Source organism: Prosopis cineraria, unplaced genomic scaffold, assembly GCF_029017545.1.
Source record: "Prosopis cineraria cultivar Desert tree isolate PC_DT_omini unplaced genomic scaffold, ASM2901754v1 PC6, whole genome shotgun sequence".
NCBI classification, from domain to species: Eukaryota; Viridiplantae; Streptophyta; class Magnoliopsida; order Fabales; family Fabaceae; genus Prosopis; species Prosopis cineraria.
The window spans coordinates 2,341,328-2,391,859 of NW_026555337.1; the positions used below are offsets into that span (position 1 = coordinate 2,341,328).

Sequence of the window (50,532 nt, forward strand, 5' to 3'; positions counted from 1 at the left end):
TATAAAAAGTGAGAACTCATCATATAAGAATATAGGTGAAAATAGACCAGGTCGAGCCAGACTTTGATCAAATAGGATTGAGCCTAACCTAAAACTTGTATAAAGTTTTTTTAACACTTGAAGCTTGAAAGCCTATTTAAAAGTCTACTTAAGAGTAAACACTTTAAATAGGCTTGCGTTTTAGTTTTAAATGTTTCTAATGTACTTTAAGACTATTATAATACATAATATGTAGCTTAATTTATCAATTGTAATATATAATAATTAAAAGGATTGACCAATTACAATACAATATAACAATAAAGAAATAACATTAAAATTAATAGGGTTAAGGGTCATTTTTGTTCCTAAACTATACGTGAAAGTTTACAAATATTCCTAAACTCAGCTATGAGTCATTTATATCCCCGAACCTCAAATATCTTTTTTTCATATCTATACTATTTTTCTCATCCATTTTTTTCATTAGTGGGGCTTATTTTTGAATTTTTTAAAATTTTTTATTATAAAATATTACTTGTAGGGCCTATATTACTTTTTTTATATTTTTTCATCCCCTCTCATCCTCTCCTTTCCCCTCTCTCTCCTCTCTTTCTTAGATCTGCAACTCAATTCTCACAGTCTCACACTCTTTGTCTCTCCCCCTTTTACCCTACTATCTCCCTTACCTCCTCTACCATCATATCCGCCTTCCTGAACCTTGTAACATCTAGGGAAATAAGACCTTAGTAAAATCTAAGAACTCATGAGTTAGAGGTTTGATTGGGGGTCTTAGTGTCCTTTAGGATAAGGTGTTAACCTAGGTTTAAGGTTGAATGAGAGTGGGAGGACTTGAATTAAGTGGGGTTAGATTATGGCACTTGCCTCGATGAATGGATGAGCTTGTTGGGTTAAGAAGCACAAGACTTGTTAAGGTGAGTAGAGTACTTGAAGAAAATTATAAATAAACATCTCGGCCAAAAATTAGGACTAAAAAACACTTTCAAACATTTTAGAGGTGCGGTATTTGAGTATTCTTTACCAAGGTTAGCCTCCAGTAACTTAACAGGCCTCGGTTGAGTCAAATTTTACCAAAGTAAATCCTTTATGACTAATCTACACCTTTTAATTTTTTATCTTATAGATTTAATGTTTGAGATCTTGCCTTGGGCTTAGATCTTAAATTTGAATTCTTATAGTGTATCTATCTGAGTCTCAAAAAGTGTTCAAACTAGTTCAATGATTTATACAAAACCTATCTATTGTGTGAGCTCGTCTTATAAACTATCAGGATCTAAGTACAAGAGAACTCGAGAGTGAAAGATTGAACCTTTAATCTCTTAAAAGTTTGAGGTAATTGAGAATTTAAATTAATATATATTATAATCTGTAACACTACTTGGGAGATTGTGTATGCTATCTTACTTATTAATATACACATTGCATTTAAGATGTAAAACCTGATTCTAAGTAATGATCTGTGTATCGTGTGACTTTGTAATCGTGTTCTAAGTACATGAAATAAGATTAATTGTCAACAAAAATGCCCTATTGTATGATATGCTTGTGTGAAAAGCATGGAATTGTGAAGTACTAAAATTGCATTATGATATATGAACTCTGTATGAAATTTTGATATGAGCTAGGTATGTATATGGATCCTTAATTATTTGAATGCATGTATAAATATGGGAGTTCACCTGTAAGAGAATTGTAAATATTATGAAAAATCCATGGCTTGCTTACGAGGTCGCCTCTCAGTGGTGATTTATATGAATGTGTGCTTAGTTTCACTGCTCAGACTAGCAATGTTAGTTAGGCACTTGCTTAGGTTCACTGCTCAGATTGATAGTATTGGTTGGCGTATCATGACACCTGAAATTTGAGCAAGGTTAACCACAGTTCAGATTGGAGTGAGAAAGCCTTTAGCTAAGCAATCCCTCTTGACTTGGAGAACAGAATTGACCTAATGATGTTAACTAGAGCTACAGAGGATTGCCTATGAGTTTAGTTAGAGGTCATAAAGAGGTTGTAAGGGGACTTTAAGCATGCATTATCTAATATATAATTTCTTGTGAATTATTATGAGATTTAATGATTGATGTAAACTCTGAGTGATGATTTATACATGGCTTTGGGTTGAGTATGTGGGCAATATAATTGTATGTTACCATTATTTTATATGTTAAATTAAATACCCTAGCTAGTGAGATTTTCTATGAAATCTCACCCCATTACTTTTATTATTTTTTGGAGAAAGAAAAGGCAAGGAAGGGGGCAAGACCTCTAGAACAAAACACTAAAGCTTATAAGCTTTTGGTGAAATTTTTGTAGTGCATTTAAGTTAAAAATTTTCCAATTATAAGGACATGTAGTTCATATTTAATTTATGTTATTTATTTGATATATTATGGCCTCAGTTGATTTTAAGGGCCTTAGCTTATCTTTAGATGTGTGAGAAGATTCAATTTAGGTTTTAGCTCTATTTCATATTGTAAGACTCTAATTTAATTAAAAGCATGCTTGGGAATTCTGGTATGATTTATATGATTTAATGTGATTGATTTTGATCTACAAACCTTTAGTATAAATTGTATTTTATCTAAAATTGCTGTGATTTGGTCAAAACTGAATGCTGTGAGACAAGTTACTCACTTTGGCAAGTGGAGCACGGGCTTAGGCAAGTAAGTGGCTTCTTGGCCGAGGCGAGTAAGTACTTATTGGGATGAGTAAGTACTTGCCAGGTTGAGTGAGGTAAACCCTCGCCGAGGTGACTTGTGTTGTTGGGTACGACAAGTAGCCAAACGCTAAGGTAGAGAAGTATTCTCTATGTGATTATTGTATTCTCTTAATTTAAGTTTCACATAACATAAGAGGAAATTTACTTGCCGTAATTAATTAGTTTATCTATCATAAAGGTTAGCCTAATCGTGACATTGTACTATTATGTAGGGTATTGATAGTAGTAACTTGGGTCATTTCAAACCTCCTGTCGTCTCCATCAATACTCTATGCTTCAACACATTATTCGCCTTATGCATAGAGTGTGTGCGTGCGAGCAAAGAGAGGGATGAAACAAAAAATTTAGAATTTAACTAGCATTAGGCTCTAAATGGTGGCGAGTAAGGAGTGTATGCCATGAAAACGAACACGAACTAGAGTTTGTGTGTGTGAACAGGGAGTGTGTACAGCGAATGTAGGAGAGAAAGAGTCAGTTTAGTAAGGAGCGGAGGAGAGAGGGAGTGAATGGAGGAGTGAGAAAGTGATTATGTAGAGCTTCCAAAGGACTAGTAATGAATGACGAGGGTTAGTAGAGCAGGGTGAAGCAATGCCGTTAAGCTCTCTTGCTTTTTATATCCCAGGCTTTTCATGATGGAAATGAGAGTGGCAAAACAGGGAAAGTAAAGCATAGTAGTAAGATGAATAAGCAATAGATGACAATGGTTGGTAGAGAAAAACAGTTGAGAGCTCTTGCTTTTTGTCTCCCAAACTTGTCACAGCAACAAGATAAATGAGGTAGTTATGCGACCAAAGATGATAGTGTACTATAGACATGCATCCAACGGTGAAGTTGGGTAGAAATGAATGAAGGAAGGAAAGGGTTGAGAAATCTAAGAAGGATAAGGAGGTGAGAGGGAAGGAGTGGGGAAGGAGAGAAGGAAATTATTGAAAATTTAAATATGGGTTCCACTAATAAAAAAATAAATGAATAAAATAGCAGGGTAATAGAATAAAAAATCCTTGAGGTTGAGAGATATAAATGTCCTATAATTGAGTTTAGGGACATTTTTAATCTTTTGTGTATACTTCAGGAGTAAAAACGACCCTTAACCCAAATCAATATATAAGGCAATATGACAAAGCTAAGTAAAAAAAATAGATTAATTAAAAATTAAATGGCGAAGCAAATGTGTTTGTGATATATTATATAATGTGTATATGTATGAATAGTCTAACTTGTTAAGCTTATAGGTAAAGGTGAAAATATGAGCTAACCCAGCTTATATGATTTGACAGAAATGTGGGTTGAATTGAGTTCAACCTGTTTTTAATATGAGTTGAAAAAATCTTAACCTGTTTTTAATATAGGTAAAGTTGAATATCGTATTTGTTTTAAAAATTTATTCATATTTTTGGGACTTGAGGATTTAGAGAGTAGCATTGTTAAAATTGAGGACTTTTTTGGGGTCACTGCTCACTTGAGAAGTGAAACAGTGGGATAGGAGGAGGGAAGTGGAAGTGTTAACTAAGATGATAACCTTTATTTTCTCTTCCATTAAGTTGCAATATATGTTCCTTTGCCGTAGATTAGACTTGTGAATTTATTTATTTGTGCTTATCGAGTAAAGTTATTTTGCTTACGTGCGTTTTTCTTTTTGGTATGACTTCTTGGATTTTGATATGGATTTAAAGTGCTGCCGTGTGTTCGTCCGGGGCCTCTCACTTCAAGAAGCCGAATTCATACATGAGTTTAATCGGAGATTGGATTAGTGTCCGGGCAATCCCGAAAAATAAACAAGCATAAAGCTTTTTTCAATTAGTGGATAAGTTGGAGAAAACCTCTTGTTGCAAAATCTTTTATCTATCCAAATTAGGTCATTTGTCTTCTGTACAATGGTAGTACACGTCACACTAAAATTGGTAGCTCAGATGTGAACGATATAACCGTACAAGAATTAAGCTTCAAAAAGAGTTCGTGTAGAGGATTCCTCATAGTTCTAAAGTAGAATTCACATTCTGTTCCCAGGTATTGGGGGTTAAGGGCTATTACCCATATAAATATTAAAAATCTGTTTGTTGAGATATTGATATACCTTGTTGTTTCAGTCATTCTGGTAAAGGTGCTTGTTCTTTTTTAATCCTCATAGTTATTCCCTGAAGTCATTTGTATAAGCATAATGTCCTTGCTCCTGAACATCTCAATAATGATAACCTGATTTATTTGCAGCTGTATGTGTAAATTTTGAAGATGATCCATCTGCTGATTCCATCCCATTGGCAAAGCAAATATTTGTACATCCTCCCAGTGCTAGCCGAATGGTGCTTCCAGATGGTAGATACATGGCATACAAGGAACGGGGTGTTCCACCTGATAGAGCTAGATTTTCAATTATTGCTCCTCACACTTTTCTTTCCTCCCGGCTTGCAGGTTGTTTCTAAGTTTTAAGCTTTAAGTCATAGTGGTTTAATTGAATCAAATTTTGGTGTCAAATTGTAGTTTATGCACAACCAAGCAGTTTCACTCGTGCTTTTCATCTCCAATTTTAGGAATACCTGGAGTTAAGCATTCCCTGCTTGAAGAGTTTGGTATTCACTTGTTGACCTATGACCTTCCTGGTTTTGGTGAGAGTGATCCTCACCCCAACAGAAATCTGGAATCCTCTGCAACAGATATGTCTTTTCTAGCAGATGCTCTGGGCGTTAAGAAGTTTTGGGTTGTTGGTTACTCAAGTGGAAGCTTGCATGCTTGGGCTTCACTAAGATACATTCTGATAGACTTGCAGGTATTAATACTCCCTCTGCCCCATTCCTAATAGACTTGCAGGTATTATTTCTTTAAATTACAATTTTATGCAATTGTAGCTTCCAGTAGCAAAGTAGCACGTTTTCCCCCAATTATTATTTTGAACTAGAACAAACTTGGATTTTTGTTAATTATGTTAGAATGAAAAACACTTATAAATTTCTTGTTATTATATATGGCTATTTGTGTCACGTCAACACAAAGTTTTTCTGAATGAACAAGTTTCTGTTTAAGTGTGCCATACATATTGGTCTTGATCTTTCAAGTAGTGATCTGCAGGCGCAGCGATGTTTGCCCCCATGATAAACCCATATGATCCCATCATGACAAAGGAAGAGAGGCGAAAAACTTGGGGGAAGTGGAATAGGAAAAGAAAATTCATGTACTTTCTTGCTCGGAGGTTTCCGAGACTTCTTGCTTCCTTTTATCAGCGAAGCTTTCTATCAGGAAAGCATGGCCAGATTGATAGGTGGTTGTCATTATCTCTTGGAGAGAGGGTGAGTTAAACTAGGTTTTCCCTACACTTGTCCATGCGTAGATTTGATATTCGTATGACAAGAAATGTTTTATTGTTCCATATTATCTCCACTGACCTTCACCTATATCCCGGGCTTCGTGCAAGACATCACCCCAAATATAAATAATCCCTGGTATGATACTTTAAAAAGTAATAACGTGGTTGATGCTGATATGATTAGAGAAGGACATCTGCAGATAATATACATAAGATGAGAGGAAAAGTATTGCACTCAGAGCACATACTTCAAAATGCTTAGATCAAGTTATACATATGGGGTGCACATATTAAAGGTGTTTCTAGCTGTCTGGAGCATGTGTTGTGGATTTGTGGGTGAACTTAATACTATCTCCGATAAAAGGGCCTTGTGCGACTGCTGGAAATTGTTGCCATGCTCAAATATGATCCATGTCTGCTCACCTAAGTTTGCGGAAATGAAAGATTTTGATTTATGCTAGGATAAAGCACTAATGGAAGATCCAATCTATGAGGAATTCTGGCAAAGGGACGTGGAAGAGTCAATCAGGAATTCTGGCAAAGGGACGTGGAAGAGTCAATCAGGCAAAGAAATGTGAAACCCTTTGTTGAGGAATCTGCTTTGCAGGTCTCGAATTGGGGTTTCAGCCTTGCAGACCTGAAATTGCAGAAGAAAAAAAGGAGGCAAAATGTTCTCAGTTGGCTCAAGTCAATATTCCTAGCTGAAAAAGAGGAGTACATGGGTTTTCTTGGCCCAATACATATATGGCAGGTTAGCGCATCTTATTCAATTCTTCCCCTCCCCTCCCCTCCCCCAGCTTATAAATGGGGTCATCTGCGTGAACATTCTAATTCATATTTAACTTGAATCTTCTACATACTTTTTTAAACCTTCAAACCCTAAACTTCCGCAGCAATATTTTGGTCATTATTTTATACCATTACAGTTAGTTCTTCACTTGTCATTACGGTCTGAATTTTATAAACTTTTGCCACAGGCCATTTGCAGCCATATGTCAGCATGTTCTATTTGCCCAGAGTATCTCAGACACAATCATCCCCCACTTCTGCTTCAACTGAAGCTGTTCCTACCTTGTCTGAATATCTTAGTTTGTTGTCTTTCTTAAATTATCATGTGATTTTTTTTCTTTAAAAAAAATATTTTTGGACGCTTGACCTCCCGAACATCGTGCTCTTGAGCTCTTTTTGTAAATTAGATACTCTATGAGAGAGCGCAGAGAGAAAGAGAGAATACAATGACTATACATCTCTTCTTTACATTTATTATTGTGTTTTTTTTTTCTTTTGGGATTAGACATCGTGTTTTGTTTTTGTTACTTTTCAAGTATACTGCATACATTTGTTTTTATGAACATAAAAGATTGATTTTGGTGATTTTGCTTTTAGTCATATCTGGACCGGCATATGACTTGTGCCATTTCAATGCAATTTGAACAGGGAATGGAGGATAAAGTGGTTCCTCCATCGATGACTGATTTTGTGCACCGCATGCTCCCAGGAGCTGCAGTACATAAACTGCCATATGAGGGCCACTTCACCTATATCTACTTCTGTGATGAATGCCACAGGCAGATTTTCACTACGCTGTTTGGAACCCCGCAAGGACCCCTCAGCATTTCATTTGAACCAGATCAAACTCTCTCACAAGTCAATATTGAACGGTCAGAATATGAAGCAGACGCTGGTGATTCTCCCACTAATTAAAAGTACACGTAAAGGGTTACGATACTCTTTCTTCTCTTTTCCCTTACAACAAAATTTTCGTTGTATATACCAATGGAGTCGTTCGTATAGAAAGAAAAATAAACGCATCAACGTCCTTTCCTTTGGGCTGCTGAGCTAGCCTGTTCATTGAAAAAACAACAACAGTGTAATGCTCTCCTAAGAACAACCATGATGGCATGGCACAATCCCATGTACTTTTCCTGCAACCTAGAAAGGGAACTTTTTGTCGTAATCATTACGATGGACTCTATGAATATTGACATGGTGCTTCAAATTTCTTTTTTAGGTGTGCCATGGTATTTTCACACTCCAGTTTCTTTCCTCTGGTTGGGAGCCTTGAGAGAAATTGTTTTGTTCACAATATCACCCAAAGGGATAGGTCCAAATGAGAATGATAATAAAGTCCCTTGATAAGGAATTTATGGCTGTTAGGTTTTTGATTATTTTTTTTAAAACATGAATTGCAAATATTAATTTAAATAGCTGCGAAGGAAAATCTTTAATTTTGAGCTAAGAATTATATTTACAATTTAAATGTTTTTGTTTGCAATTAGAATTCTTGAATTTATAATTGTTTGAATCAATTATTACAACTGATTTTTTTTTAAAAAAATTATTAGAGATTTAGTTGTTATAAATCATTATTTTAGGATTTTAGTATCATTTTTTAAAGGTCCTAAGAACGTGATGCCATATTGTTGCTGATCATCTAACTCCACTCTATCTAGTATCCAATACTTGCTATCGATTGTTTTCATATGATGGATAGATTAAGGTCACGTTTGTTTATTAAAATAAAATAAAATAGAATGAATTGAAAAATCAAGATAAAAATAAATTAAATTATTCTTTCTCTAATGGTAAATATGATAAAATTTATTAATATATATTATAAATGTGAGAACTATTATACTCTTTAAAAGTTCATGAATTATAATTTCCAACCTCATGAACTAAATTACTCTTTCTTTTTATGAATGTGCTTATTTATCCCTTAATTATTTTATTTTTACTTTTATTTTTTCAATCCATTCTATTCCATTATATTCTAGTAAGAAAACATGAGCTAAATATGGTTTTTTTAAATAAATATTTAAATTAAATGTATTAAAAGCTAATTTTAAGAAAATAATATATTTAACATGTTTATCTACTCTTTTGTTAGGCATTTTTTTAAGGAGTTGGATGTTTAAAAATATAAGGCATTTTTAATCTTTTAAGGTGTAATCAGTACCTTTAAAAAATGTCCCTATTGATGAATGACTTTATATTTATTGTATTGTATTTAATAGGGGTAAATATGGAAAGATAAGGTTAGTTTAAAAGTAAGTAATTACTTTATTAAAGAGTGAGATTTGATCAAAAATGCCTTACATTTTTTAATGTAGAGAGTATTTATTTGCAAGTTTTGTTTATTTAAGATAAGCTTATTTTGGAAACTTAGTTTTTTTTTTTTGTATGAGGAAAAAATTTAAATCAGTACTTGCATTGACAACCCTTTAACAATTATTATTATTATTATTAAAAAATACTATTGATAATTTATTCAATTTTACTTATGATTTCATAAGGAATTAAATATCATATAAAAATAATTATTTATCACCCTATTCACTTTAATTCAAAATAAAATCTAAAGATGTATTTGGTTGGAAAGTTTTGCAAGGGAGGGGACCATTTACTTGGTTAAGAAATTTTGGAAAGGGGGGAGCCAAAATAACTCCTCCCCTCCCCTCTAAATTTAAGTTGTTTTGGAGAGGAGTTATTTTTTTCTGTTTTGTCTTTATCTTTTTTAATATTTTAAGTATACCTATAGCTAAAAAAAACTTTCATTTATATCAGATTGTGCTTTATTCTCAAATCTCAACTGACCTATTGGATTTTTTTAAAAAAATTACAATTCATTATATTTAAGGAATTTATTTTTTTTATAAAAAATTGTTATCATTATAATTATTTGTTTAATTTTTTTATTCACATGTTAACAATATGATAGAATGAGAGTGAATTTTTAAGAAATCACGCAATTTAAATTGAGGTGTAAAAGTATTTTCTAAAAGGAACAATTAAAAAAATTTTAAACTAATGTATAGGGATGAAATAGTAAATTAGTTATTATCTCTCATCCCCTCCTCTCCTGAACCCAACAAAGGATTATTAAAAACCCCTCTCCTTCCCTCCCATTCAACAAAACTAAATGAGATAATATTAAAAACCTTCCTCTCAAGTAAAAACACCTTAAAAGAACAAACTAACCATGTTCGTAGCTGTAACGATAGTGGGAATAAACAATGAAGGAAGTAGTGACTCAAGCAAACTAATAGTATTGAGCGCGATAATAGAATCTTAAGAAAGCAATATTAATAATTTATTTGAGCTATGAAAAATGCTCCATTTACTTCAGATTGCTCTACGCATGAAGAATAGGCACAATCACACAACTAGTTATTATTATTTGTTAATATTATAAGGTTAACTAGCAATTTAAACCTAAATTATGGGTAATTTAAACTCTAAATTTGTATTTGATATATTTTAAACCTTGAACAATTAAATATAGAGCCATCTCACCCTCATTGTTAATCTTTAAGCAGGTGAGGCCTACATTTTTTTTGGTCCAAATTCTTTGTCTCTTTGCTTTTCTTCTCCCCCTTCTCCCTATCTTTTTAGTCACCCTTCTAGTTTCTATTCCCATCATCATGTTGATGATAAATCTGCTCATGCATTGCTATAGGAACTTGGAATCAGTATCATGGTGAAGGTAAGGTAATGTTGTGGTTCTTACTAAAAAAGAAAACTAAACACATTCGAGTTATTGGCTTATCCAACTCGGCAACATTCATGATTTGATTGTTCAATTGTCCCTTAGAGACACAGTCGAGAAGCACTATGCATGGTCGCCCCTCATCCTTTCTTACTCTCAATCCCATCCTGCAAGATATGAATCTACTATTTTAGCTCACTATCTTTTATATGCTTTGGTGCAAAGCTATTTGACAAGGCTAAAGAAGTGATATGATGAATTCATGCAACTAAGGAAAACCAGGCTGACATGATGGTCCCTCTGATAAGTGCAGGGAAGCAAGCAGGAGAGACTGAGCAAAGCCAAAGAGGATAAAGGTGAAGTGATAGCATGGATACTTTGCTTGATTTAGAGTAGATTGAAGAATGAAGAGTAAGGAGAGCTTTGAGGAGGGAGATTCACTTTCATTTCTAAGATTCGGCGATAATGGGGTGAATAATGGGATTCTAAACTTCTTAGTGATGATCATTGCTTGTGAAAGAGAGGATATTATTAGTGGTTAAAGAAGAAATGGAATGGTAATGATTTTAAATTCACCACATTATTTTGCAAAGTTGAGCAATATTGATGAAGTGACCTATTATGAAAATTTGATGTCAAAAAATTTCTTGCAAGGAGGTGTTATGGTGTAGTGCATGAAAGAGGTGTATTGATTTTGATATTATTTTTCCACAATTTTTTTCTTGCAAGGAGATGTTATGTTAGAAAACTTGACATCAAAGGAGGCTTTGCTCTGCTTGCTTTCATGAAAGCAGTATGAAGTAATGAGAAAGAGGTAAGGAGAGGAAGGGAGGAGAGAGGTAAAGATGCACTGAGATAGAGAATGTGGGCCCCACTTTATTAAAGTAACATTTATTAGTTACAAATTAACAGTGAGGGCAAAATTGTTTCGTATTTAATTATTCAGAGTTCAAAATATATTCAATACATCAAAATATATCATATAACCTATTTGGTAATTGGTATGGTGGAATTGAAGGGAGAGAAGCGAAAGTGAAATTGAATTTTTTGTGTTTGGCAGGCACAGAATAGGCTTCTTAGTGAAAGCAAATTCTATCAAAATCCATAAGGTTGGATTAACTTTCATGGAATCATTAATAAAATGACAATTATGCCATTGCTTATCACATTTCAAACAATCTAATCCCTTAATTATTTTAACCCTACCCTAATTGTCGACCTCTTTCCTTTTGCCTTACCAACCTAATCTCTATCGGCAACTTTGTCAATGACCAACTTCTCTTACTTTATCTTCCTCCCATTCTTCTCTTGTGTCATTTCCTTTCTTCCTTTCCTTCACTCCCACTTTCATCTTGCTTGGTGTAACATCTTGAAAATTAACTAAAGTAAATGAGAGTAAATAAGTAAATGTAAGTGGTCTTGGGTTAGTGGATGGTTAGAGAGAGTTAATGGACCTATTAGGTGGTGGTTATGGCCTTTTAGATTGAGTCTAGAGTGAAGTTGGGCTACTTGAACCCTAATGAAGGAAGAAAACATAAATTACACTTTGTCACACTATCCATTGAGGCATGTGTTACATGCGCCATGGTGTATAGTCCTAAAATAAGAGTAACCTCTCTGTACTATCTACCATGACCTATACTACGTGCGCCACGATGCATGACTGAAATTCTAAATAAAGAACAAGTTTAATATTTAAATTCTAGAAAGGAGGAAAAAGAGTTTGAGTAAGAGGGAGGAGGAGCACAAGTTTTGGGCTACTGGGGCACCTATTGATGGGAGTTTTAAGAGGATTAGTGTTTTTAATTGCTAAGGTGAGTCTTTCCTATTCCTCTTCCTTTCTATACTATTTCTAAGCTAGAGCTTGTAGTTGGAAAGTAATTTTCAGACCTTTAGGGTTTTAGGTATGAACCCATTGACCTAAATAGAGTTAATAAGAGTTATTTATGTTATCTACTCTAAGGTTTAAGGATTTAATGCTCTTATTTGGTTGGGTCTTCATTAATGGCTGAAAATGAGCATTTGTGATAGTGGTTGGGTAAGTTTGGAAGTTGTTTAACGCTATTAATAGTGAATAAAGGGTTTAATAAAGTTAGTTTAGGCTAAAGGAATTAATAAACCTATAATTTTGCTTAAATGCAAGAGATTGAGATTTTGGGATGATAGAGTTCTGATTAATGCGAGTGAAAATTGTGTTAATGATAATATTAATAGGTATTAGTATGATTAATTGCAGATTAATTATCTTTTACACCATTCAAGCTTTGATAAAACTTTGGAAGTACTTGTGTATGAGGGTTAAATCTTTGATTTTTCAAAAGTTTGAGATAATTAAGAAAAATTTAGATTATGTATTTATTGTTTAATTGGTTATAGAAGTTTACTAACTATTTTCAAAATATGTGAAATTGCTTCAATGCAAATGTGCCATAATATGATTGTATTATGTGATAATTGTTATAAGTGAGCTTTATGAAAATCTAGTTATATGTACTTAAAAACATGTTGAAAGAATTATGAATTATCATGATAATGTGTTATAGTGGAATAAGTGCTAGTCTTTGGCATAAGCATTTGACATGGGATATGATAGCAAGATGATTAATGATACGATGAGTATGATGCTTGAGAATGTCCATGCCTTGAATATAATATTTGAAAATTTACATGCAATGGATGTGTTTTGAGAATGTGTATGATATGTGATAAGCATGTGTTAAATTTGCATGATCATGATTGGCGGGAGTTACAAACCCACGTGGTACGGTTGCCATCTAGAGCTTGATGTTTTGCCATTTATTTATTTCCCCACCTGTTCAATAAAGGACTGTCATATGATTTATTAAGGAACTCAAACCTAATTACTATTTATTTGTTTAATGAGGAGACTAATTTAAGGTTATGATACTTGGCTCAGGAGCCAAGGGGAAAAGATAAAACACTCTCACTTTGATAAAAAACTTGTATTATTCTTTCGTGGTTTTGAATACAATAGAATGAAAGCTATCTATACTAGTCTTAAGTAGGTAAAAAATTAATACAAATGGAGAAGTTATGGAATAACTTAATTTTAAATGGAAAGGGTTACAAGATTTAAAAGTACTTAATAGCACTTATTGGGAGCTTATAGAAGTTACAAACACTTCTTATAATTTATGAATAGGAAAGTTACAGAAATAGTAAGGGTTATGGAGATGGAGCACTCAATTCTATCTCAATACCCCAATAGTTAATTTGAGGGAAATCATGGTCTAGAAATGCCAACAAAATAAGGAAAATTTCAATGAGGGCTTCTTGACTAGACTTAATTTCAATCAAAGTCTTTAAAATTCTAAAATTTCATGACATATGTGGAGGATTGAAATGAAAATTAAAGAGTTGACTGAAATGATTTCATTCTCCTGGTAAAACTAGATGTATGAATAATTCATGTAGGAAAATTAACAACTGAGTATAAAAAATAAAAAATTGATGTAGGTGAAATTTGCAACTCTCATTAACAGTATAACATTATTATAAATATAACAAATAAAGCTAGACGCATGAACAACTCGTGTATGAAAAATGAATAATTGACATAGGTAGAATGAAAGTTGCAAATTCATTGTAGTGTTATACTATATATATCAGTTATTCATTCTCTATACATTGGTTATTAATTTCTTATATGAGTTGTTCATGTACTTAACTTCACTAGAAATAATAAAATCATTTCAATCAGAATTTTAATTTTATTTCAGTTTTCCACATCTGTAATTAATTTCATAATTTAAAAGGTTTTGATTGAAAATAAGTTGAGTCTAGGTTCCTCACTGAAATTTTTCCACAAAATAAAGCTTGTGCTATAGCACCAAAAACGACGTCGGTGTCCTATTCACCGGGACTCCGTTCTCTCAAACAATCGCGTGTGTTTTAACATAGGACACACAGCGACCTCCGGAGAGCGCCGTGTGGGCGCTTCGAACTTTCGCGTTCTTCGCATGGTAAGTTGCCAAGTTCCCACGTATACAAACGTTGCTGCTGGCCTCCACCAACTACTTGAATGTCAGCGACGCAGAGGATCGTCTGCGCTCTTTCTCACTCTTTCCCTTGTTCACTTCCTCCTATTTCGTCTTCCTCCTCCTTCAAATCTCCTTCTCTTCTCTTCCTTCCCTTCTCTCGTCATCACAGGATTCTAGCTCGCTCTGTGCTTATCTTTCCTTCACCAATGCCTCTCAATCAGGTTTGTAATTTGCTGCTGAATCTCTCTCATATTTCAGTGTGCGATGTCTTCTGCGCGCGCTTTTATTGGTGTTGCACTTATTGTCGCGTTGGACTGCCGTTGAATTGTTGCTATAATGACTGATCAGTGCTAGTTCTAATTGCGATGAAAGATGCTTATATTATCCGTGATGGTTTGTTTGGTGATTGAAGCTCCTTCTCTTACCTTCCATCTGTTCTTTCAGTTTATATTTTCATAGTTTAAATTTGTTCTGTTTCTTTGTCACTGAACAATTTTGAACTGTCACGCTATATCTTGTTTTGTTCTAAATTGTAAGCGTTGTGAGGCAAGTTCGTTTTCACTTAACTGCAGCTCATAATTTACAAGTGGTACCGAATACGCTTAAGGTTACTAGTGTTGTTTAAAATTTAAGTTGTTTGCGCTTTATTTATTTATTTATTTATTTTAATTTAGTCCATGTTTCTTTGTAGAGAGCTGGTCGGTACAAAGAACCAAAGTGGCAAGAGAAGCCTAAAGCTGACAGGATTTCATCGGCCACCACTGATGCAGCAGGTGCCGCTGTTGAAACTATTACTCACAGACTGTCTGAAATGCATGTCGCTAAAAATAGTGGCCAAACCAGTGTTCCAGCTGCAGCCATACAGTTTGGAGGCGTCCAAACTGTTAGTCAGTTCACTGTGCATGGTTCAAAGACAGCCTGGAAACCTAAATCCTATGGAACAGTAAGCGAAACCACAGTAGATAAAGTTGATGCAGAAGTGGCTTCAACTAAAAGTAGTATTGCTGGTTTGAGTAGGAATGATCTGATAGAAAATTTTACGGTGGACAACTCCACTTACTCACTTGCCCGCATAAGAGCTACTTTCTACCCCAAATTTGAAAATGAAAAGTCTGATCAAGAGGTATATTCCTTTTTTATATTGTTTCATTTCTAATTTTCTCATCTTTGTTCAAATTTGTTGAAATATGTCATGTACACATTTGAAGCACTTTCCTCGTGAGCCTGGTCTTCAAACTATATGCTCACAAGTCACATCACATGGTTGCTTTCTAGGAAATTTTACAGACAAAGTAGTACAGTTTATAAGGAAGCTTCTGTGCTGGGTTAAGCTTTTTGGAACGGATTCTAGATTGTAGAGAGGCTGAAAGAAACAATTTTAAAAACATTATTTTTCCTCTCCAAGTAGTTTTCTTTGCAATTGAGGATTCTTCGTTGACATTCAAACCAAATGCTATGAAATGAAGCTGAAGCGATCTTCCAATTGCTGATTTTGTTTCCTAGCATCAGAATCACTCCTCCAACTACATTCATAGATGCAGCTGCCACAGATTGTTAAGCCTAGATTCTTTAAAATGACCTTCATAACCCTATGATTACGATCTAGCGTTGAATGTGGTTATCATTTCTTTGAAGCCATTTTATGGCTGTGAAGTTCAAACAAACTATAAAATATTCCGTTCCTGTTATCTTGGCTGTACCCGACTCAGATTTTGCACCAATTTCCTTGGTAGTTTTTTTCTATTGCTCATATTACTGCAAATTGTGTTAATCAGTATTGAGATCAATTTTTGTTTCAAGCAGTTGCCCATGCCATTTTATTTTTAGAATTGTTACTGATTTATATTGCTATGTCCCTGCAGATCAGGGCAAGGATGATTGAGATGGTATCTAAAGGTTTGGCTACCTTAGAGGTATTATGGTGCTTAACATTTTTTTCTTAGTCAAATTGAAAGATTGTTTTAGTTTCTTTATCTGAGTTTTAGTATTAAAAATTAGACTACCTGATAAACCTCTATTTAATGAATTTTCATGTGTTGGACTAAATTGAGTTAATTTGCAGGTCTCACTTAAACACTCTGGTTCCCTTTTTATGTATGCTGGACATAAGGGTGGAGCTTATGCCAAAAACAGTTTTGGGAACATGTATGAATGATGTCTTACCATTAGTTTTACGTTATTTTGTAGTTTTAATTTTGAAATTTGGTTTTTATTTGCCATAATGGTCATCAAAAAATACCCCCTCTGGTCCTATCAGTAGGACACTTTTTTAAAGTAATTTTTGGTCTAAAATGTAGGATACTTTCTAATATTTAAATCACTTTTTCTAATTTTACTCTTTTTTGATTAACGTGAAGGTATTTAATATAATTGTATCATTATTAAAAGTCGAGGGTTAAAAAAAAAAGTATATCAAATTTTTTTATGGTATCAAGAAAAAAGTAACTTGTCTTAAGATACGTGAAATGGTTGAAATAATCTTACAATAAGGACCGGAGGGAGTATATCATATGAGAAATTTTGTTATGACATAAAAAATATTTTATCCATGATGGAATTCTTGATTTCCATGATGCTCAGTTTCTGTTATTACATTGATCCAGGTGCTGAACTTCATTTCTCCAACGGAGTTTTGATTGATTAGTATTTAATTTATGAATTAGAGTTTATTTTGTTTTTGATTGGTGGGGTGATGTTTATTATATTTAGGATAACTATGCTTGTTAGGAGTTTTAGTTATGTTATCATTGTGTTCATGTTACCACTTTGGAGCCTACATTCTTATCAATATGACTTTTTTAGACTATTCTTTTTTCCACATTTTTCTTATTATTTAAATTCATTGAGAATATTCAAAGCTCAATTTCAATCTCCCTATGCCACATTTTGTGCTTGGATTTCCCCCGTTTATCTTTATCTTCAAACCAAAACTTAGTTTAGTGTGCCATTATCCAAATTGACTAGAAAATACACTAACATCCCTGAGCATCTAGTAGATCGTGGAAAGTCACCCTTAAAAACTGGCTTGTAATGGGAAAGAATTATGCGTCTTGAGTACCTTAAGAATTACTTGCAGCTCAGCAATGTGTCACTTCATTCTCAAGGGGTGTGTTCTTTTCTAGAGGAAAATAATGCAGATCCTTTATTTATTTAATAGAATTTTTATTTGATTAGAATCTTATTTGGGGTGGATAATGGTTATCCATATTTAGGATAAGTATTTTTATTTAGAGCTTTAGTTACAGTTAGAATTTTACTTGTGTTCCAATTTTATTTACTTTATTCTTATTAATTATTACCTCATTTAGTGGGACAAGGTTTCTTTTTGTTGTGCTCTTATTGATTTTTTGAGTCTGGAGAGTTTTTTTTTTTTTTTGAGTTTTTCTTATTCATTCTTCACCATATGTATTGCTGTGTTCTTCAAATTATTTTGCTTTTCAGATTATATTTATAATTGTAATGTTATTTTGCCTGGCACAGATATACTGCCGTGGGTGTATTTGTTCTTGGACGGATGTTTCGTGAGGCTTGGGGTACTGGAGCATCAAAAAAGCAAGTCGAATTTAATGAGTTTCTTGAGGTGATACTCTAAAAGGGAACCCAAAAAAAAAAAAAAGATTGGACATGTTAGCATGCGATAGGCTTCTTTGATAGCACTCATTAAAGCATCTCCAAGGATGAAACAAATTAGTAAAAGTTGGAAAGATCCATCTCCAGTAGTAAAATGTTACTTAATCATGCTCTGTGAAAGCTTTATATGACATTACATGTCTGCAAAATTCAGGGGTAAGATGTGATTGGGGTATAAGATCTGCTAACCAACAGCGGATTTAATTTTACATTTTTCATGTAAATTCTGCATGCTTAATTGGACAGTGTTTCATATGTTAAAAATTGCTTTAATGTGGAAGTTGTATTCCTTTTCTTCAACAATTGCTTGTTAACCTGAATTTCCTTCAATTGCTCCTACCTCTTGTGTTTTTGGGTTATTTTCTAAATCATTTGTGTGATTTATGATCAAAATTTTTTAATGCTTGGCTGGTGAAATGTTTTGCATTCCTTTAAACACAGGTTTCTGATGATTCTATTTTCTGCTTTTCTTGTTCTTGGAAGTTGGAACTTGACGTACTTGTTCTTGCTCTCTTTTTGGTTGATTTATTTTCTCACTCCTGGCATTTACTTTTGAGCTTATACATCCCTTATATTCAATCACTTTTCCTAGACTTATTTTTCAATCTTATATCCGCTTTTTTGTTGTAATTGACACATTTGACTAGCTGTGAGTCATGTTTAATGGACCTTATCATTATTTCCTCTTTCAGAGAAACCATATGTGCATATCAATGGAACTAGTAACTGCTGTTCTTGGAGACCATGGACAGCGTCCCAAGGAAGATTTTGGTAAAATAAATTTTCATTTTATTGATTTAAGAAATTCCTGGTATTTTGTTCCATCATTCCATGTGGTGTTCCTTTTGAGTGTTGTTTAGTTTAATCAGTGAAAGGAATTACTTTTGTATTCTGCATAGGATTTTAATTGAGGCCAGGTTAATTGCTTGTGGTTATGAGTTATGACCATCATTGTCGAACTCACCAGTCAACTTGGTTGATTTGGTGAGTTGGGGCAATTCTACTGAAGGAAAATGAACTGAGTTGCTCATGAACTTGCAGCGTTAAAGACCCACTCATAACTTGTTGAAACTGACAAGAATTTTTTGACTCACTCACAAACTCATTGAATGAGTGAGTTAAATACATTACATGAATTTGGCACGGTCACCCTAGGAATTGAACACGGGACAGGGTACAGATTCCATTATTTTTCATTTGAGATTACTTCCATATAAAATTTAATAGCTATTTATTAATATTTATCAGTGAAGATAAACTCTTGTGAGAATACATTACTAGTTTACCTTTTCTTTATGAATTTATATAATTTCACAAGTTCAATACATTGACTCTAGATTTAGATGCTCAATTGTTGGTTTGCGGATGTAGACAGTGAACTATGGTTGTAACCATAACTGCAAATTCCAAGTGTTGTTGTGTCCAAAACTTATATTATTTTATATCAAACAGACTAAGAATGGTGTAGATCTCTATGTAGCTGCAGCAGGTATCTGATCTGCATGGTTTACTTTGAGTTTGATTGAAAGCTTCATGTTCTAGACTTTTCTGTTGCATTTGAAAGAACTGATGAAAATTTTGTAGTAGCATTTGAGTTTCTTTTGACATGTAATGTTCTACTCCTTTTAGTAAGTAAAGCATGCTTCAAAAAATAGTGGTTTTCAAAATTTATTTCATGCTCAATATTGGGTGGAACTATTTTTATATAATAATGCTATTTTATTTCTTTTTTTGAGCAGTGGTAGTCACTGCTGTCACTGAACTGGGCAAAGGAAGGCCAAAGTTCTATTCAACTCCTGAGATAATTGCTTTCTGCAGAAAATGGCGCCTACCTACAAATCATGTGTGGTTGTTTTCTACAAGGTGAAAATTTAGGGGTTGCGTTACTTTACACTGTAAACTAGACATGATTTTCTTTGCATTGCATGGAATTTGAGAAATGAACTGCCCTATTCATGGTTTATAAATAGTATGGCTTGCTATAGGCACACTTTTTGTGCATTGCACAGCTTAAATGTATATTGTATGCCTCACAAATGCAGGCATACTCAAATGATTAGAGTAGCATTAGAAGTTCTGTTTCATTTCTACTTGTCACTGGTTTGCATATTATCGGGTTCCTTGTCTTTCATAATGAATGTCAATGGTCTTTGTAACTTAATTATTATGTTCTTAAACTTGTTATACTTTTGGCATTAGTTTTTTCATCTTGAGATTAGTCAGATTTTATATAATGGTCTAACTTTTTGGCCACAAGTGTTTCAGACAATCAATGGGTTAATTGGGTCATTGTTACACAATTTTCTCTTGTTTGCCATACAATACATGCTGTAAGATATTTCCACTTATTTTATAAGTGTTGAATATTTCTCTCTGTTATTTTTAAAGCATTACACTTAGATGTTGATTTTTCTTGTCAAATCAATCTGGTTAAAGTCTGTCAGAGCATAAAGAATTTTCGGTCTTGCTTTTCTCTAAATGCAGGAAATCAGTTTCATCCTTCTTTGCTGCCTTTGATGCCTTATGTGAAGAGGGTACTGCTACTCCTGTATGTAAGGCTCTTGACGAGATTGCTGATGTATCCATACCAGGTATGGTTTTTAAGGGTAACATAGTTGATGAATTTGACCTTTGTGTCATAGATCATATGTTTGAAAGGCTATTTGAAGACTTTTTTTCCCTGACAAATCATTTTCACAAGTTCTCATATTTGCCACTGCAGCTGGTAGCATAAAGCAATTAAGTTGGCATTACAATGAAGAAATATAGGAAATCCCTTGGGCTTGTTTGGTATGAGGACTTGAAATTAGTGTGATTGGGATTGGGATTGTGATTGGTAATGGGATTAATGCTTTAAAATTATGTTTGGTATGAAGTAATAATTGCATGGAATATTTATCTTGTAATTAAACATAAATTATTAAAAGACTATAATACGCTTATAATTAATAAAAAAATTATAGCCTGAAAACCCAGTTTCTCTATCGCAAGATACCCATCCCAACCTCCCTCGCTGTGATCACCTTTGTCCTCTCTTAGCTCTCGCTTTGTCTGCATCTCACTGGCATCAATCTTGATGGAGCGGACCTAGGTTCAAAGATGACTTAGAAGCGACGGAGCAGACCCAATTCTTTGGCGGCCATGGGATCTGGACTCTTGAACGCAACATACTCAAATCAGATCTGGGCTTTCGAACTGAGGAAGATGATGATGGGATTTGGCTGACTCTTAAACTCCCGCCGACGCCAACATCGCTGATTTGGGTTTGAAGATGAAGACAGGGAAATGGAGTTTAAGAAGGCTTGAAGATTTGACCAACAAGAGGGTTGAACTAGAGAAAGAAGAAGATGGAGGCACAATAGGAATGGCGGAGGGAATGGCGCAGCAAGAGGGCATGACCAATGCTTATTGGAAGAGAGGGGGATGACCGATGAATAACTGGTGAGGTTGAAGGGCATTTTCATCTTGAAAAAATCAATCCTAGGATTGATTTTTGCAATACCATGGGGGACGTGGTATTGGGTAATCCCATGAAAGGTGGGATTGGTACTGGCATTGGATTGTGCATTACTTCATACCAAACATAAAGTGGAATTATTCAGTCCCAGTCCCAGTTCCACCATCTTATTCCTTTGTACCAAATAGGGCCTTAAAAGAATTATGATGCTTGGATGTTTCTAAAATGATGCTTCAAGATTGCTAGGCTGTATACATCAAGATTAGTACCTCTGTTGTTTTTATGCCTGTTATGAAAACCATACTGCAGACTTAATGCTCTGTTCCCTTGCACACTACCAATATATTCCTGAAATCATAGTCCACTAGTTTGTAATTTGCCTTTGGTATGTTTTTTTCCCCCTCCTCTGGGGGCCCTCACTGCCATTCTCCCCCCCCCCTTTAATTTCCTTTATCTTCAATACCCTACTAAGTGGGAGAAGGCTTGTTATCATTGTTGTTGTTTGCTTATTTTTGTATTGAGTATCATGGAAGGATTTTGAATGAATTGGTTTGTAATTTCAATACTTCATGTTCTTTTGTTGGTGGAATTCTCAACTGATAGACAGGTTCTCTTCTTATGAGCCATTAATCAAATGCACTGTTTTTATACTTGTTTGAACCAATGCAGGTTCAAAGGATCATGTTAGAGCCCAAGGTGAAATCTTAGAGGGTCTTGTGGCTCGTATTGTTGCTCGGGAGAGCTCAAGCCATATGGAAAAAGTTTTAAAAGAATTCCCTCCTCCTCCTGCTGACGGAGGTATGCTTCTTTTATGCATTATGTGCTTGTCACTGTGTCATCTACACTTTTTAAATCCTTGTTATCTGTTCATCAATATTAGTTTTAAGCGAATGACATCTGACCTTGTGACAAGATATTATGTTATGCCAAAGCTTGGCATCATAGATCCAATGTTTAGTCAATACATGTCAGTGAATAGGTTTTTTTTTTTTTTTAAAGAAAAAAAATTATGATGTGATACTAAATTAGGTACTGCTCCTTTTTGCAAGTCCACATTGTTGACTTGATCCTCTTAAATGGTAGTCAAAATAAAAGTTGCAATTCAGATTTCAGATTTCGGACTTTCTAATGAATATCCCTTTTTTCCTTTAGTTGGCCTTGATTTTGGACCAAATCTCAGAGAAATTTGTGCTGCAAATAGGTCTGATGAAAAGCAGGTATATCATAAAGTACATTATCTCTGTTGTCTATTAGAGGCAATTTTCTGTATTGATTAAGGTAATTTTTGAGATATATTTGTGATTTGAATTTGCATTTGGAATGCCTCTGCAGCAAATAAAAGCTCTTCTCAATAGTGTTGGCAGTTCTTTTTGCCCAGACCACTCAGACTGGTTTGGGCCTGACGGTGCTGATGGCCATTCAAGAAATGCTGATAGATCTGTTCTTTCAAAGTTTTTACAAGCCAATCCTGCAGACTATTCAACTAGGAAGTTGCAGGTCAGTCTAGACTCTTCTAAATCATGTTTTTACGCATGGCATTTTTTCAGTTGACCATTATAATTTCCATGCACTTTTTCTTCATTTTTCATTAGTTAGTATCTCATGGTTTTAATAAATTTGTCAAATCATTTGGTTCATGACTTGTTTTTGTTTTGTATTTTCTTATAAAAAAAAATCGACTTGCAGTCTCTTCTCTAGCTTGAGTAATCAGCGATTACTTACTATTACTTTTCTATATGTGTGATTGGAAAGGTCTCCATTGCTCAAGAAATATTGACATTTTCTTTTTAAATGTGGTGCCTTCTTTTCTTGGGTTTCATTTTATAGTGATAATTTTGATTTAAAACATTTTCAGGAAATTGTTCGGTTGATGAGAGAAAAACGCTACCCTGCTGCATTCAAATGTTATCATAACTTCCATGAAGTAGATGCCATGGCACGTGACAACTTTTTCTACAGAATGGTTATTCATGTACACAGTGATTCTGCCTTTCGACGATACCAGAAAGAGATGAGGTCTTGTTTTAATCTGATTATCTCCCTGATTATTTGGCTCCTTAATTTAATAAAAAAAAAAAATCCTTTAAGAGCCTTTTCATTTTTATTTTCATGCATTATTTGTGCAATTTCAGGCATAAACCCGGATTGTGGCCGCTCTATCGAGGTGAATATTATGTATTTTTAACACCTAGATATGGTGATTGTGCCCCCCCCCCCCCAAATATGCTTAGAGCTTGAAGTTTCACTCAAGAAATGTAGATGTTTGAGTACTGAATTGGTATTTGGAAAAAAAAAAAAATCTGAATTTTTCAGTATATTGTGACAATCCCTAATCATCAATAAAATATTAAAAGTGAGTGATATATCTCCAAAGTCATTTTTGGGCTGAATTGAGGCTTTTGACTAAACTAAACAGAGCTTGGCTAGTTTGTGTACTTTGATGATTAGAGTCCCAATTTGTGTCAGATCTTCAGGTTTGTGTGGTGAGTCACTTTGAAGTTAATGATATGTAGGATATGTATTTATTGTCATGCCATATGAATGCCTAGAAAACATGCCAAAGACTACTCAAGCTCAAAAGCTTAAATGTCAAGTATGAATGATTAGAAAACATGTCAAAAGACTACTCAAGCTCAAAAGCTTAAACGTCAAGTGAATGATTGTTTTGTTAAAACTTACAATCTCTAACGTGCCTCCTCACAAGAAAGCCTTTTGTGTTTTAGGTCTCGACAAGAGTCCTATTATACTTCTCACTGAAAATTAATTTTATTTAGGAAAATGAGGGATGACGATGATTGAATTCTTGACTACTTAGTCATAAGATTTTGGTACAATGTTACCGTAAAGACAAAATCTGAAATGGGCGCATACAGAAAAAAGTGGGCTTTGCACCTATTAAAGGAAAAATGGTAGAAAATCGTTTGAGATGGTTTGGATATGTATAAAGAAAACCGCAGGAGGTACCTGTGAGAAGAAAGTGGAACAAATAACTTTGAGCTCAATCAAGAGAGATAGACAAAGGCCAAAGAGAATATTTTTGGAAGTTGTTAATCGAGACTTTTTAATTAACAATATTTCTAAAGCTTGATAAATGATGGAGCATACCGGCGTTGTATGACTCATGTGGCTGACCTCATCTAATAGGATAAAGCTTGTTGTTGTATTGTTGTTAAATACCACTTTTACCCAAAGGCTAAAACTATTGAGTGAATGACTATAATAAGATATTCCTTTCCAAGTTTACGTTGAATTGAAGAGATGAGAAGATGGCTAGTTGATCCTTGTATGTCTCATAAATTTCAGCATATTATAAATTTTGAACATTTGAGCTGAAAGAACATTTTCAAACTTAGGTATAGACCTAAATATCAAGTATTTCTGGGGCTAGGGGCACGAGACATTCCTGTAATAAACCACTATCAAAATTTACCTAGACCCCTAGGACTCTTCGTTGCTGATTCAATGACAGACTGATGGTGTATCATTTTCAGCGAAATTGGGGATTCATTTGTCCTTTGACCTTATTCTATTGAACAGCAAAGCAGTACTTTATAGAAGATGAGAGAGAGGGAGCAAGAGACTCAAATTCTCAAGTAATTAAGTGATAAAGCCTACCTAAACAAAAGAAAATAAACAGCTAAATCATGGGAGATAAACCTAATCTAATCCTATCTGAACTGAAAAGTAAATAGTAAAATTGGAGGTGATCAAACTACATAAAAGAAACCACAATTGGAAATATCATGCGGTTTGCTTGGACTTTTTAAAATTGTGTTTTTCAACAAATTTGAAATTTGCAAAGCTAATATATGCTGTTTATTATTAAATTATGAGATACTTCACAATTTTTTCAGGCTTTTTTGTTGATATTAATATATTCAAGGCAAATAAGGAGAGATCTAGTGAAATCTCTAAGGGCAATGATAATGTGGTTGAAAATGGTACCAGCACCTCTGGAAATGACTTTGCAGATGAAGATGCAAACTTGATGGTCAAATTGAAATTTCTTACATATAAGGTACGTATCCTTATTTACAATCTTTAAGACAAAGACAAAGTTGGATGATTTTATAGAAAATGGTTCAGAGCTGTTTAACTGAAAAAATTCTGTATATCTGAATGAATTTGAACTGCTCCAAATCATCTTTATTTTGTCTGAAACTTAGTTTTGTATTAGTTTGTTTTTTTTAATTTCTATTGTAATAGTAAAATGGGGAGAGAGAACTAAGGAAACTTTCCTCCCTCGAAAAAAAACTGATTAGGAGAAAAACAACTCTGATGGATCCCTGTTAAATTAGTCTAAGTTTGAACACATAGAATAAGATTTCAAAACCACTTACCCCATTCCCAGCTAAAATCAATGTCCCTGGAAGAGTCAAGATAATGCATTAAGTTTTTGCATCTTCATTCTTTTGGAAGTAACTTCATTTTTACTTATTATTACATGCCCTGACTTTAATAATCTTTTCCATTTCGTGCCTTCTTTTTCTTCTATCCTCTTATGATTGATTGATACTTGCTTTCTAGAAGTATATATCTTTGACAGTTCCTCAAGTCTTACTTATTAAAAGAAGAGTTCTTGAAGCTTTGCTTATTACAAGAGGTGGCTCTGCAGCTGATAATTGTCTAATGTTTGGTAGCATCTGCTTATGGTCCTATTTGTGTTCTTATTTTGGGTTTGTGTTCTAGCTGCGAACCTTTTTGATTCGAAATGGCTTGTCAATTCTGTTTAAAGAAGGTCCAGGTGCTTACAAGGCTTATTACCTCAGGTATGTAGATTGAAATATAAATGATCTTGTCAATAAGGTATATATTGTTGTTTGTTGTTTGTTCTTTTGCCTTGATAAATTGAACAACAAACAATTCCCTGATCGCACTATGTATTTTTAAAACGGCCTCCTATTGGTTGGGGATTGAGATAGATGTCTGTTCTAAGATAGGCAATCTATCCAGATATATTTTTTTTTAAGGTTCAATAATGGTGCTCATGCTGTGAGAATCAACATTCTTTCCTAATGGCAGTGTGCTTCCTAAAGATTGGTGTATATATCGTTCATTTTGCTTTATAAGGGTGTGAGCGATGATGCTAAGCAGGATGTTGATAGAAAGACAAAGACTTGTTTAATTTTGAACTTCATTGTAGTTCCTTATGAGCAAGAGGAAATATGTCTAATTATTTATTCTTTATTTTTGTAACAACTTAAATCTTGTCCCAAAAATATTCATCCAGTCATACTTTATTCTTATCGACAAGTTTCCCTTCAGCATGTTAGTAATATAGATATATGGTTGTTAGTAATATAGATATATGGTTCAGTTACCCTAAAGGCATAATGCAGTATGTAGCTGCATCAAGTGCTGATGTCAAATGGGGAAAATGAGAATTTTGGCATGTTACCTGCTGTGTTGGCAATCAAACTGTTATTAAAAATGAAGGCATGTACTGTTTGCATGTACTGTTTGCATGCCAGTATCACCAAAGCTTATTTGGTAGCATCTGCTTATGGTCCTTTTGTTGTTCTTATTTTGGGTTTGTGTTCCAGCTGCGAACCTTTTTGATTCGAAATGGCTTGTCAATTCTGTTTAAAGAAGGTCAGGTGCTTACAAAGGCTTATTACCTCAGGTATGTAGATTGAAAATATAAATGATCTGTCAATAAGGTATATATTGTTGTTGTTGTTGTTCTTTTGCCTTGATAAATTGAACAACAAACATTCCCTGATCGCACTATGTATTTTTAAAACGGCCTCCTATTGGTTGGGGATTGAGATAGATGTCTGTTCTAAGATAGGCAATCTATCCAGATATATTTTTGTTTTAAGGTTCAATAATGGTTGCTCATGCTGTGAGAATCAAAATTCTTTCCTAATGGCAGTGTGCTTCCTAAAGATTGGGTGTATATATCGTTCATTTTGCTTTATAAGGGTGTGAGCGATGATGCTAAGCAGGATGTTTGATAGAAAGACAAAGACTTGTTTAATTTTGAACTTCATTGGTAGTTCCTTATGAGCAAGAGGAAATATGTCTAATTATTTATTCTTTATTTTGTAAACAACTTAAAATATTGTCCCAAAAATATTCATCCAGTCATACTTTATTCTTATCGACAAGTTTCCCTTCAGCATGTTAGTAATATAGATATATGGTTTCAGTTACCCTAAGGCATAATGCAGTATGTAGCTGCATCAAGTGATGATGTCAAAATGGGGAAAATGAGAATTTGGCATGTTACCTGCTGTGTTGGCAATCAAACTGTTATTAAAAATGAAGGCATGTACTGTTTGCATGCCAGTATCACCAAAGCTTATATCCTGAACAAATTTTGTAATATTTCAGGCAAATGAAAAATTGGGGCTTCTTCTGGAAAGCAGAGAGAACTTAGCAAGATGCTTGATGAATGGTAATGCCTGAATCATTCTTGTATATGAACTATGAACCAACAATAAAAAGGGGAAAAGGGGGAAAAAGAATCCTGTATCAGTATAGATAATATTCTGCATAATTTTGCATTGGCATTCTGATTAGACTCCTCACTCTTTATACCCCATATAATTATATTCAGCGTGTGGTTGGTGCAGCAGATGAAAATTCTTCTCCCTTTTTCAGGGCTGTGTGTATATAAGAAGGAAGTACGGAAATAAACACTCTCATCATCAGTATATCTTAGCGAAGCGGAACCTTTCCTTGAACAGTTTGCAAAACGTAGTCCACAAAACCAAGCTCTAGTAGGTTCTGCTGGTCATTTAGTAAGAAATGAAGATTTTATAGCCATTGTGGAGGAAGGGCATGATGAAGAAGGTGATCTTATGGCAGAGAAGGAAATACCGTCACCAAAGTCTAGTACCTTGGCTGCGAACACTATAGCAAAACAGGAAGGGTTGATTGTGTTTTTCCTGGTAATTACTTTGCCAACTTCCTTCAGCAACATTTAATGAGCTTATTGGAATTCCCAACAGATAGATTTTTTATTGCTTAGCCTCCCCACTCTATAATATTCAAGATTAATATGTCATGTAAAATGGCTGGAACTTAGAAGAATGAGAAAGATTTCAATTAAGTATACTGCGGATGAACTGATAGAAGAATGTACCTAAATGCTGATGGGTCAGCTGCTTTGCTGTATCATGAACTCTTTCAGTGCATTGGGAAGAATTTCCCTTAATATTTTTGGATTGCACAGTACTAGGGATAGAAGGCGAAATGGCTTATCTGTGTGGAATCACAGGCAGGTGCAGTTATCAGACATATGGATGGAGAATCACATGGGCTGGCTGTATGACTAGACACAGGCTCATAGCCTGGCCTCGTACTCTCTTGTGAAAAGCAGTTGTTTGTGTTTTAAACTTCTTGTTTTGTATTTTTTGCAACTTATTTCCTGTTTATTTCCTATTATTTAGGCCAGGAGATTAAGAAAGTTTGAATCGGGTTCATTCCTTCTGTTGAGATTAGATAAGCTATCCTCGGTTGTGCAAGCTATTTTCTATATTCCATTCTTCGATAAACAAGAAATCAGAAGAGCCACTTTTGCAATAGCCCCATTTTCCTCCATTTTTAATGGATTGGTGAAATAAATGGAAGGATGGCGCTAATTTAATCAGTTGTCTGTATCTATCGATGCCTTCCCTCAAGAACAAGAACTTGGTGTTGACTCAGCATTCTAAGATTATCAGGTGCTTGTATTTGACTAATCAAATTTCATATACAAGGAAACTAATTCGATGAGCTAACACTTTTAAGCAAGATGCATTAGATTCACTTGCTGAAGTTGAGGAACTTAAATCCCAAACGAACTATTGGCTTCATACGTTTTAATAAGCCCTAGATTTGTGATCCAGATTAATCCTTTTTACAAAGTGTATGTGTGCGACTTAGACTTAACAGATTCTAGTTTGATATAAGTTTTTGCCCATGACGAGCACACTGTTTTTCCCCCTATCTGATTCTCACCCTTGTGGATCCCCCTCCCTGTGGGGTTTTTTTGTTTTGTTTTTTTTTTTTTGTCTTTTTATTTTCAGGAATTCCTGGATGTGCAAAGTCTGCTCTTTGCAAAGAGTTGCTAAATTCCCTAGATGCATTTGCAGATCGACCAGTTCATAGTCTTATGGGTGATCTGGTTAAAGGTAAGTTTTATCAAGAACGCATATTAGAAATTGTACTTTTTATTTTTACGAAGCTGTGTTGATCCTGAGTCATGCTTTCTGTTAAGATTTGGTTTTATTATACCTATAATGCTTCAATAATTAGGTAATTTTATCAAATTAACACCTACTTGATAACTAATATGTGCTTGTGTGGCGTATTATCAGCAAAGTATTGGCAGAAGGTTGCTGACGAATGCAGGAAGAAACCTTATTTCTATAATGCTTGCTGACAAGAATGCCCCAAATGAAGAAGTTTGGAGACAAGTTAGTGCTCTATCTATTATCCATATATGGTTTATTTGCTTTAATTCTTTGTCTCCTTTTTTCTCTAAAAATAAAAATTATCTTTGGGTGGTGGGAGCGTGGAAAGGTTTTTATATTTTGATGACATATGTTACTGGTTAAAGAGGGGCCTCTTCCCTTTTTTTTTTTTTAATCTAGATTCAGACATGATTTGCCATTTGTTTTCTCCATATCTTGATGGTACTATCGGACTATTTACTTTATTTTTCTTAGTGGAACCTAACATAGAAGGTTATCGATTCCATGTTATGGACACAATTAAAAATAGAATTCTAGTTGATACATTGGCCACTTGCAAGTGTATTTTAGTGGCTGGAAGTTCATTTCTTCCTTGTGCTAAAGTCATATGGCTGCTGGTATTTGCGTTCCCCTTGCATGGTTAAGATGACTGAGTGACGGAAAAATCTAAAGCTTAATTCCATTTTGTGTTCTTATTCTCTGAGATGCATAAATTTGACTTGAAAGCATTCTTATTTTGGGGCTAACTTTACAACAAATTGAAGGATTTATTTGTTTATTTATTTTTAATAATTTACGCTTAGCACCAGCACTTTTTTCTAAATTTCCCCGCATCAACCAGAATATTATCTCCTTATCAACATTGTTTTATATTGGACATAATCTGATTGTCAAATATGCAGTTAGAAGACATGTGTAACAGAACTAGAGCCTCTGCTGTTCCAGTTGTGCCTGAATCTGAAGGTTATATAAACCGCAAACCCTGGAATTTTTGTACCGACTGTGTCTGCAATTAATACTTCATGATATTGTTTTAGGAATATATATCTATAATTAATGGTTATATCTCCAAGTGAACTTAGTGAGGAAGCTTTGCTGTTTTATTTGTGCGATACACTGGATTCTTTAGTGAACTGAGTATATATCTTGTTTGAAAATCTGAATTAACAAAACAACGTATTGTTCGAGTCTAACTTGATACCACGTGTAAACCTTAATATCTCAATTCATATAAACAAATGATATTAAACAAAGTAATGTGTGTGTACCTAAAGAATCCATGATCGCTAGAGATACCTTGATTACCTTGAGTATAGACAAATGTACAATCCCCTGGACTCCGTAATTTGCAGAGAGTTCAGAAATAATGGAATAAGTGAAAACTATCGTGTGTTTGTGGTTATCGACTGATCGGCTATATATACTAGATAATAACCACTTTAATAAATAATTAATTAAATAATAAAATTTCACATTATCTTTGACTTAGTCAGTTATAAGATAGAGAATACTAACGAAATTCCTTCTACTTTTTCTTTGATAAAGTGCCGGTCTATTTCAACATGTTTAGATCTGTCATGTGTTACTGGATTTAAGGGCTATGTTTATGGATCATCACAGTAAAGCTTTAATAGTGAGCTTGCTCCCATTTGTATTTCATTTAAAACTCGTTTCAGCGGCAACTCCTCTGCTATTCCTTGAGCCAAAGCTCTTAATTCATATTCAGCATTATTTCTTGAAACAACTCATTGCTTCTGGCTTTTCCAGGTAACTAAATTTCCTTGCACAAATGAACAATAACTAGAGGTTGATCTTTAATCTTTATAGATTCCACCCAACTTGCATTAGTGTAAACTCAATGGATCTCTGCTCATGTTTTCTGAAGAATAAGCCTTACCAGGAGTGCCTTTCAAGTATTTCAAAATCCTATATACTGCCTCCATATGACTCTTCATTGGACAACTCATACATTGATTGGCTACACTGACAACGAATGCTATATCTGGCCTTATATGAGAGAGATATATCAGCTTCCAATGAGCTTTTGATATCTCTCCTTGTCAACTACTTCTTCCTTTTCTTTGGCTTCCTCCTCTTCTTCACTTCCTTAGGCTTCTTCTTTGGTTTCTTGATTTCAACAGGGATTTCAATAGGTTTGCAACCCAACATACCTGTCTCCATCAAGGATCAAGTATATATCCTCTGACAAACATAGATTCCTCTTCTTAACCTTGCAACTTCCAACTCAATCTCAAGAAGTGTTTTAGCTTCCCAAGATCCTTGACTTTAAATTTTAAATTCCTTGCCAAGGGTACCCTTTACTCTCTATATCTCCTCAAAATGATCTCCAGTGAGTATCATCTCATCAACATAGACAATAAGAATGCATTTTTGCTTTCCTCAACCTTAACAAACATTGTATGATTTGAGAGAGCTTGCTTGTAACCTTCAGACTTTAGGACTCTCAAAAACCTATCAAACTAACCTTTAGTGACTGTTTTCAAGCCATATATAAATTTTTTCAGTTTACAGACTTTATTTTCTCAGCCTTTATCAGACTCGAGGAGTAGAGTCACGTAAACTTCTTTTTCAACTCTCCATTCAGAAATGCATTTTTGATGTCAAGTTGATAAGAGGTCACTCAAGATTAGCTGCTACAGACAATAAGATTCCGATCGTGTTTAGTTTTGCCACCCGGAGCAGATGTTTTCTTCCTAGTCCAAACCATATGTCTGGGTAAGCCCTTTTGCAACGAAACGTGCTTTCAATTTGTCAAGGGCTGTATCAAACCTTGTATTTTGGGGTAAACACCCACTTACAACTCACTGTTTTCTTTCCTTTGGGGTAGTTGGAACAAGTTTCCACGTTCCATTCTTTTCCAGGACCCTCATTTCTTTTATGACAGCACTCCGCCATTCAGGAATGCTTAAGGCTTCCTGTATAGTCTCAAGTACCTTTACCTTTATCAAGATTAGTGACAAAAGCCTGATGTTGCAGAGAAAGTGCATTGTATGAGACAAACCTCTCTATCAGATGGAAAGTACATGAACAAGGTTACTTCCTCAAAGCAATAGGAAGATCAAGATCAGTAGATTCACTTGTTCTATACCATCTATTCTAAGTCTCCGTGAGTTTCTGCTTCAGGAGCTACCTTTGGTTCTGACTCTCTTAGTGCTTCAGGTATAAGTTGCTTACTATCTTCCGATTTCCTTTTTCAAGTATAAATTGATAGTTCTCTCTTTCGTGGTCTCTTTGCTTCTCCCCTTGTCTGCTTGTGTTGCTTGTGTTCCTTAGGTTGTGACATAAGAGGGTATGAAGGTAAAGGCTTAGATGAAGATAATGACTCAGAGGTTGGTAGTAATAATGGCTTAATATGCACTAGATTGCTATTGAGTTCTTGTTCCTAACTTTGAAATTCTCCTATACTCTCCCCTTGAATCGAAGAATTGGGATAGAATATAGTAGCTTCATGAAAGGTGACATTAAGGCTAGCAAATGTGTTTTTTGAAACAGGGTCAAAGCATCTGTATCCTTTCTGAGTAGCAGATAAGCCAACAAATATACATTTGATTGCTTGAGGTTTAAGTTTGGTGTGTTGGTGGTTATGGACACAGATTGTGTAACCAAGCACATGAAGCGAAAGATTGGCTTTGATATGGGATGTGGAGAGAAAAACTTTGCAATTTTTGCAGAGAAGTTTCAAAGGATAAGATTTGACTAGGCATATGGTTGATGAGGTAGGTCATGGTCAAAATAGCATCCCCCCAATAAAACTTAGGCACATTGCAGGTAAACATAAGTGCTCTAGTAACATCAAGTGTATGATGATGATTTTTTTCTTTTTGCAACCCTATTTTTTTGGGGTATGTAGGCACAAGAATTGGACAATACCATGCATTTGGAGGAAAGTGCTTAAAGATCAATTAAAGTACTCAGTGCCATTGTTAGTTTGTAAGACTTGAATTATAGTATTAAACTAGGTTTTGATCATGTTAAAGAAATTCATGAATGTTGATGTAGCCTCAAACTTGTTTTGTAAAAGATAAACCCAACAGACACAAATGTGATCATCAATGATGGAAATGAACATGTTGCTTTAGTAAGATTGAGTATAGAAGATGGTTCTCATAAGTCATTGTGAATGGTTGTGAAAGGCTTGGTGGGTGTGTATTTGGCTCTAGGAAAGGATGTTCGATAGTATTTGGCAAGTTAACACACTTCACAATGAATGTCATTGATATTTAGGATAAGAAAGTTAAGATGACCCATCTTGTTATGTCACAGCATTAAAATCAATAACTTTAGAGATAGATACAAAATTACCAACAACCAGTAAGTTACCCACTCGAATGGTGACTTTGAAGTAGTAGAGCCCTTCATACCTCTTAACACTTTCGATTGTCACTCCAGATGATATATCCTGAAACACATAATGGGATGTGAGGAATTTAGCATAACAATTGGATTGTTTGGTCAATTGACTAATTGAAAGTAAGCTACAATCAAGTTTTGGCACATGAAGTATAAATTCTAACACTATGAAATCAGAAATTTGAATACTTCCTTTTCCTGCTACAAGGTTAAGGAGCCATCTGCAATCTTGATTTTAATATTTCTAACACATGGGGTATAAGTGGTAAACAACTCATGACAACACATCATATGCTCGGAGGCTCCTGAAGACCCCTATTCTTCTACTAATGCTAGAGACCCATATTAGGTCACTGTAATCATAGTATTTATGAGGGTCTAAATAATCATTCTAGAGCTTCCTGTGAGATGAAACCCATACATGAGAAAGGAATCGGCAGAACTATCTGACTGTTACTCCAGAATTGTTCAAATAGAAGCCTGAACATACTATAGAGACAAAAAAAAAATCAAAAAAGGGTACCCAGCTGTAGGAATCTTAGGGATCTCATCGAAAATCTTGTTTCGTCACCAAAGAGATGAGCAACAGCCTGAATGGCGATGGCACACTCCCCCATGCACCACCTACGTAATTTGGCACTAGATCTAGAGGTGGCAAGTCGACAAGCTTTGGGGATTCCGTCGATTGGTGCTTGCTGACCACTCCCAAGGTGGGGATGATGGCCAATAAGGCCTCAATCATCACGTTCATAACTCCCTTAGGGTACAGAACACTTTGCCTTACGGAACCATGACCCATAATCCCTAATGTTGATTTCGCATCTTTTGCTTTGATACCATATGGAATTGAGAGAAACTATTTCTCATTAATGCTGAATATTGGAATACATCTAAACTTTTCAATGATGGAGAGGATTCATCTAGTAACTTGGAGGATTTAATAACTGGTGAAGGAGAACAAAATTTATCATTCTATCGAAAAATACGTGATAAGGAGGTAAAGGAAGCTCTTAAGAAATGGCAAATGGTAGAGCTAACGGACCTGATTGTATATCTATCGAAGCGTGGAAATGTTTTAGGTGAAGAAGGGGTGAGATGGTTAACTAAGTTATTTAATGTGATTTTACGATCCAAGAAAATGCCTGATGAGTGGAGGAGAAGTACATTAATTCCTATTTATAAAATAAAGGAGATATTCAGAATTGTACTAACTATAGAGGGATTAAACTCATAAGCCACACAATGAAATTGTGGGAGAAAGTAATTGAGCACAGGTTGAGATTGGAGACAAGTATTTCTGAGAATCAATTTGGTTTTATGCCAGGTAGATCAACTACAGAGGCGATTTATCTACTAAGGGGATTAATGGAAAAGTATCGTTGTAAAGATAAAGATCTACACATGGTTTTTATTGATTTGGAAAAAGCTTATGACCGTATACCAAGAGAAGTGCTTTGGAAAGCGTTGGAAAAAAAGGGAGTACGGATTGCTTATATTAAAGCCATACAAGATATGTATGAGGGGTAAAAACTAGTATAAGAACGCCTAGTGGTCAAACAAAGGATTTTCCTATAAAGAATGGACTACATCAGGGATCATCTCTGAGTCCTTATTTGTTCAACTTGATTTTAAATGTTTTGACGGAACATATTCAAGAGGAAATCCCGAAATGTATGCTCTTCGCAGATGATATAGTTCTTATAGCAGAGACAAGAGAAGAGGTTAATTGCAAACTTGAGTTATGGAGGAGGACATTGGAGTCGAAAGGTTTTCGTCTGAGTAGAAGTAAGACGGAATATTTATATTGTAAATTTGGTAAAGGACTATTCGAAAATAATTTGGAAGTAAAATTGGGAGATCAAATTATACCTCAAGTGGAAAAGTTTAGATATTTGGGAGCCATTATTCAAAATGATGGCGAAATCAGTGGAGATATTTCACATAGAATTCAAGCTGGGTGGTTTAATTGGAGAAAAGCTAAAGGAGTTATTTGTGACCGTAAAGTGCCTAATAAACTTAAAGGAAAGTTTTATCGTACTGCTATCAGACCGGCAATGTTATATAGTAGTGAATGCTGGGCTCTAACGGGACAGCAAGAGCATAAAGTTGGAGTAGCAGAGATGAGAATGTTACGATGGATGTGCGGACATACACGTAAAGATAAAATTCGAAATGAGCACATACGTGAAAAAGTGAGGGTGGCACCTATTGAGGAAAAAATGGTAGAAAATCGGTTGAGATGGTTTGGGCATGTACAAAGAAGACCAAGGGAGGCACCGGTGAGAAGAGTGGAACATATAACTTTGAGTCCGATTAAGAGAGGTAGAGGAAGGCCTAAGAGAACACTCTTGAAGTTGTTGAACGTGATCTCTTAATTAATAATATTTCTAAAAGCTTGATAAATAATAGAGCACAATGGCGTCTTGCAATCCATGTAGCCGACCCCACCTAGTGAGATAAAGGCTTGTTGTTGTTGTTGTTTGCTGAATATTGGAATACAACTAGGTACTTATACAATAGGGTAGAGAAATAATACTAATAATGACTAATAACTGTTAATAAAGACTAATAAGGCCTAGAAATATTTACAATAGTTGCAATATCTTTACAATAAATGTCTCATATTTGCACAGAAATATATACATGCCTCCCTTGAGACCACAAGATAACCAAAATACCTTATAGAATAATATTGATTTTGTTTATTATTTAAAAATGTAATCTCTTAAACTTCTAGTTCAAAATTTATTTTAGAAACCAAGAATTTAGTTTGTTCTAAAATTTTATTATATTTATGACAATGTTTGTACTTATGAATATGTACTAATAAAAAATTTCTTCTTGAAATTAAAATATTATATATAGATCTAATATTGAAATATTATTTTTGTGGATATGTTTTTTGTTTCTAATATATTTTTCAATGCTTTTATCTTTTGCTAAATTTTAAAAATCCACCATTTTCTACTGGTCAAACAATTAAATATTTGTTATATTATATATTAGCTATATGGTATTTTGGTCTAAATAAATGAAATTGCAGCTTATTTGCAAGGGAGACAAGTGTAATGCATCTCAGCAGAAGGTTGTGTATATTTTCGGGATAGAAATGACTGTAATTTTGATATCTCTCAAGGGCTAAAGAGCAATTTACCCTATGATATTTCATGGAGGTCATCGTGATAGTTAGCTTGGCTTGTCTAGTTTCATGTTTCTTCTAAGTATGTTTCACTTTATGTTATTTTCTGCAGGAACTGACTCAAACCCTTACTCCCTTGATGCATTGGCTGTTTTCATGTTTCGAGTGCTTCAACGAGTTAACCATCCAGTATGTTTTGGTGCCTTTCTGGATATACATTTTATTCCTATTCTTCAAAATCATTGGTACCTTTGTAAATCTTTTTGTTTTCTTCAAATTATTTAAGGGAAGTCTTGACAAAGAATCTCCAAATGCTGGATACGTGCTGCTCATGTTTTATCATCTTTATGAAGGCAAGGTACGGCATTATTGCATTTGATTTTGTAGGTGATAAAATTCAAATTTTTGAGCTATTTTTGTTAACTCATGGAAATGTACAGGATAATTAAAAAATTTAAATCAATTGCGCACACCCCTAAAAAATTTCTTGGTAAAATAATAGTAAAAGAAAATTGTTTTTTATAATTTATGCATTGATGCTTTTCAGGATCGTAGAGAATTTGAGGGCGAATTAATTGAGCGTTTCGGCTCACTTGTTAAGATGCCTTTGTTAAAATCAGACAGGTGCTTCCATTCTATAGCTAGTATCAATACTCTTTGTACTCAGTTCATCATGATTCATTTTCCTCCCCCCCCCCTTCTGCATTTTGGTGTTATATGTTTAGCAGAGTATGATTCTCCTACCTTTGTATCAATATCTATCTTTCCTGCAGTACTTTCTTTTTGAAAACAATATTTTTGTTATTTAATGTTCTCGTAGTAGTTCCACAGCCTCAAATTGTTTGCTCTACCTTATTCTTTCAATATATATTTGTCTTCCATTCAACCCTTGTGAATTATTATTACTTCTTCCAACCCAGAAGTTTTGATACATTTAGAGTTAAGAAGTAGGTTTAGGCGAGGACAGAAAATGTTGGTCCTTAGTTATAAAAGGTGTCTTCACTGTAGGGTCCAATAGAGTGTCACATTGGGTAATATGAAATACCTAAGTGGGGCTATAAGTTTGGAGGCTATACCTTCCTAAATAGCTAGTTTCAAGGGATCCTATAGGCTTTTGACTATGCTATTGGAGCTGGACCTCATTTCTTCAAATGTCTTTAGGAAAGGGCTACTATTGTCTATTAGAAACCAGTGAAGTTCTCCGATGGAAAACTCAAAGCAATACAGAAATCAGTACAGAAAATTTAAGTCAATTGGAGAACTTGATTTTTGATATTTACGCCAACTGGGGAACTTGAGTTTTGAAAGTTAAGCCAACTGAGGAACTTGAGTTTCGCTAATTCATTGAACACTTTTTGACAATATATCAACTTGTAAGATCCAACCCAGCATCCCTATGACACCCAGAAACACATCAACAAAACTCAGAATGATTATATCTCTGCTACAGAATATGAAACCACACAAATGCTAAAAGCAACACTGATTGAGAGAGAACACAGATTACAGTTTCAAAACACTAACAAACAGGAGGCACTGAGAGACTTCAGTGCTTACTAAATAAACACACACTTCCAGCATAGCCTAGCAGGACTAGAACGTCAAACCTTAAAGTTTTCCCAGCTTTCAAGAGGTTGGCTCTCTCCTTCAAAAATTTGACCAAAGTTCTCTGCTTCATCTTTCTTAGCTAACATCTTTATACTTTTTAATTGCTTTCACTTGCCCTTCATCATTACTCTCTTCTTTTGCTCCTCTACTTTCTATCTTATCTGATTTTTAACCTCTGTGCTTTCTTCTATACCAATAGTCCCCTGATTTTCTGCCCCCTGGCACTCCCTATCTCAACTTCTATAATCTTTGGTGGCCACAGTGGAGTGGGACTCATCAGCTGGCTACCTTGGTCCACACTTACATGAGAAAGATGACGGGGATATACATACTATTAAAATTGGCTTGGGTGGTATAATGATTATTGTGTATCGGTAGCATTGTAAAATTTTTCAGGAATGCTTATCGCTTGAACTACGAAATTTCAAGTATATGTTATATTGCAATGACTATCTTTGTCTGTCTTTCCAGTTTCTTGCAGAGCTGCCTTATTTTTTCATATTAAAGTCTTTCTGTGTAATTACATCTCCATACCCAGACCTGGATCTAAGTTTCATTATAAATGAAGAACTCTGTTTAACATCTGAAATAGGTGATTCCATGCATCCTTCTCATCAGAATTACTTCATTTGTTATGTGTTTCCTGATATGCAGGAATCCCCTTCCTCAGCCAGTGCAGTCCATTTTGGAAGAGGGCATAAATCTGTATAAGCTTCACACCAAGAGACATGGCAGGTCGATGTTATGGGTTTTTTACTTGCATTTGGGAATGGAGCATTTGTGAATGCTTTTGATCTTTATTTAACAAATATTACGATGTGACTGTGTTAGCTTTAGAATAAATACATACATTAATGCACCATTCTGTTTGTATTTATTCTAGACCGGTAATTAATAGTTACTTTCTACAAATGTTATTATTTCAGCTGTAAGCACTAAAATAATTCTTGACTTGTCTTTAGCGCGAAGAGAACAGAATGTCAGAGGAAGACATTGCTTTGCCTTATATTCTGCTTTCTTCATACGATGAGGATGTCACTGCATATCAGCATGTTGTAATTTTAGCTGAGCTGTGGCAAAGAAATTATTTTCTGCTTGTATTTTTAAATGAAAACCTTAGTCTCACATTTATTCCTCTGTCACTGGTCGAACAATCAAGAGCTCCCCAAAAAACAGTCTTGAGATAATTCAGGCAAAAGGGGGCCTAAAAGAGAGTTTTGAGATCTTCTCTGTTAAGTGTTCGGTTTAAGTGTTAATACATGAGGCTGTTTTCTCCCATGATTCTTCAAAGTACCTTGGGCTACAGTGCGCTGAACGTTTTCTGTCCTGTCATATAATTGAAGCATGGGTTGTGTCTTTCAATATCATTTATTTTACTAATTGATTATTGATAGATGGCTATGGGTTAAGCTACTTTAGACACTAAGATTTTGGGTTTAGAGTTGAGAATACAACAATCATAAATTGATCTCTATTGTAACAGATTAGAGTCTACCAAGGGATCCTATGCCAAGGAATGGACCATGTGGGAGAAACAATTACGTGAGATTCTTTTTGGAAATGCCGAATATCTTAATTCAATTCAGGTTAGTATATCTTCGTGGTCGTCGTCTTTTCCACTTCAATTGAAATTTTGCATTCACATCTTGCTAATATTTTCTTAAGTTAAGATTAAAAAGATTGTATTCTAAAATGCTATCGTTTGCCCTCAACATCTGCAGGTTCCATTTGAGCTTGCTGTCAAGCAAGTCTCAGAACAATTAAGGAACATTGCAAAGGGTGATTATACGCCACCAGAAACTGAGAAGAGGAAATTTGGAACCATTGTTTTTGCTGCGCTCAGTCTGCCTGTTACAGAAATTCAAGGTGTCCTTGAGAATGTAAGTAAAGTTTCTGCTCTTTGGGTTGCCTTTGATTCTTTTTCCCAGCATGTTGATTGGATTTTTTTTTTTTTTAATCAGCAACTCAGCATTCTTTATTTTTATTTCCTACCCTTCCGTTATGTATGAAAGGGCACTCAGAAGTAAAAATTCCATGCTCAGGACAATTTTTTTTTTTCAAGTTAGGCCACGTGTTTTCCATTTGAGGTAGTAGCTATGTCGGTGCTTCTTGATTGGATATATATTTTTTCATCTTCTGGACCTGAATTGGATCATTTGTTTTGAGTTCCAAATCCTGAGAAAGAAATGAGTCATTGGAGCATTATTTTTATGTATGTTTGCAACTATAGTATTCCTTTTTTAAAAAAAATTCAGATGAGGGTTGGCTAAGTAGAAACTCACATTTGGAAGATCTCATGTAGAAATACCTATGCATACAAGAGCCAACAACAAAAAATTTTGGGGCCACATATCCATTTATTCCCTTGCCCCTTCCCTCGTTATTTTTCTTTTTTCTTGTCTGCACCTTCTTTCAGTGCAATACATAGGGGTTGTTTGGTTGTTGGAAATGATGAGAATGGAATGGATTAAAAAAATAAAGACAAAAATAAAATGATCAAAATGTGAAGGAAAGATAGATCAACCATGTTCATGAGGGAGAGGGTAATTTAATTCCTTAGGTTGGAAGTCATAATTCATGAGATTTGTGAAGGATATGGTGATTTCCACATTTATGGTTTGTGATATTGGGTTTTGTCATACTTGCCCATGAGGGGAAGGGTAAATTAGTACATTTTTATTTTTAGTTTCTTAACCAGTTCCATTTTCATTCTTTCCAATGACCAACCGGCTTCATAGTTTCCCTCCTGCCACAATTCTCACCCCAGCATTCGCTCTGAATTCAATCTCTGGATATTTTCCTTGAAGAATCATAATGATATAGAAATCAGGACCTTTGTCTAATCTATTTACATATGCAGATAGCTTCAAATAATGCGTCAGTTGAAGCTTTTCTTAAAGGGAAGCATTTAGAGAATCTGCAGAAAGCCCACGTCACTCTTGCCCACAAGAGAAGTCATGGTGTGAAAGCTGTTGCGGATTATGGCGCGATCTTGCATGAGCAGGTGCCAGTGGAGTTGAAAGCTCTGCTCTTCTCGGACGAAATGGCTGCATTTGAAGCTTGTCCTGGCTCATTGGAAGGTGAAAAGATAGTTTCCAAAAACGCCTGGCCTCATGTCACCTTATGGACTGCCGATGGGGTTTCCGCCAAAGAAGCTAACACATTGCCAGAGTTGCATGAGCAGGGCAAAGCAAATCGTGTTGACTTGAATCCTCCCGTCACTATAACCAGCACAGTGGAGTTCTTTTAAGCCGCTTTTGCCATTCATTCCTTTCTTGAAAATAAGAAAGAACAGAATAAAAAAAGATGTTATTGCATCGCGAAACCAGGTGACTAGACTTGCATAATGCATTGGGTGTTAGAGAATGGAGAGAGTTGATGGGGAAAATTTTTGTAGAGGCCTGCATTTTCTCATCTGTATGTTGCGCGGAGTTGTCTGCTCAAGTACGTTTTGTTCTGATAGAGGAAAACCTATAATTATATCGTATAATTATTTCACTTTCGTCTTGACACGCATTCATACCTGCTTCGATCCACGGCCCCTGCTATGTATAAAATTGTTGAAAAAACATACCTCCTCCTCCTCCTTTTTTTAATTCAAAGTGATACATTAACCAATTAAGGTTCAGTATCGTCTCTCGTCATCATTTACCACCTTCCAATGGTAAGGTGAGATTGCTCAAAAGAAATAAAATACCACCTGCTTTTTTTGTTCCCATAGCATGCACTTCGGTGGACTTGTTCTCTTTAAATTCAAACGGATTCTGGAGGACAAGCATCTCAAAATAGGGTACAAGAAGTTTTCTTTTCTTTTCTTGACTGCTGAGTTGTAGTTCCCTCATTCATATCATTATAAATTATTTCACAATGTAATTGAATTTCGTTTTGCCATCTACTTTATAAATGCCGAAAATGAGACTTTTTCCAAGGGGGGAAAAATAGTTTTAAATATTTAACCGCAATATACATATATACATATATATCTCTCGACATGCATGGTTGAAAAAGTGGTGGTCGCATATGATCAATATGCATGCTTACATGTGTGTATGTAATGTAATAGTAGCTGCGTTATTTAGTATACTGATTAGTTATGAATAACATACTTTTATTTCTTAGACTTCTTCCATCCAGATTTCTCAGAAGTCTGGCAAGAAAACAGAATTGTTCGAAACTAAATCACGCATACATGTTTATTAAACCTTATACGAGGCTATATAAGCTATAAAATTTACACTTCATAACCAATAGGACCTTGCTGTTAATTTAACCTTTCACGAACCGTACCACCACATCCGTTGTCCTTGTTGTCGTCTTATCTCTCTATTTTTAAATTTTTTGAATTGAATTTTAAATTTTTTATTTAAAATTTTGTTCAATTAAAAGTAGTTCATTTGTCTATTATTCATTTGAGGGATATTTTCAATTTTACATTAAAATAGTTCATTTGTCTATTATTCATTTGAGAGATATTTTCGATATTACATTAAAATCACTAAAGAAATTAAAACAATAAAAATAAAATGCATTTTAATAGTTAAAATTTATTATCCAGCACATTATTTAGGGTATGTTTGGATTAGATACCAACTGAGGGTTGGATGGCACGACCTAAACCTTATTTAAAATGTTAAAAGTACATTGCAAAATTAAAAATCTTATTTGGATAAAAAAAATAGGTTAACAAGAGCCCCTAGGATAAATGCTTGTTTCAACTAAAGCTAATCCATGGAGCTTTTCAACACCCATTGAGAGAACATTAGCCTGATTTGAGAGAGAGAGATTTAGATTTGGTGACTATAAATATTAAGTATCTGTATCATTTGAACTATTGAAATTTATATCAACAGTTTAAATAAAGTCATTTATTCATTAATTTTAAATGAAGTATGATTTTAAAACTATTGATCTGTATTTTAATAGTTTAGATAATACATACATTCAATATTTATATTAAGTATAGTCACTAAATTTAAATCCTAAGACAAAGGGGGCAAACATCAATAACAAAGAATGTGAAAGAATAATAATAAAAGGGAGGGGAAGACCCAAATATATACTCCTTCCGTTCAAAAATATAAAATATTTTTTAAAAAGTTGGATATTTAAAAATGTAAGACGTTTTTAGTCTTTTAAAGTGTAATTATTTTTTTAAAAGTACCTCTATTGATGAATAACTTTATATTTATTGTAGGGTATTTAATAGGGGTAAATATAAAAAGATAGTATTAGTTTAAAAGTAAGTAACTATTTAATTGAAAGGTGAAACTTAATTAAAAATGCCTCACATTTTTTAACGGAGGAAGTATATATATATATATATATATAAAAGGGAGGGGCATTTGTAACAGGCATAAGTTCTTATCTCCCACCCCTCATATTTTTTTTGTTCCTATTTTTTATTTAATCTCTATTTTTAATTCTTCAAATGTTATACATAATACAAAGTGCGTTCTAATTTATTAATTTATTTTATTTTTAATGGAATATTTTATAAATCATTTCATTCTATTTTGAAAAAATTGAGATTTTTAAGTTTATCAATTTATTTTATATTTCTTATTCTATTTTTTTTAAAAAGCTGTAATTTAAAGTTTGATATTTTTTTAAAAAACATCAAATTAGTCAGAAAAACATTTATAAGAAAGTTTGTGTTTATTATTGTCATTATACATATTAATTTCTTTTAAATTAAATCATTTAAATAAATTTTAATTTATTCAATTGAATTTTAAAAAATATATACAAGCATAAATTAATTATGTTAAAGTCACAAATTTTTTGCCTAACTTTAATTTGCTAATTTCAGATGATTCTGATCTTCATTACGAAATTTTTAATTCAAACACGTACTTAATCAGCAGACAAATGCACTCATATATATATATATATATATATTTAATGGAAATATGGCCCAGAAGGGTGTTTTGAAGGAAATGTTTTGATGCACGTGACAGCCTACGTCCAGCTCAAGCCTTTCATTTCACCTGTGTCTACACCAAGAATCGCCAGCAAAAACCCCCCGCTTCTACATGCGCGCCACGTATCTTCTCGCATTCTGCTCCTCCTCTCTCTATAAACCCCTCAATCCACCATTACTTCCCCATCGCTCAATTCCCGCGCGCAGGAGAGAAAGAAGAGAAGAAACTATGTTAAACAGAGCTACCCTTTTGGTCTTTCTTCTTGTTCTTTGCCATGCATTGGCAAAGGGTACGAGTTTCGCTGAAGATGAAGATTGGAGTAGCGAGAAGCAAGAGAGAGAAGGGAAATGGTTGCCTGCAGAGTCAAGTGACTGGTTCTTGTTACGACGCTCGAAGCAAGTAATCAAGACTGATGCAGGCGAAATGAAAGTTACGGAAAGCTATGGCGGTAGGATTGTGGACAAGCCTATGCACATTGGCTTCATCAACATGGAACCAAAGTCCCTGTTCATTCCTCAGTACCTCGACTCTAGCTTGATCCTTTTCATTCGCAGAGGTATTACAATCTCTGGTTCTCTCTCGTGTTCCTGGTTGTCAGTTTCTGTTTGTCTTGAGACATCAGTTAATTGCAGGGGAGGCAAAGTTGGGATTCATCTACAAAGATAAACTGGCAGAGAGGCGTTTGAAAACTGGGGATGTGTATAGAATCTCAGCTGGTTCTGTATTCTACTTGGTGAACACAGGGCGAGGCCAGAGACTTCATATTATCTGTAGCATTGACCCCTCTGAGAGCTTGGGAATAGGCGTTTTCCAGGTACATGCATTGTGTTACAAACATCCGTTTTTCAAAATCAACTGACATTGTAGTGCTATTATTTCATTTCCTTTGAAGACTGATTTTCCTAGTTTGTACGCAGTCTTTCTACATCGGAGGAGGAGGAGCCTGCCCACCATCAGTTCTTTCTGGGTTCGGACCTGAAGTCCTAAGAGCCGCTTTAAACGTAAGCTGCAAGTTTAACTCTGCAGCAGCAGAGAAGAAAAATAGCAAACTTCCATCGTCGGCACGGTACACTTAACGATTTTGTTTATCATACAGACATCAGGCCTTGAGCTAAGGCAAATCCTCAAGGGGCAACACGAAGGGCCAATCGTGTTTGTGGATGACTCTCACGCCCCAAGCCTGTGGACGAAGTTCCTTCAACTGAAAGAGCACGACAGACTAGAACACCTCAAGAAAATGGTGGACGAGCAAGCAGAATCCGGTGATGATGAAGAAAAGGAGGAGGAGGCAGAGCAAACAGATTGGTCATGGAGGAAACTCGTGAAATTTGTCTTTGGATGTGAGAACAAGGAAAGAGAGAAGAGATATTTCGCTAAATCTCCCGACTCCTACAACCTCTACGACAGCAAACCCGATTTCAGAAATAGATTCGGTTGGAGCGTTGCTTTGGACGGCTCCAGTTATTCCCCACTCAGACGCTCCGGCATCGGCGTTTATCTCGTCAATCTCACCGCCGTAAGCAAACTAACTCAATTTTGACCCTTTGGACTAGGATTTCGGAGCGATTTGTGAGACTTACGCTGTATACACAATTTGTGTCTCTACAAAAAATGACTACTACTTTTTTCCAAATCCAAAATTTCCGGCAATGTTTCAATTCTTCTCCATTAATATGGCAGGGATCCATGATGGCACCGCATGTGAATCCAAGGGCAACAGAGTACGGCATCATTTTGTACGGAACCGGAAAGATTCATGTGGTGTTTCCAAACGGAACTGCAGCGATGAGTGCCCACGTCAGAGAAGGGGATGTGTTCGTCGTACCGAGATACTTCCCATTCTGTCAAATCGCATCCAGATCTGGATCATTCGAGTTTGTCGGGTTCACGACATCGGCGAGGAAGAACAGGCCTCAGTTTCTGGCGGGAGGATCGTCGCTTCTCCACACCTTGTTGGGACCTGAGCTTGCAGCATCGTTTGGCGTAAGTGAGGACAGGATGCGGCGCGTGGTGAAAGCTCAGGGAGAGTCTGTAATCCTACCAGCTGAAGGGGCGTCACCTGGAGACGTAGACGTAAGACGCGGGGAAGAAGAGGATCGAAGGGAAGAACCAGGGAGGCAGAGACAGATGCTGCGTTGAGTTTATTTATAGCTTTAAGATATGACTTTGAGCTCTGATTAGATTATGATAATTAGGAAAAACAGAGTGGGATTAGCGAGAATAAATTATTTTGCTGGCTAGAAGCTAAGTCGCGTTGTCCGTTTTATTTTTATGTTTGGGATTTCCTTTCTTTGTTCAGTTTCTGTTTACGAATTTTCCTTCGCCGTCAATAAAATTTTCATCTCTGTTCATTGACGTGGCTTCCTCGTCATGGTTCTCCTCAAAACTAAATATAGTAGTTATCTACTCTCCTAGTTATTAACAATCAGTTTCAGTGTTTATCATGCGGCCTTTGGACCGTTCAAAATTAGATTTACAGTTTTTTACTTTGATTTTTTTAAAAAAAAGTATTTTAATAGATATAAAATTTAAAATAAAGATAACGTTAGTTTTGCCAAAAAAAATTATTTAAGAAACACCAATTAAAAAAATTTGAATATAAACCATTCAGATTAAATTTTAGACCAGTCTAAAAGTGATAAGTTTTTAATATTTTGAGCAGTGAAATTGAATCAAGTTCTTGCATGAAAGGAGAATTTATAACTTCCTCCATCCTCCCTCTCACTTTGTTGGTAAGCCTAGTATTTCTCCATTTTAAATTATAAAATATTTTCAACTAAAATTATATATATTAATAAAACTTATCAAATACATTTTATAATTTTTATAAAATATTTTTAACTAAAATTATATATATATTAATAAAACTTATCAAATACATTTTATAATTTTATTTTTTTAAGATGAAACATAACTTTGGGTCCTTATTCTTTATTTGAGTTTTGTTATAGATCTATGTATTTTTTTCGATATTCTAGGTTCCTATAATTATTAAATGAACAGTATTATTGGGACATAAAATACTGAAAAAAATATAAAACCTATAACAAAAGTTGAACAAAGTATAAAGACCTAGAATTATATTTTTTTAAACAAAAATATATATTTTTTAAAAAATGTTCAAAGGTAATACTTAACAAATATCAAAGTGAGAGAATATGACAGAAACTATATTAAAAAAATATTATTAATTAAATTTTATTTTTATTAAAGTGTCTTATATTTTAAACGTTAAATTTCTTCCAACAGTGTCTTATAATTTGTAACAAAAGTAATGTATTATTTTGACTTTTTTCCATGATAACTTTTAAAAAAAATTATTAACATAAATGTTCTCTTTCTAATTTAATTTATTTTTGTTATTGTTAAAAGTTTTTTTTAATACAAGATCACGAAAAAGAAATTGTGCAAAGAAATATTTAGTTCATGTCAAAGCAAATAATACTTCTTCACTTTATGGGTAGATTTACAAAAATGTAGTATCTGAATTGTCATAAGATATATGACGAACAAGCCAATCAACACATTTATTCGTTTATTTAAAAACATGATCAGAAGTAACAATTTAGTTTGTCATAACTAAATATTTGATTCTATTTATAATACGAGAGAGAGGGTGATTCTAGTTATAATCACATTAAATGAACATGAGAGTTTCAATTGAATCAAGGCAGACATTAATTTTAGTAAAATTTTTATTCCAACAAGGGTTAAATCCTTCATAAATACTTATAAATTCTATTACGGTACTAAAATGGTAACCAAAGTATTTAGATAATCTCTAAATTTAATTTTCTTGATCATCATGAATGAGCCCTCCTTAGGTTGCAAAGTTGTTGTTGTTTATCAAGCTATCAATATTTGATGGGTATCATTTTGCTTTAACTTTATCATGATTCGAGGGTTGGATGTTACTTGCTTTGTTGGCAATCATACTATTATAAAAAATGAAGGCATGTACTGTTTGCATGACAGTATCACCAAAACTTATGTCCTAAACAAATTTGTGTAATATTTCAGGCAAATGAAAAGTTGGGGCACTTCTTCCGGAAAACAGAGAGAACTCAGCAAGATGCTTGACAAATGGTAATGCCTGAATCATTCTTGTATATGAAATATGAACCCAACAATAAAATTGGGGAAAAGGAAAAAAGACTACAATATCACCATAAATAATATTTATATCTTAATTCAAATTTTGATTTATTATACCGTGAGAGATTAGTCTTTTTTGCTGTAATGCCAACCCCTCGTATCTTCGTGATTGCAGATGTCTTGAAACCATTTTTTATTAAGAAAAAAAAAACATTCAGGTCATTTTCTCATTGATCAAGAAAATAATTCTTTCTAATTGCTATATAGTTCAAGGATCCTATTGTCCAGTCCTTTACATTCCTTCAAGTTGGAGCGTAGCAGAAAAATTGTGCCGAAGATGATTAAACATGTGATGCTCCAACCACATTCGTCGTTATTTGTGTCTCTGTAAATCTGAATCCTAAATAAAAATGAGAACAGGTGAACCTTATCAGTAGGATACTCTCCCCAATGTCACCGAGCTGCTTGAGGGAGCGTTAAATACATATATTTATGTATGTATGTCCATGAGATCTTAAAAAATAATAATAATAAAAATTTTTTAAAATATATAAATATTAATTCGACCTCTCAAAATATAATAATTTTATAAAATTTTTAAAAAATTTTCTATCATTGATTAATTTATATAAATTATTAAAATATTTTTATTAAAAATAAATAATTTACAAGTTTTATTTAAATAATCATAAATTTTTTTATATTCAGAATAATCTAATAATAAATAAAAAATTAACATGTAAATTTATGATTTACTATTATATTGTTGTAAATATAAAAAAAAAGTTATAAATATTTAAACAAAACTTATGAATTATTTATTTTAATAAAAATAATTTAATAATTTATATAAATTTATTATTAATAAAAAATTTAAAAATTTTTTTAAAAATATGATTAAAAGATTAAATTATTATCTAAATATTTTAAAAATATTTTATTATTATTTTTTGAAAATATTTAGGAGCTAGCTTTGCTTTGTTGCGTCAACAATTTAACACGTGCAACCCACGTGTCTTTGACAAGACTCTCCGAAGTAGCCCTCGGTGCTTTTCAGGGTGAGAAATCTCGGCTGTCGGCACCACCAGGCACCGCGGATCAGGCATGAGAAATCACGGTTCTTCCTTTCTTCTCCTCCTCCTTCTCGTCAATCTAGCTTTTCATGCTCAACCCGAGGTTATCCCGTTAACGGCCGACACATTCTCTGATAAGGTATATACTCTCGAAGCAGAACCGTCGCTCAGTCTTTCTCGCCCGTTACCCTCAAACTTGATTGAATGAAAAATCTTCTTTGTTTTTTTTTTTGGAAAGAAATTCTGCTTAATTCCACTAGAATTGTTATATATCGTTTATAATCGATAGACATTTACGGACCTGTGCAATTCATTTATCTGTGGCAATCACATGGGAACATTTTTTTACCCTAAATTATTGGAAACAATGTTTTAGTGCATGTTTGGTTTTCAGTATAAATCCTCCACTTGGGAGATCCAACCATTTGTTGGATTTGACAAAAGCACATCCAAATGTAGTTTAAATGGACTTATGAGGGAAACCCATACAGTTGCCGCCGGTTGATGATTGCCTCTGCAAGTGCAGATTGGGTTGGGAAAAATTGTAG

The 50,532-nt window shown here is 34.3% G+C and overlaps 3 protein-coding genes and 1 pseudogene across 4 annotated transcripts in view; all 4 read left to right on the forward strand.

Annotated features, from left to right (window-relative positions):
• Window positions 1-4,920: 4,920 nt before the first annotated feature.
• LOC129313199 (uncharacterized) lies at window positions 4,921-8,036 on the forward strand (annotated as a pseudogene).
• Window positions 8,037-14,382: 6,346 nt separating this feature from the next.
• Window positions 14,383-42,393, forward strand: LOC129312468 (tRNA ligase 1-like). Its single transcript, XM_054955108.1, is given in 30 exon segments — window positions 14,383-14,728; window positions 15,199-15,630; window positions 16,370-16,420; window positions 16,570-16,652; window positions 17,988-18,087; window positions 18,830-18,908; window positions 19,877-20,000; window positions 20,622-20,728; window positions 22,264-22,392; window positions 22,747-22,811; window positions 22,927-23,091; window positions 23,450-23,610; window positions 23,727-23,758; window positions 25,449-25,612; window positions 26,284-26,363; window positions 27,931-27,948; window positions 27,950-27,995; window positions 28,204-28,231; window positions 28,234-28,488; window positions 29,607-29,714; window positions 29,901-29,947; window positions 29,949-29,999; window positions 30,680-30,740; window positions 37,400-37,476; window positions 37,574-37,645; window positions 37,835-37,911; window positions 39,550-39,630; window positions 40,379-40,481; window positions 40,617-40,775; window positions 41,756-42,393. Coding segments are annotated over 30 exon segments (3,525 nt in total). The 5' UTR covers window positions 14,383-14,548; the 3' UTR covers window positions 42,146-42,393.
• A 2,651-nt stretch (window positions 42,394-45,044) lies between these two features.
• Window positions 45,045-47,136, forward strand: LOC129314592 (vicilin-like seed storage protein At2g28490). The gene is made up of 5 exons (XM_054958072.1): window positions 45,045-45,372; window positions 45,449-45,630; window positions 45,734-45,817; window positions 45,913-46,332; window positions 46,497-47,136. Exons 1-5 carry the CDS (start codon window positions 45,045-45,047, stop codon window positions 46,953-46,955), a joined length of 1,473 nt encoding a protein of 490 aa, XP_054814047.1. The 3' UTR covers window positions 46,956-47,136.
• A 2,814-nt stretch (window positions 47,137-49,950) lies between these two features.
• The window catches only part of LOC129313796 (protein disulfide isomerase-like 5-1), a 2,286-nt gene continuing 1,704 nt past the window's right edge, over window positions 49,951-50,532 (forward strand). The window contains exon 1 of one of the 2 annotated variants that reach the window (XR_008594046.1): window positions 49,951-50,123. Coding sequence is in view for 1 of the 2 variants with exons in the window: in XM_054957192.1 (XP_054813167.1) it covers window positions 50,016-50,123 (108 nt within the window). In the remaining variant the exon portion in view is untranslated. The remainder of the gene's footprint in view (window positions 50,124-50,532) is intronic. The other variant, XM_054957192.1, reaches the window with a different exon arrangement.

Bases quoted from the DNA above. Each gene is read 5' to 3' on its own strand.
- LOC129314592 (XM_054958072.1), top strand. From the start codon at position 45,045: ATGTTAAACAGAGCTACCCTTTTGGTCTTTCTTCTTGTTCTTTGCCAT. The intron at 45,818-45,912 runs GTAAGCTGCAAG...TTTATCATACAG, and splicing joins TCCTAAGAGCCGCTTTAAAC to ACATCAGGCCTTGAGCTAAG. The intron at 46,333-46,496 runs GTAAGCAAACTA...TTAATATGGCAG, and splicing joins ATCTCGTCAATCTCACCGCC to GGATCCATGATGGCACCGCA.